A 72,089-nucleotide genomic window follows, 5' to 3' on the forward strand; every position below is an offset into this window, starting at 1 on the left:
GTAAGGTACATTTGTTTCTGACTCCTGAGTTGAATTTGTGTTTTTTTCAAACTCCTAGGAACAAAAGTCTAAATGCAGGGTGTTCAGTTTTGAGAACACTGTGTCTTTGAAGGGGACTTTACGGAGGATTACAGAGCACAACAGTCACGCTGAACTTTGTACAGCTGCTGCGATCCCACAGCCTCAGACCGTACACACAGGTGGGGAGGAATTCAACACCGAGGATGTCACTTACAGACAGGTGTGTGTGTGTGTGTGTGTGTGTGTGTGTGTGTGTGTGTGTGTGTGTGTGTGTGTGTGTGTGTGTGTGTGAGAGGGTGTGTGTGTGAATGCCTTACTTCAGGTGTTTCCCAGCAAAGTGTCAGAGAAAGAGAAGTTCCCATACATGAGTCTGTCATTTAGGAAGGACTGTACATGATGGCTGTTATTGGTTTAAATGTATAATATACATTATTATTATATTTCATATCTTTATTTCTCAACAATATAGTATAAAAGGAACCCAGAAATTGTTTTTTTCTTACTTAGCACAAGTTATTATGACTTAAATATCATGTTATGTGACCCTTTGTCAAATTCAAGTTTGAGTGTTCAATAAGGAATTAATTTATTGTTTTGTCCGACCATGGAAAGTATAGCCAAACAAAAAGCAAGCAAATAAAACATAAGCAGTTAGAGTATTTGTCTTAAAAACATAATGCTGTATGGTCCAAAACTAAGGCTTAATATCAGTTGTTGTTGCCTACTGAATCAAAACATATATGTAAATTAAATGTATAATTCTCTGAACGCCTTTTAAATTCCAGAAAACCTTGCTGGACCAAAGTAACTGCACTCTGTCTTGGAAATCTCTGAACCACAAACTGTGTTTATGCCTCTGTAGCCTCTAAATAAGATAACTAAATACACTGCTAAAGCAAGATAGCATTGCACGCTAGCTGCTAGCATAGCCACTTCTACCCTTAGCTTAAGCTACTACTTACCTATGGATGTTTACCTTTTTTATCCATAACTGTAAACATATATACATTTTAAGGGAATTATATCTAGGTTAAATTAGTAATTGCCAAAAATTAAATGACCCAGAAGCTAAATACAATCACGATGAACAAAAATGTTCCAGCTAATGCTAAACTCTGGCTAAAGCTAACGGTTTAAATGAGAAACATCCCAGCTTTTGACTTAAGTGGAATTCATGTAATTTGGTGTAACATATATAACTGTGACATTTTTTAAAATGTAATATATAATTGATAAATGTTTAAGTTATTAAAGTACATACAAAAACAAGTTAAAATGGAGAATATGGTGACAGTTTCTAGGTATTGATATTTCCGCTTGCATCCTCGAAATCAAAAAAAGCAGACAAACACATAAGAGCCACCTTGGTGTGAAACTGCCTTCAAAAAGCTAAATCTTTTGAACCCTGCTCTTAAAGCAAAGAGAACACAGCTCTGCATGTCACACATTAAACAAAAACAAAGCAAGCTACATTATTGATCACTTAGACTACGGAGTGGCACGTCTCCGATTGTTTTTCAACATCACAGCGGATCAATACGGAGGAGTGCTCGGAGAGTACAGAAGGGTAAATGATGCCTTCTCTGTTTAGAGACTCGGGGAAATTGACATACTGCCAGGTTGGAGGAGGCCAGTGTCGATAGATATTGTCTTCCCCTTCAGATTGATCATCAGTATGGATGTGCTGCCATGTAGCAACCTCTCTTATATGCAAGCATATAGGGGGAAAGTGCCAATAAAAGTGTGATTTATACTTTGTCACATTTATTGTCAAAAAACTATTTGGGGAAAATGGGGTTTTGGCATCCAGAAGCATCCATTTCAGAAGAGTCTGACACTGAAGGCTCATTATGGGATAACAGCAACATGGCGCTATGAATCTTACCTGAAATTCAGTACATCAAGCACAATGTCAGGTTATAGGTTATATTTGAGCTGATACCGCCATATGATATAAACCACCATATGATCCAAAGTTTTTGATAGCTAAGCCTCCGCGGGATACAAACAAAATCTAGGTTTCACCAGCTAGTCCGTCCATAGTAAGCCTACTCAATATTAATTCATTAAAATATGTTATTTAAAGGCAACCCACGCACAAAATACATATTTAGCATATCTCCGACTTTGGTTATCCATCCATCCATCCATCTTCTCCCGCTTATCCGTGGTCGGGTCGCGGGGGTAGCAGTTCCAGCAGAGAGCCCCAAACTTTCTTTTCCCTGGCGACATCAACCAGCTCTGACTGGGGGATCCCAAGGCGCTCCCAGGCCAGCGAAGAGATATAATCCCTCCACCTGGTCCTAGGTCTACCCCTTAGTCTCTTCCCAGCTGGACGTGCCTGGAACACCTCCCTAGGGAGGCGCCCAGGTGGCATCCTAACTAGGTGCCCGAACCACCTCAACTGGCTTCTTTCGACGCAAAGGAGGAGCGGCTCAACTCCGAGTCCCTCCCTGATGACCGAACTTCTCACCTTATCCCTAAGGGAGACACCAGCCACCCTGCGGAGGAAACCCATCTCGGCCGCTTGGTTATCTTCTCAACTAAAGCTTTTTTCTTGTTTTTCTGCTGCAGAGAGGCTTCATATATGATTATATTTGTGTATATCAAAATGTAACCAATCAATTTGATGCCTACATTTTTAATAATCTGCCGATTAGGAACAACCCCTAATAACTCAATGAAACCCTAAAGTTTGTAAAGACCCCAAAAAGGGCACAATGTTCAAACAATGGGATTCAAACATGACATCTATCTTATTTGATGTTTCATTTGAGCTTTCCTGTAGGTCTACTGTGTTACTATACCATTAAGGCCACTTGAGGGGGTATTTTATCCGACATATTGGGATGTTATGGCTCATTATTAAATAAAAAAAGTTGCACATTCATAAAACAGGGTTGCATTTAGGGTTTTCATTTGCACCTCTGGTACAGTAGTGTCACGAGGAGGGAGGTATCCGGAGATTTTATCTGCCTGCGTCATTGCATTTCTGAAAATACAATATGTGTCCTTAGGCTTTGTTGGCAAAAACTCAGGAACAAATGGGTAGATTTCAAGGATATATAAAGGATTTTCTTACACGTGTTAAATCAGCTAATGTCTCATACGACAGCTAAATATATTTATTAACTCAAATGTTGTGAATCTTTTGTTTTGGTTTTACTGTTTAGGTGGTCTGGATTACTGCATGTTTATAAGTTAACTGCACATTCACTGGAGCTGATGACACCTGTCTGTCCCTGTTGGGCAGCAGTGTAAAGGTTAAATGTGTGTGTTAAATGTGTGTGTTAAAGCCGTCTCCGTGGGGCTGTGTGGTCAGGAGGGCTCAGCAGGTGGAGCTCAGAGAGGCAGTGGATGAGATGATTTAAACGGGAAATTAGAGGAAATTGCATCCTCAGTCCGCAATCAAAAACTCATATCCCCTCTTTATTTTGTTTTGTTCCAGATATTTTCCAGTGTATTAAAGTAATGGCTTTATTCAGTGGTGAAATGTAACTTAAGTACATTTACTTAAGTACTACTTAAGTTAACTAAACTTTAGTACGAATGTGAGGCACTTACTTCTGCTACACTATATTTAAAAGGGAAGTAATGTAATTTAACTCCAGGACAATTATTTAACTGCTTTAGCTCATTATTACAAAATGCATCCATTAAACTAGTGGGAGAACTCTTTAAGTGACAAAAAAGTCAAATTATTTAAATATTTTACAAACCGTCCATCAGAACTTTGAACAGTAAAATGCTACTTGATGTAACAATGTTATTTAGAAATGTCACATATATAAATATAGTTATATACACAAATAAAGGCACATTTTCTTCACAATTTGACTTTTATACTTTAAGTACATTTTGCTGATAATATTTTTGTACTTTTACCTATACGATTTTGAATGCAGGACTTTTACTTGCAATGAAGTATTTTGACACTCAAGTAAAATATCTCAATACTTCTTCCACCTCTGGTTAAATGTCCCTAAAACAATTATAACGTGGTTTTTACGAGTTTCTATCAGTCTGAAGACGTGCTAATTGAGCTGAGGATGGAAGGGGCGTGTGCTTTATAAACAGGGCGTGGATTTTACGCACTAACAAGAGGGGGTGTTGAGTGTTTTCCTGTCGAGCAGCTGCCAAGGAGCGCACAGGAGGCATAAATACACCCAGAGACACTTTCAGCTTTTGCTCAAGTTGTTGAAAAAGAAACTCCGATGACGAACAGACGATGAGAGAGGTAGTCAATACGAGAGATAGCGGAGGAATATGTGGAGCTTTTTTACGCGCTCGGGGCAAGTTTGACAGTGGCACCAACGAGGTGATTTCTTTAAATTAAAAAGCGTCCTCAGTTTGAGTGACTTTTTAAAGTATGACGTCCTTTGATGAGGCATGTTTCCTGCGTTGTGTCCTCATGCCCAGGATTGCGACTCATGGGATGTAGTAAATGGAGAGCCGCGCTCAACATCGGACACCTGAGGGTGCAGTCCAAGCTGTCCGTCTTCTTTACCATGATCATCCTCTTCACTTACCTCTTTTACTGCCTCAATGGATACTGTGACTCCTTACCCAGGCCTGTATATGACCAACAAAGTAATCATCAGAATAAAATCACTTTAAACGATGGAGCGTCCCAGCAGGAGAAAATTACGCACAACGCGTCTCAGGTTTTCCGCGAGCAGATGTCGGACTTCAGCGATGGTTCCTCTGATAATATCTCTATAGCTAATACCTTTGGGAGCAAAAAGTTCCCACAGGCCATCATCATCGGAGTGAAGAAAGGTGGCACCCGGGCTCTGCTGGAGTTTCTGCGGATTCATCCGGACGTGAGAGCCGTGGGATCCGAGCCGCACTTCTTCGACCGCTTCTACGATAAGGGACTGGACTGGTACAGGTGAGCAGGTTTTTTAACTTAATGATACAGAGTTTGGTTACATGTTATGGTAAAATGTTTGGTGTTTTCAAACGGGGAAATGACCGGAATAGAAAGGGACGTTAAGGGTCAAAGTTCAGGACAGAAGTCATTAAAGCCTGATTAGAGTTGGAGCTGTTTACTATCACTTTCACATGAAGGAAAACGTCTGGTTATTTAAGTCAGAGAATTGATTTGTGTTTGGTTAGAACACGTGTGAAAACGTAGAGCTCATTTATCTATGTATTGAGCACCTTGAAGGGTTTAAAGAATAAAAAGAGGTGTTGATTTAATATAAAAGAATAAAACATGTATATTATTCCTGTGATATATAAGGCTACATTGCATTATACCTAACGTGTAAATAAGCTCTAGTTGAATCGAGTTATACAACCACAGGTGCCAAAAAAAGTCCCTGTTTTTCTCCAGATTCTTCCAATGTATAATACTGTTGGTATATCTCTCTCTACATAGCTAAGTGTTTTCAGTACACTTAACACTCATATGATTTTGTCGACAGATCTGTACAAATTAGTTTCTCTGTAGAGAATCTTGTAAAAGCACTTGTGTTTACTATAAATGGAAACATTGTAATTAAGTAGTTGAATATTAAAAAAGCCTAAAAACTGACATATCGACTAAAGAAATCTTAGTTTGCTGGGATGTGATCCGGCTGATGTTCATAAGCTCAATTTGATTTTGTGTCTTTGGAATCTGTCTGAGCCTTAAGCTTTAAAGTCAGTTCTAAACAATATTTTAATAAGTAATACATTATAAGGACTTTGAAAGTTGTACATTTATGGACTTTTTACTGCCAGTTTTTTCATGCTTTTGTCACTAATCACTAAACAGTATTAAATAAATGCTTTACGTGGCACTTGAGTGTGCTGTCATCAGATTATCATCATGTATTTTGTCTTATGGGGGTTTACCTGCTGCATGCAAGCTCAACCTGGGACTTTACAGACATTTTATTTTGACTTTACAAATCACTTTATACATTTTGAGGCAAAAAAACCCAGAATGAAACATTAAGAAATAACATTTTGAGCTGGTTTTTTTTGTAGTTTTGTTCTCGAATCGTCACAAAATTGTGGTAAAATTGCCATTTCCCAGAATCCACGATAAAGTCTCCAAATGTATTTTCTTTATCTGAACAGCTGAATCACCTCAAACATATCAGTTTACTGGCATTCACCTGTGCTGCCGTCTGATAATCGTGTACTTTCTCTTATCAACACATTAGTGACTGAGCATGATGTAACATCAACAGAGCCGTTTCAAAAACACTCTCCACTTATTAGTCGATGTGCGGCTTGTTTTTCTGCGCATGCAAACACATATTTTCATGCGTGCTGTGATCAATCCCTCTCCTCTCTTCATTAATATCCCGCAGCACCAGTAAGAGGCTGTGCTGATAGCTTCTAAGGATGGCAGCGTATTCAGTCCCCTGCCAATAAATTGCTGTTTATTGAGCTGACACGCTGCCTCCCTAAGTGTCCCTGCTGGTCCCTGAGGGCCGGAGGAGGGTGGGGTTGTTGTGGATGGAGGCAGTAAGGATGACCCGCTTAGTCAGGTGTTAGCTCGAGGATGAGCTGAAGATTGACAGCAATATCTGTCTCGTCAATATTTTTCTTTTTCCCATATCGTCCTCGGGATTGCAGAGAGACACTGTAATCGTTGTTAGCCAAAGTTGGCTTTGCAACTTTTATCTTATCAATATAGCTTTATTTAATTTGCTCACACATGATATCAATCTTGGGATATCGGCATGCATCCATCATTGCTTACATGCATAAACAGACAAATAAAAGCGGTTTAAAATATGTTTTCTAGTCTGAGTCTTAAGCTTGTTCCTTGAAAGCTAAAACAAATTCAAAGACTTGTTTTAATGTTATGGGTAAAATGATTCCAATTGATGTTAAGCCAAAATAGGCTTTCTTTTTTTATATTGTCAAAAATAACCTATATTTTTATTCCATAAACAGACGGATAAAAAGGCTGTAACATTTTTTTTAAATGGGAAGAAGTGTTTTTTAGGAACCTGTATATTGTGTGTGCCTGATAGCCCAGAGATGAGAGAACGAGAGACAGAGACGGAGGGACAAGGAGAAACCATTACACAGGAAGACTGATGAGTGGAGTAAATGACGGTTTGATAAAGAGACAAGTAGAAGGGAGTGGAGGAACATGGAGGTGTGGCGGAGAAATGTGGCGTGAGAGAAGACGGAGAGACGCAGGAGAGATCAATACAGCCGTGTAATGATCGGTGCTCTGGCTCAGGTGGAACAGCACTAAGTGACACCAGACATCAAAGTGTGTGTGTGTGTGTGTGTGTGTGTGTGTGTGTGTGTGTGTGTGTGTGCGTGTGCGTGCGTGTGCGTGCGTGCGTGTGTGTGTGTGTGGTCTAGCATTACTATACTTGTGGGGACCTAAATCTGTTTACATAGTCACGTGTGGGGACTGGCTTCCCTTATGGGGACAAAATGGAGGTCCCCATGAGGGGAATCATTAATTTTAGGGTGAAGACTTGGTTAGGGTTAAGGTTAGGATAAGTCTCCAGGAAATGCATGTAAGTCAATGTAATGTCTCCTGAAGTGATGTATACGTGGTATGTGTGTGTGTGTGTGTGTGTGTGTGTGTGTGTGTGTGTGTGTGTGTGTGTGTGTGTGTGTGTGTGTGTGTGTGTGTGTGTGTGTGTGTGTGTGTGTGTGTGTGTGTGTGTGTGTGTGTGTGTGTGTGTGTGTGTGTGTGTGCAATACTCAGTAGCTGTTTCAGAGGAATAGGTCAGGGTTTTCCTGCTGCATGCAAGCTATTGCAACATGTCTGATATGTATGTAGGATGATACAGTTATGAGTCACAAATTCATTTTGACTTTACACACGACTAAAACTGAAGCCCCTGCAATAGTTTCAACACAGATATGCACATTGTGCAAGTTAAACAACTGTTTTCAATCTGTATTCAGAGAAAATGCAAGTACCGGACGAAGCATTCATGAAACAATTTGAATTGTAGCTGTTTCTGTCCACACAATTGTGGAAAAATGCCCATTATCATTTCCCAGAATCCATGATGACGTCTCCAAATGTCTTTTCTTTATCCCAACATTACCCCATAACCCCAAATGATCCAGTTAATATCAAGCACTCAGTAAATCCTTACATTTGAGACATCAAAACTGGAGTATGTTTGGCATTTTCCTCGTAGAATAAGGAAAATGATTCATAGATTTTCAAAGTAATACATTTTCTGTGGAGCAACTAATCAAATATTTTACTGTCTGGCTATTAGTATTACATTATTTGTACTTACATTTTAATCTGACAGGTCATTTACAGAGAATTAACTCTTTCACCAAACGCTCTTCAGTAAAATCATTCCAGTCATAACCTCTGAATCTTGTCAGCCCCAGTAAGTCAATTTAGTTATACCAGCGGAAAATCATGATGGCTTGCTTTTCCACTCTACATCGGAAATAACACTGCAGAATTTTTTAATAGTACTTTTGGTGTTTAACTACATAGGAACTGTTTCTTTAAATAGAAAAAACACATGATATTTGGTGAGAAAAGTGCAGGTAAAACTTAATGTTTGATGGCATTCATTTTCATCTGAATGAAGCAACTTATCTAAGTGTTGACAAAGCTGAACATAACACTAGAAAGGGTTAAAGGTGCGGGAAACAGCGACCTTTCTTCGCTTCTTTCATTGCTTCTGTTGATGGTAAACTGACCTTATACCAGTAGCGTAGGCAGAAATGTACTTTAGGGTGGGCCTGTAAAAAATAGGGTGGGCCAGATTTTTCTTCTGCGCATCAGAAGCTAACAACAACCCCCGCCGGTACCGGTGGCAGATTACTTTTAGAATACTTTTGGAATACTTTCCATCACCCGGACTGCATTCTTTTTACTGTCTTAAAACCTTGTCTTAAAAGGTGTCCTTGGGTGCTTTGAAAGGCGCCCCTAAATAGAATAAATTATCATTATTATTATGATCTGAAACGATGTAATAACTTTTACAACTGTTTCCAGTCACTTGCCCTATGCATGCAGCAGCAGCAGGCCATTCACTTTGATTTTATCCCGTTATAAATGTCATCATTTCGACAATAAAGAAATGCTACATACACGTTATCTTGCACATTTTATCTAACCATCTCCATTTCTAACTTTCAATATATTTAAAAAGAGATCTCTCTCTCTCTCATTTGCGTGCGGGGGCGGGGGCGGGGCCTCACAGACACGCTGCATCTCTCTCTCGCTCACAGACATGCTGCAGCGCCGTGCAGTGCACACAGTTCTGCAGGTAATGAATATTACATTTTGTGAGGAAACTTTTCCACCAATAATTCCAATAAGTATTCCAAAATGTATTCACTTCAGGTTTACAAAAGTAACTGTAATCAGATTACTCGTTTTTCAAATGTAACGCCAGCTGAATACACTTGATTTTTGTATTCTGATTACGTAACGCCCAGTGGCGGCCGGCCCATAGGGGCGCTAGGGGTGCCCCACCTCTTGCCACATACAAAAAAAAAAAAAAAATATATATTTTATATTTTAATTTGAACAAGGTAAATATCATACAATTGGTATCACAAAAATGTATAATCTACAATAAAATCTCGTTTAAAATTGTGTTACGATGTCTAAAGTTACTGATAAGTCACCTGTTTCCTGCCTGGCCTTGCCCATGGTATTAGTTTATCATTACCGGGCAGAGCCCCCGAGCCAAACAGCAGCAACCAGCACGTTGCAAAAGTCTCAATAGTAAACTGTGCTGCCGAAACATAATTTCAGCCAATCAGCGCCGTTAAATATTTTGGTCACGAGGGCGCTCACGTTGGCGCCCATGTTGGCGCCCATGTTGGCGCCCATGTTGCTTACGTGCGTTGACGTGAGTTGTTTTTTAGACTCGTGAGTGACCAAGGTGACGCAGTATTTGGATGAGAATGGTGTGCAGGTGGAGTCGCCGGACCTCGGTCCGCACCCAATTCCGTGCAAGAGCTACAACCCGATTTGTATATATCACAGCAAGCTCGTGAAAAAGACAAAACGTATCAACAAGGCTTCTCACATGGCTAGCTGGATGCAAACAGGTAAATGCTGTCTTTTGTTTCCCATCCTTGCTCTTCAAACAGCCGGGGACAGATACGATCTGTTCAGAAACTAGACAGAAGTTAAACAAGTACAAACCACAGACTGTCTGTGTCATGGAGAATACAGTCGCTGGTTTATTTATGTCTGTAGGCCGTTGTTGTGAGTGTGGACGGTCGGAGCATATAGCGTTAGCTTAGCCAAGCTCCATTCAGGAAACAAGCATTCTAAAAGGTTTTTCGCCTGCCGTCTGTCTGCAGACTTGTCAAAGCATTAATTCATGGATTTTACTAACCGGTATCAGTGTGTTGTTACGTCGGCATCATTTTGAAACGTGTATTACAATTTAATCACGGTAAAATATGTTCATTTTGTTGTAGCTCCCGAGCCAGCGTGTCTTGTTTGAATGATGCGAGTAAACACAGCTGGCAGCTGTGGTGAAACTCGAGCGACTAGAGCGATGCGATAGGAGCGTTTAGAGCGAAGCGAATATTCGCATCGCGTCCGGTCTGAACGCAGCATTAAAGCGAGCTCCACGCTGCACTGGAAACGCGCCATTACATCACCAGAAGTCCTAATTTAAGGGGTCATTTCTCCCAACAAAAAATGTTTTACCACCAGCCGCCACTGGTAACGCCGTTACATGTATTCCGTTACAACCCAACCCTGTGTAGATCTCTCCGGACTGTCCACGAGCAGATGAAAAACACCCACCTCTCCGCCTCTTCCAAGGGACGAGGGAACCGTGCGGCAGAGTTTCCGTTAAATATTTTTTTCTTCTGACAGCCCAGCAGCAGGAGAGGTGGGGAGAGGGAGACGTGGGGAGAGGGAGAGGTGGGGAGAGGGAGAGGTGGGGAGAGGGAGAGGTGGGGAGAGGGAGAGGTGGGGAGAGGGAGACCTGGGGAGAGGGAGAGGTGGGGAGAGGGAGACCTGGGGAGAGGGAGACGGGGCTATTTCATCGTTATCAGAAAATGATCGTATAGATCGCTGCTAGATGAGGGCAGTGGGGGCTCTTCTTGGAGTCTGGCTTTTTAAAAAAAACCAAAGTTCATTAGTGAACTTTGAGCCATCATTTATTTTGCAGGCAGCTCTCTGCCTCTCTCACGTTATTATGGCGCGCGCCGGAACCAACAATCAGTTTTTACCGTAATGAGTTCGGTTCAGAGGACAAAGCACATACAACATTAATTAAACTCGATATTTGTTCACTTGAATTTCCCTTTGAATTCTTGGATATTCTCAATGGGTGAATAATCTTTTTTATTATTAATAATAATAAAATAATAATAAAAATATATATATATACCCTGTCCCTATGGGCGCTACGCCACTGCCTTATACTTCTAACTCTTTTGTGTGTGTGACTCAGACATGACGTGATCACCTTTCTTTTTCCCCTTCCTCTCCTTTTATCTTAATGAAATGTGTTTCTGCTCCGTCCTGATCCACTGACAGCTCGTTTCAACACAGTGTGAATTGGACCGGTGTAATGACAGGTCAGGCATTAACATGGACAGCTCAGGGACATGCGGAGTGGCTGAGAGGGATTAGGTCCCCGGTCGCAGTTAAACAAGGCTTTATGAAGCATTAGTCAACACCCCCGCCCCGCCCCGCCACCCCCTCACCTCGTAACACTGGAGCATGATGAACGCTTCAGTGTTCCTACACCTCCATCTTTACTGCTGTAGGAGAAGGTTATTGTGCCCAGGGGCTGTGTAGTTTCTCTGGCCTACAGACAAGCAATAAGACTTACTGGGACTTTTTATTTTTATACGAGACAGATGTAAATGTTCAAAGCAACTAATCTATCGTCCAGGAGGCACTTCTTCTGCACATGCACTTCACCAGGAAAAATTGGGCGACGCTCAACTTATTTGAACAAAAGGAAATTGTGATGTAATATGAAATGTAACACAGACTGACCATTTTAGCAAGAGCTGTAAAACGACACATGTTAACGTTCAGGTGCCAGAGACCTGGAGCTGTGAAGGTATTGTGACCCTCGTATGAAGTCAAGTTGGATCAACGGCTCGACAAAAGGTCTTCATATGCAGCATCGTTATTTTGTACCGTTTCTTTCGGACTGTCAACTTTTTTAATTCCTTTTAACCATGACAAGGACCATTCCCTGTCCTTAGCCACATGTGTATTACTGTAGCCATGACTCCGAAGGTCCCGTAACCTTATCAAAGGAGCAATTATAACCCACAATATTTCCCTGAGGCTGAGTTATACTTGGTTTGAACAACATGTTTTCCTGCGTCCTTCTCGACCGTTGGTTGCGTTGGTCTATATTAACGTGACGTAATGGCAGACTAAAAAGAAAGTATTTCGGTATTTTTCAACAGTAACTGGAAATATTATATTGTCAGAAAAGCACCTATGTGTTGTTCTACAGGAAAGTAATACACTACATTAGCTTGCTTACTAACTAAAACTAGTTAGCAACGAAGGAGGAAGTTAGCAACGAAGCTAAAAAAGCTAGCAGCTAGCTACATTTTTTGTATAAATGCTTGAAATAGAAAGCTACAAGTAATGGATACGTTTTTCATTTCTTGCCTTTCTTTTGTCTGCCATAGATCAGTTCCATCATCACATATATTTCTGAAAATATTATATTTTTAACGTTACAATCTTTGACGTATCAATTAAGCATTGACCCAAAATGACTTATGAAGGATCAGTAAACTCATACTGTCCTTTCTTCTTCCTCTTTCTGCTTTCTATTCCCTGTATTTCTTCCAGATATCATATGCAGTTATATAAATATTATGTGAAATTGCATGTTAAGTACCCCGTGATCCACACATATCAATTTGAAACAGAACTGTCATATGTGAAGCCAACAAAATCATCTGAAACCGGGCTGCAAAGTATCACTTAAACTTTCATTCTCTGACAGAGCTCTTCATTTTAAAATCAGTGTCTCTGAGCTCAGCGAGAGAGCGAGCCTTGGCCCCCGTCTTTAGATCGTAACCAAGTAAAACATATGGACATCCTTAAGGAAGCATTTGGCAAATTGTTTTCGAAAAAATGCTTACATGTGGAAAAGCCTTGGCTCTGACCTCCACTGGAAACGATTCGGTGGTTTCGTGGTGGAGAACGAGGGTTTAGACAGCCATGGTGTGTGTGAGGTCGGATTCATTCACACTGCTCGACCTGAACATCCATCCTGTTATCCTCGGCATCTCTCCATCTTTTTTCTTGACACTATAAATATCCAGCAGATATAAATGTCATTTCCCGATATCGATCACCTATAGGTCCCATTGATCTCTCTCATGGCCGGCTTTATCACGCTGTTGCGGCAGAAAAGAATTCAATGAATATTCAATCTTGTTGACAAGGAGCTGTTACTGCTGACATTTATACCCCACAGTCTCGAGTGTTGCTGCGGTGGATTTATCGGCTTGTTCGGGTCAGTCAAACTGAAATGTAAAGCCTGCAGACGTGTCCTCGCTGCCGTTAGAGAGGCTCTCCGAAGAGTCGACGTGTTTTCTCTCTGTCTCTAAATCTCTGTCTTTATCGACTCATTTATTCATCTCATAGTCTCCTCTCTTTGTTCTATATTCCAGGGCTGCCCTCAAATAGTCGTCTCGTTCGACTATCCGGCTAAAAGAAGTCTTCGTGGAGCAATTTTTCATTAGTCTATTAGTTGCAGGAAAAACAATAATTAAACCGGAAAACCCCTCAAACTGCACAGAAATAACCTTAATGACTAATCAATGGTTAGGAAATCAAAAGCCTGGGATTATATTGAGCGTGTAAAGGATGGACCCTAAGAAGGTGACATGCAAACTCTGCAGACAATAATGTCCTTCGATATCCACGCCATCGGAGCGCATCTTCTCGAAAGCCGACTCATTGCAAAACACAAAGCTTACTTATCCCCGAGTGTCTGAGGATTTCACTGGAGGATGGTCTGGTAGTTCCTCGATTATCGCTCCTCGAAATGAAAAATAAGAGAAGTGAAATGCACCCAGTGAGTCAGGCAGCAGCTTAGCCTTATATACATATAGAGACTTATTTATTGATATAATAATTCTGATCTCAGAACAAAATAAATTCAAGTTTTCATTCCATGATGAGTTTAATTCGCATAGGAATTTTTGCCAATGAAAATATTTTCAAGTGTTTCCGTTTGCTGTGTTATATGTATTTATTTTGTGCTGTTATTGACGAGTGGACCGCTTCGTCCGTGCACTGTCTTCCCTCAGCCCTAAAACAAAAACCATTTTGTGAAAAACTAAATAATAACCATAAAATTAATAATCATAATATGGTATAAACGTGCAACGCCTAGTCGACTAATCTCCTGCGTTGATGTCTACTGGTCGACTGGAAACATCTAAAATCGAGCAGACCTACCAGTTCCATATGCAGGTTGTATTTCCAGACCTTTCGACCAATCACAAGAGGATTCTGCAGTGAAATTCCTCTCTGCTTGCATTCTTGGAAGCTGCATGTTGCAAAGGGTTTTCTTAAGAATATGGAAAGATAGGAAATGTATAGATCTTGTTGGAAGAAAGAAGCCTTTGTGCCTGAGACAGGGTTGAATGCTTTGCGAGTATTTGAGGAATATATGCATAAAAATGAGCAACACTATCCGGGACGTCTGTCAGAGCTAATAAACATAACATGACACTCGCTGCTATTTACATGTAAAGGGATCTTTGGCAGAATTAATATGTAAATGCACCTGGAAAGAGTATAAGAATCAAACATGACTTGATACATTGGTGTTGGACAGGTATGGATTTTTTACTCGTTTAAAAAAAACGGCCTGATCCAACTCAGTCATCAATATTTTGACAGCTCGTCATTGGTCGACCTTTCGACTCCCAGCATGCCTTGTCTCGTCCAATCAGAAATAATGGATCAGAGGCACGATGAGAGGATAGACGGGGAAAATGTGAACCTCGCTTCTCTTCAATCACAGTTATAGAGCGATGTAACGGACAGCTTGAGTCATTTATCACGCTGACTGATCTTTCATTTCAATTGTCTGGCTTTTAATTCCAGACTAAGTGTGCGTTTAAAACCCTCGATGGCTGGGCAATATATCGATATGATAATGATATGAGGCCAGATATTGTGTCTGATTTTGGATGTCTTAAATATCCCATGTCATGCCTTTCTGGTTATCACCCGCCCCTTGTGTGTTATGTAGGTTTGTCTGCATGTAAACGGTCTGCAGTCACAAACCCTCAAAGTGCACCCTGTAGCGAGTAAAGCTCTAACACAGAGAAGACCTGTCTCTGCTGCCCCAGAACGCCTCGTTGGAGATTTCTCTTTTTCCATTTGTTTCTTCCAGGAACCAAGTGACGTCATGCGGTTCCCGGAACCAAAATGGACCAATCCGCGGAGCTCCTCACACACCAGCGTACATTTTCAACTAACTGGGAGTCCCATTGACTTGCGTAGAGCTCCCTGAACGCTGGTAATAGACGAGTTGGGATGGCGGAGAAATGCTCTCCGCAGACCCATTCTCACAGCGTTATAAACCTTTTTCTTACTCAATATCAAGCCACACTTATTGTTTCTACTTCGGCTGTGAGTGTTTGTGTGTGCTCAGGATGAGTTTCGCGCTGTCCCGCTGTATCGCCGACCCGGAAACCACACCAGTAAGCCAGATCATTAAGCAGCGAGCCTCGCAACGCCCCAACCAATCAGAGCACACTGGGCTCACAGGGAGGGGGGGGGGGGGGGGGAGCTCCAACAAGCCGTTTAGGACAGAGAGTGAATACACATACGATACATAGATGCTGTGAGAAACCAATGTGAGTTTGGAACATTGCACAATGTAAATCTATTCTAGTAGACCTCAACAATGGAATTATGATCAGTAGAAATGGCCATGACGTGGGAGCTTTAATATCGTAGGTGTCGTTTTCTGGTTTTAAAGGCAGTAATTATTTCTGAATGTACTGGACTGTTCTAGCTGATCTATTATTAGCTTTTACCCACTTAGTCATTATATTCACATCACTTTTTATGATTTATAAACAATATCATTATGTTAATATTTTGTTAAAGCACCAATAGTTAATCCTATAACATCCTTTCAATATCAGCATTGGGTTTTTAGTCATGTTTTATGTCGTAATATTAGATTTGTATTACCTAACCCTACCACAAACTTGTCAAAGTCTTGATGTCTTTCCTTGTTTATTGGACAACAACAACATAATTATCTAACCCTACCTTCTCTTGTCTACGTCAATTGCTTTTATTTCTTATTTTGAGTGTCTTTGCTTTGCGTCATCAGCCTTTCGTTTTAGGTTACCGTGCGTAAAGGAAATGAGAAAAGGATGAGAAAGACATTCAAAGTAATTGCTTAGTCACAAAATAAGGGGAAGTTAAGGAGGAAAATGGAAGAATAACATTGCTGGCAACAGTAACATTGTGTGATGTATTGTCAATTACCAAATTACATTACATTGCATTTAGCTGACGCTTTTATCCAAAGCGACTTACAATAAGTACATTCGACCAGGAAGACACAACCTTGAGAATATTTGCAATACTAATCTGATTACATACATAGCGATTTGATTAAACGACACATAGTAGGCTTCTTAATGGATACGTTCACATTCCTCTTTTAAAACCAAACTCATATTTACATAAAGAGAGCTTTTTTGGTCACTAATTGTACACATGTCATTCATTCAATAGTCAGCAGTTAAGGAATTCCTTCTTACTTCTTCAAGAGTTTGAGCGATAGTGACACAAGGAAGGATTTTCCAAAATACTAACTCGATTTGTCCAATTCAAATTCCTGTAGCTCCATTTTAGCTTGCAATGAATCACTTGCACTGAAATCAAACACGCAACATATCAATTAATGCGTAAGCAGATGTTATTGATGTGCATCTTCTGTGGAAAGCCTACAATTTCCCATACAGTGGACTACTAAAGGCGCATCAAGATACTTCACCCCGTGCTTTCTTATGATGGTAACTTTACATTTAGTGAAATAAGCTCCTCTGTCTCTCAAGAGCGTCTGTCTCAGAAACCAGAAATCCTTTGTTTGTCCCACAGCGGGCAAGTATATCTTGAAACAGCAAGTGGACAGGACAGATAAAAGGCAAACATTAGGAGAGTAGACAAGCACTCTTTAACCCTTAAGAGTCCCTGGGGCCATTTTTCAGCCATTCGGGTTTTCATGTTCATGCCAGGCTGTGTTGAATGAATATTGCTCAAACTTGCCAGAGGATAGTCTTTTTTAGTTGTATATTGAATTGTCGTCTCAGGTTTTTTAATTAGCCTAAAATGGCTAAGCTACACAAAAACCGACACATTAGTTCCTAGCGGCAAAAAATGCCCCATTGAAAACCATTGAAAATGCTTTTTTTGACCCCACATTTATCTTATCATAAACTCTTGATTTCCTTTATGTTAAGATTTCATTTTGGACTTCTAGCTTTCAATTTGAAAAAACAACAAGTCCATAGTAAACATAAATAAATAACTTTGCGCATTTTCAAAAGTAAGTAAACATAAGGATATCAAAACAGCAGTCAGTAATATAAGTTTCAGCTCCACAATACAAGGCATTACAAATGATGATTTCAGGGAATGTTATGGATTTCAAAACATTGTAAATCGACTGTCTTCTGGTACTGTTTCACGTTACAGTAAAGGCAAGGAAAGTTTATTTATATAGCACCTTTCAACACAAGGCAATTCAAAGTGCATTACAAAAAACAAAAGACATTAAGAAAATGGCATTTAAAATCAGTCATTAAAAAGAAAAGATAATAAAAGAAATATTAAAAGAAAAAATACATGGATAAAAGTTACACTGCAGTTTAAGATGTGAATAGTTCAATTAAAAGCAGCGGCAAAAAGAAAAGTCTTTAGTCTGGATTTAAAAGTAAAGAAAGAATCTCAATGCAATATAAATCTGCTTTCCCTTTTACATCAACAACTAGATCCCTTCTACTAGAATAGAAAATAATTGACACCAATTTAAGAACTAAATCAGCTAAAAAGTAACAACCTGCACCGTAGATACATATGATGTTCACCTTATGTACCTATTTTGGACTTGCATTTGCACACAGACATATATATATTTAAATGTCCATAATTTTTCATATTTGTATTAATCAGCTTCACCCAATTATATTGTTGAAATTCTGTATACCTTTACGAAACTTATATTCATTGTTGTCCTTGTGTTTACCCTTAACTATGCTAGCCTGAATATCAATCTTATTCCCGATGTTCCTTAAACACTAGAATTGTATTTTTTTTGTTGCCCATATTTTAATATCCTCTCATGAAGAGAGACACACACTGACACATTAGGTTCACACATGCTGCTTGGTTTGATGGGCATGACACCCTGTTAACCATCACTGCTCTGTCTGGAGAGGCAGGTAATTATTGACCGTGTGTGTGTTTATGTATGTGTGTGTGTTTATGTGTGTGTGTGGCAGCAGTGAACCCCTCACTGGTGTCTATCTCTGTTTAATGTCTGACTGCCTGGGTGGGTGTGGGGTCGTGAGAACCTGCAGCCACCCGGAGAAACACACCTTTCTTTGTGTGCTATAAAACCTTCCTAGAAAAAACCGTCTGTTGGTCTTACCCGACCTGAACTGCTTAATTGTCGCTGATGTCTGCGCTGGCTTTCGGGAGGAAATGAGATTAATTAGGCCTGAAACCCTGGCACAGAGAGCAGGGAGCTGAGTTTGAGGACAAGCTCAAAATCAAACAAGACCCTGGTTTTGGGAGGAAATCTGGAAAGCAACACGAGTTCATGCCGCTTCCAAACTGTGTCCTGCGTGTTTGATGTGTGTGAACGTAGCCAAGTCCTCTCTGATGAGCCTGATAGATGCCACTGATGGCAGAGCGCGGACTGGAGCGACTCCAGTTGTAAAAGCTGAGCAGCTGCCAGAAGTGATTTCCTTTTTTTCTGCTGAAGACGCTGCGAACAATGAGCGGAGAAACCACAAGGAGTGTCAGAATGAAACTGCTCGGAAGTGGGTCTTTAGCATCGGACAGTAATCGAGTGTTTTCATTGGTCAGGAGTTGGGTTGTTGCCAGACGTGCTAAAGTCCATTTAGGGTCGGCTGTTTAATAATGAGAACTTGGTCGTTTTTTGACACCTTTAAATATATATTTAAAGATACGCTCATTATAAAGATTGTCACAAATGTAATTTAGATTAAATTAAAAATATCTTCAACAAAAAAAAAGCCCATCATCTGTCATCACCTTTCAAAAGTAATTGTTGAAGATATTTTTAATTTAATCTAAATTACATTTGTGATTGACAATCTTTGTTGTGATACTTTTATGAGCATAAACATTTATGTCATCAACATTTGGTTGAAAACAAAATAGGCCACCACCAACGTGAGCAAAAATAAAATGTATTTCCAATGAAGGCTAAAAATTGTGTATTATTTCAGTTAACAAACTTTGCCATCTAATTTAAATTGAAACATATTTTTTAATAAATTGTACAGTACATTTCATCTGGAAATCCACCCCTCTGGTGGGATCCGGATAATCCAGTTTTTTGGGATCAAACTGATCCCAATCCTGTGTTGTCGGATTGAACTACCCGTTTAGAAGATTTGATCCAGATTAAAGCTTGGATTGGATTTCCTGATCTGATCGGATATCAACGTGATCCTAATCCTGTTTTTTGGTTTTGAACTCCCCAAAATCCAAATCTGATCTGACCAGATAGGGATTACAAGTTGTGAACTCCTGGGGCCAGAGGAAGGCAGGGAGGAGATAAAGCCACACAAGTAGGCCACTGCGGACTCGACAGGAACACAACTGTAGATTTTCCCAGTTGATAAATCAGGAGGGGTGGGAGCACACACACACACACACACACACACACACACACACACACACACACACACACACACACACACACACACACACACACACACACACACACACACACACACACACACACACACACACACACACACACACACACACACACACACACACACACACACACACACACACACACACTTACATCGCTCATATGGACACGTACAGTAGATTCGAACATAAACATTCAAACACACATAACCGTCATTACAGGTTGTTACATAATCAGAAAGATAAAATCACTGCATCCTATCTTTTTTGCACTTTACTTCTTAAAGATGATTTGTCACCATCATTTTTATTTGGTTAAGTAATAAGCTTATTGGTTTAGAGTTAGATGAGAGGATTTATACCACTGTTATGTCTGCATGGTGAATATAATAATAATAATACATTTGAGTTATATAGCGCTTGCTGCTCAAAGCGCTTGATATCAATATGAAGCTACAGCCAGCAGATAGTTAGCTTAGCATCTAGCGACAAAGGGAAAGAAGTCTATTTGGATATTCGTCCATATACACAAATTATCCAGAGAAATAGTATCAGGCTCGCGTGTAAAACCATACGCTGCTGTTTAATTTGGTTTTTGTACAAATTAAACAAACAAGATGCTAATCTGCTGCGGGCTCCAGCTACGTAGGTTTGTACTGTATCGATCTTTTCATCCAAGTCAAAAATCTCACCAAGAAAAGCTAATTAGCACATTTCCAAACCGTCATTAAGACAGGGATGTTGTTGCAAAGTGGCAAGCTAATGCATAAGCTTGAAACACTGTAGAATTAGAAGCTTTGCTGAAAGTCACACAGAAAAACAAACACACACACACACACACACACACACACACACACACACACACACACACACACACACACACACACACACACACACACACACACACACACACACACACACACACACACACACACACACACACACACACACACACACACACACACACACACACACACACACACACACACACACACACACACTCACAGATCTTCCTCTGTCATTAGGGCCGGTTCCTCAGAGGAAACTCTGACTGACCACTTCTCACTCACCGCTCTCAGGCCCTGTGATGTCTCTATTAACCGCTACACCTCCATTTTCCCCTGAGATAGACACATTCTTCAGCTCTTTCCTACCGACCTACCCGTGTGATGAAAACCTCCTCCGTTAAAACCCTCCTCACCACCGCGGTGCGTCAGCCAGACAGTAACCTTGGGAGTGTGTAACGGCCCGCCACACACACGCTGAGGGAAGATACAGTAACATCAGGTGTGGGCAAAATGGGTTTATGTAGTACAAACATGACGGGGCTGAAAGACGATGTGATGTAGAACAGGGTATCTGCGGCTTCTGAAAAAAAAGCTCCTATAAAAGCATTGAAATCCAAATAATTCTGGGGTCCAGTTATATTCCATGGAATGCTCTTAACATCCCGATAGCAATGAATATCTTATATACAAAAAATCCATAAAAAAAATTTCATCTATAGAAGCCGTAATACTGTAAAAAGTACAACCAATTGGATGGCCTACCTGCCTGTCAGCCTGCCATCGGGGCACAGACTTATCTCGTGCCCTCATTGGTCATGTGCTCGTTCGTGTGTGTTGGAGGAGGGGCTCTGTAAGGAAGTTGCAGATTTTCTCCGGTTGTGTATTTTCAAATTCTAGCGATCTCGAGCCGGTTTCTCAAACTTACCTACCCCACCTTTAATACATTAATGTAGGCATTATTGTCGTGTTGTGTTGAAAAAACTAACTTATTTTCTTTGTAGAACAAATTCATTTTGATTTTTACATTTCTGTTATTCTTTAAACATGAAAAGGAGTATTACATTGCAATTTAAAATATCTCTAAAAGGTGTTACGAAGACCTGAATTTGATGTTGTTAGCACTGCAGAAACTGCAAAACATGACTATTTATACTAACACTATATACGTATGGACCGTTTCTACCTGAATTTTCCATCAAGGAGAAGCCTGTAAATCTGCATTTCAACAACTATGCAATGAAAGCCAGATGAAATGACTTATTAATTACTCTAGCCTTAAAATCTCCTTTTGGCTTGAAACAATAAGGAAAACGTCTCTATTTATACTTAGCAATGAATTGGCTTTCATTTAGCAAAAAGTCACATTTTGGCCAGAAACAGCATCCAACTAATGCAATGGCCCACCTCCAACAGACACAAAGAGAAGCACGACTTTACTTCCCCTTTTATTGAGTTGCTTACAATCCCCGCTGACTTCTAATCAGCCCACAGGAGCTGCTCGGCCTTGCCGTCAGTAATTACAAACCTCTCCCTCTCCACACACAGCATCCGTCTTCATACGTCCCTCTGTAGTGGTTCAGGATGTGTTTCAAAATTCCTTCACACGTGTCAAATGTATTCATAACAATCTCACCCTGAAGGATACAGTAGAGGCCAAGCGGAGGCTTTGAAGTTGTCAGAAGCAGTTGGGGAAAAGTGGAATAAATAGAGGAAGTGAATGGAGGAAAAGAGGGGGGGTAAGATCGCATGTAGAGGGAGAGATCTGCACATGATGACATGTTGCATTACACGATCCCTGGTGGTCTCGCCCCTCTGAATCACAACCATCTGCCGCTGACCTTCAGGGTGGAAGAGTCCATTTCCACGCTGTGCGGGCTGGCACGGATTAAGAGGGTCCGGGGGTCTGGCCGGCGGCCCAGCGGAGACCGTTTGGATCGCATCTTCACGAAGCTCTGAACCCCAGAACCAGAGGGAAACTTCCTAACTCAGAAACACTTCCCTCATCTGCCACACACACACACACACACACACACACACACACACACACACACACACACACACACACACACACACACACACACACACACACACACACACACACACACACACACACACACACACACACACACACACACACACACACACACACACACACACACACACACACACACACACACACACACACACACACACACACACACACACACACACACACACACACTGAGGGCTATATTGCTCCCAGATGTGGAAGGCATGTTCAGATGGTCGGTTGGTTAGTGTGTGTGTGTGTGTGTGTGTGTGTGTGTGTGTGTGTGTGTGTGTGTGTGTGTGTGTGTGTGTGTGTGTGTGTGTGTGTGTATGTGTGTGTGTGTGGCCTAGCATTACTATACTTGTGGGGACCTAAATCTGTTTACATAGTCATAGGGTAAGGGTTAGGGTTAGGCATGTGTTGGTTATGGTTAAGGTTAGGGTAAGTCTCCATGAAATGCATGTAAGTCAATGTATACATGGTGTATACATGGTGTGTGTGTGTGTGTGTGTGTGTGTGTGTGTGTGTGTGTGTGTGTGTGTGTGTGTGTGTGTGTGTGTGTGTGTGTGTGTGTGTGTGTGTGTGTGTGTTTCAGTAGAAAGTGCAGAAAAAGACATGCGTGTTGTACAAACGGGAATACAAATACCTTCCAAATAAAAATGCGATAATAGCCACCGTGTTTTCAGGTGCCTTTTTAAAACTTTTTTTACAAATAAACACTCACTCACATTTGAGAAGCGCTTTAGTAGTAAGGGAACCCTTTCATTCCCTACAGTCACAGAGAAATAACTAAATTAACAGTGAAGTCAGTAAAAAAAGGGATTTTCAGGCTGCACAACATTTCGATTTAGGTTGAATGCATATGTTTTATGTACTTTTAGATGATTTTACCAACAAAATATCTGGCATTTACAACATATAACACGTGAAAAATACCTATATTGAACTCAGATGAAACAGGAAAACAGTGAATATGCAGATTCTACAAACCTAGAGCTACATTTTTTTGCATTTGTTTCCAGACAGGAGATTTTAAAGGAGCTTCCCAAGCTTCATAGGCGATTGATCACACTGACAGCTGGAGTCAGAGGCATAGGAACTCCCATCATTGTCAAAAACTGTGTATTTCATTAAAGGAAAAGAGGAAATCCAGGCATAGTTCAGGGTCTCTAAATATACACACACCAACTCACACTTCTGGGTCATAAGTGATGATTGAGAGGGATTATTTTCTCCCCGTGTATACATTGTTTTTAAATAAATTAAGCCGTTTTGTTCTCGCTCATGATTGGATTTAGTGCCTGCATCGTTTCAGTGCACCAAGAAGTCAGTTCATTTAAGTTCATATATTTCAATTCCAGATATTGTTAGGCAACGCAACTAAATATACCTTTAGCTGAGGCTATAGCTTTGACTTGATATAGCTGTCTCTGAGTGGCAGAGTTTACCGAGCCAGTGTGGTTTGGCTTTGCTTGTTATACTGCAAATACTGCTTAGTGTTTTCATGGAAAAGTTACATTTCTTTGGCATAATAACTTTGTACGTAGTAAATATGTCAACAGATCTTGTTAGTGACCAAATATGTAGTTATCTCAGCTTGGCCTGCATGCCAATAATAGAAAATGTTATTTAAACAACCCATCTGTAACTTTTTATGTTGTAAAATCTGTCAATAGATTCTGGTATTACCTCAAGCTTGACCAAATATGTAGTTATCTCCACATGGCTTGCTGGGCTGAAATAGAAAATGGTCTTCAAACAATCAATCGACAACATAAACTAGGCTCGCCTTTCTCCTAGCAGCTTTTTACAGAGGTCAGTATACAGCTCACTCCTCATATCTTAGTCATAAACAGTAGCCTATTAGCCTGCAGGGCTTTAAACAGGCCCTAATAAACTTCAGGCCACCTACAAAGAGCACGGCTTAAACGCGAGCGTCTGGCCACTTTTGAAAGCCGACTGCATTCCTGCTCCAGATGGAAACGCTAAAGGTGTGATAAAAACAAACAGGTTGCTAGTTTTCTGTAAAGACTCTTTGTAAACCATACAGAGGCTGATATCAGATAAGAAGAACAAAGGCGATGTTTTAACCTCACGAGAGAAATGAGATAAGAAGTTCCTCAGATGTGAATCCAGGTTAATGAGAGGATTACGTCGCTGCTCATTTCCTTCTCTACATCTGTGCTCTAAAATTGTGTTTCCCTCCACCACTGTGCGGCCTCCTCCCGGGCTTTTCTGCTGTATTCAAGCTGTGCTGTGATTACAGGCTAGTGGTTCAAAATGTAAACATGAAGTCAAAGGAAGCCCCACTCCACCACCAAGGGAACGCCGTGGCTTCCATTAGATTGGATGAAATCAAAAACATCCATTTAGTGCCATAGACACGCAAAAAAACACCAAACATTGCAAACACACGGGCACCTCGGTTGCTTTCAGACGTTGTTGTGGGCACTGCCTGCAACCGCAGGAAAATAAATGTTAAAGATATCTGGGCACATTGTTGTTCTGTAGTTTGCTTTTCTTTGCATTCATGTGGATACGATGCACATGATACAGTAGGAGGCAATTATTCTGACACATCAACAGTAACCGTCAAATAAGAGGGGTTTTTTCTTCAGCCACTGTTTTGCACCTCGCATGTTATACTGGGAGAAATTCATCTTAAAATAAGCCTCGCCTGACAGTTATAGTGAAGGAGTGCTTGCAGCCAGACATATTTTGATTAAAGGATGCAATGCTCCCTTTTTCTGTACTCGAAACACTTAATTGATCAGGCATGTTCTCTCGGGGGTTGTTTGCGAGTCCGTCTGCGACATTCAGGAAGCACAGGCAGGTAAAGTAGCAGTAGATGGATCGAACCAACATCTAATTCGTGCAAAAATAACCTCCCAGATTAATGACACGTCTGGATAGCAGCATCCAAATGGCCCTCAGAGCCAGAGCTGCTTAACTGCTCTTGGCTCCAAATGAGAAATCTAGCTTTTTACATTCATAAAAGCTTCCTTGCCACTCACGTCATGTGGTGACCAGAAATAAGCCTGCGCCCACAGCTTCAGAAACTTGGCTTCAGAGCACACGGTTGTAACTCAAAGGTTTTGACCTAAAACGCTCATTGTAGTCCATCCCAATGTTGAGACTACCCATAGAAACAGCTTTGTTTTTCCAAACTGTTATTGTTTAGGCCCAGCCCTGTTACACATCTCAAGGGTTTCTTATGAATACCATAAGTTGTGTATTTGGTGTTACCCTCAGAGCTTCATGCCAGGGACACGCTGGACTTGGAGCTGACTGTGTGTGTTGGATCAAAGTGAAAGAGAGGAATGGAGTCGGCTCCATCGCCACAAAACAGAGCTCAGAGCCCCATAAGCCCTTCACTTACAGACCAACCACGAAGACTACGACCCAACCGTCACCACATGCCCGCTGGAGAAAGAGGGGGAAGCATGGAAATTAGCTGAGGGATCTCTCACAGTTGCAATACTGGTCTTCCTCAATGCTTAGATTTCTATAACAAACCAAACCTCGGATCTGAATACTTTTTAACCCAACAAAAGGGTCTTTCTTTTGAGTTGAAATGGAGGATATTACGTTCCATTTTATAGTTACAGTAGCATTTGATTTAAATAAAGGACACAAGACGAATAGGTTTTTCCTTTTTCCTTCCATTTGCCTTGTTTTATATACAATCTGCTCAGGCACTGTATAACGACTCTCAGTAAAAAGCAGTCAGGGTTTGTTGTATTTTCAGGCACTTATATGTCCTCTCAGCCTCTGAGTCATCTAAGTAGGGGTAAAGATCAAGAGGAAGAGGGCAGTGCAGTCTATTAAGAGACAGAGTGTGCTTAGAATACCTCAACCACTGATGATAATACAAACAAAGGGCCAAAAGCAATAACCAGGATTGGATGCAAACACACGGTTACCAATAGACAATACTTCACTGACCTCTTTGGGTAATGTTGGACTAAAATGCATTAAGGACACTTGGGAGCATCCAGCTGTTCGCTGCAACAAAATAAGACATGGCAAAAAACAAGTGCATCAACAACATCACAATTACAACGGCTGTCTACTACTGCTGTTGACAATAGAAAACACATTCACAATCAATGTGTATTTATTATCCGTGGCAGTAACGGATTACAGTTATGTTATAACTTTTTTTCCGTAATATGTAATGTGAGGAATAGCAATTGGAAATGCAATAACTACACTACTGTCACTTATCCCAATAACACTCTGTACGCTTGGCGCTGGAGATGCAGTTTACCAAAGGAGTATACATGTCCCTCTCAGTAACTCCAATTTATTTTCAAGTAGTGGGCTTGCTAAAGATCGCCATGTTACATTCATTTATTTCCTATTTCTGTTTAGAGTCAGGGCTAACTCCATAGCTTAAGCTACAGTCATTGTGGCTCCCGTTAAGCTAACTGTTCGGTAAATATATCCAAACTTGTTAAACCATAATGCCTCATTTGTTTTGTCTCCACACCAATTAAAAACTGAATTTATTGATTGGTATTGAACATTTGGAGAGTTTTAAAACGACCTCAGGTTTAAAATAATGTAGCCAACTTTAATTACTTTTCTCTGTACCCGTGGTATGGCTATTTTTTCAGTCCTGCGGGACAGTCTCCCAGCTTTAAAGACCGAGAGCTGGGGGGAGCCCGTTTAAGAGGAAGTAGTGGAGGAGAGGAAATTACTTTCCTGAGGTTAATATAGCCTTGTGGTTTTCCTAGAAGCTGTTCACAGACTCACTCGTAGTCGCCGCTGACATGCTCTCCATCAATGCCAGCAGCTAATGTCAAGTTTATCTTCCTCTAATCTCAGATGTATCCCACTATTTACAAAGCAAAATCAAAAAGCCTTCAAGGCAAGTGAGGCATCATCAAAGGAATGCTTTGGGAATAATAAGAAAATCTGGGAAATGTGTACAAAATTAAATAATATATAGATGTATTTTTGTACTATAGAACAAGCTGTGTGTTGGCTTTTTTTCATGTGTACACTCATGTAGTATTTAAACAGTTTTATTAATGAAAGTATTTTTTTCTGTCATGCAGGAATCTGATGCCTCGCACTCTGGAGGGCCAGATCACCATGGAGAAGACCCCCAGTTACTTCATCACCAAAGAAGCCCCTCGCCGCGTTTTCTCCATGAGCCGCCACACAAAGCTCATCGTGGTGGTCCGTGACCCCGTGACCCGGGCTGTCTCTGATTACACCCAGACTCTGACCAAATCTCCCGGGCTCCCGTCCTTTCAGAACCTGGCTTTTCGCAACGCCACCACAGGCCTCATCGACACAACTTGGAGTGCCGTGCGCATCGGCATCTACGCAAAGCACCTCGAGAACTGGCTGCGCTTCTTCCCGCTCTCACGTCTCCTCTTTGTTAGCGGAGAACGCCTCGTGACGGACCCAGCGGGCGAAATGGGCCGGGTCCAGGACTTCCTGGGGCTCAAACGGGTGGTGACGGACAAGCACTTCTACTTCAACCAGACCAAAGGTTTCCCGTGCTTAAAGAAGCCAGAGGGGAGCAGCAGGCCTCGCTGTTTGGGGAAGTCGAAGGGTCGGCCTCATCCCCAAATCCCCTCTGAGGTCCTGCATAGGCTCAGAGACTTCTACAGACCCTTCAATCTCAAGTTTTACCAAATGACCGGCCACAATTTTGGCTGGGACTGAACGCCTCCTCACCAAAGCTCTTAAAAACTGTTAGTAGCGTTCTTGTTCAGCGAACTACCCAAAAACCAGACAGGGATATCTTAAAGACTGTGTGTTACCAAAGCTTTTACTGTGCAAAATATGGCATTTCTTTATTTTTTAAGCTATGAAGAAATTCTTTTTCATCACGATTTACAACAGCAATGCTAACAAGGGTTGTGAGGGCCTCAATCCCTTGGGCTACTTCAGCAAGGCTTTTGGGAAGCGGTGGTTGCTGATTCGAAATGACAACCACAAGCCAGATGGAAGTCATATGTGCACTTGGCACCCGTAGAAGCAGGAGTGTGATAAGCTCTTATTGCTTTCCAAAATATTGAAAATAACTCCGGAAATGTGCCAACAAGAGATGTGCCTAAAATATATAAATGGCAAAAGAGTAACGAGCCTTAACAGCCTGGCGAAGCTACGATGAAATGTTGGAGCTTCCAGAGAAGCATGGGAGCTCTGCTAAAAAAACTACAACCCTTGACAGCAAGGAAAGAAGCAAATGGTTTGATTTAAGCACAATCAAAATAAATAAGTCTTCAGAATTATTTAATCACATTGTTCAGTTCACCTCTGTCACATTTACACGGTGGTTGCAGTTGTAGGAAGTTATGTTTTTTCTTTAGTTCTTTCAATGCAAACTTTTTTTCTGGACCGTCTTTGATTTCAAATGAAAGCTTAAGGATGGTGGGAACAGTACCAGAGTTTTTAAATGCAATCCGTTATGTGCTGTACATTTGCTGATATTTATGTTGCCATTTCTATGCTTGTATAAAATGTTCTCTACAGACAAAACCAGCATCTGTGATTGTTTTCGACCACAAACAGTACTCTCAACTGTATATTTCTAAAAGATTAATTTATAAGAAGACAAAAATATTGTTCTGATGTTTTTCTCTGAGACCTTTGTATTTGAAATTCTGACTAAAACTTTTCTTATTCTAAAACATGTGTTTTGGGGCTCATTTTTCTGAGAAGCACTTTGTCCATCCTCTTTGTATTTGATCCAAACTAATGTTGCTGCTGCCGCGAATCTACAATACATCTGCTGGGCAGATGATTCTTTACCAGACACAGGCAGATCGTTAAGAGGAAAGTGCAAATAATCACTGTGTTGTGTGATGACTTTTAGGAAAGCAGACATTTATTTACATAAAAATGAAAAATGCTCTAGTTTAGCCATTGTTCATTATAAAGTAAGTCTTATAATGATGACTAAATCATTTTGAAATGTAGTGTTTTGGGTCATTCCACATTTCATGTCCCCCATATAAAAAATCTTATAATCCATGCCCAAAATGCTAAAACATGCACTTGTTGTGTTAAACATACTTGTATTGAGACAAAATGTATATAAAGTTGTAGAAAAAGTGGTTTCAAAATATTATTTAAATTATCAAATAGCTCTCGAACATCCCCTAAAATGGCATTTTTCTCTTGTCCCCGCTTCTTGGTGACCAACTTGCATGTCAAATACAACATTTAAAATAGGGATTTTATTTACTTTTTTTGGTATTATTCTATTGATAAATGTCTCTTGTAATGGTAAAATCAATTTGTTAAATCATAAACATATTTTAGATAACAGTAATTTTGCACAGAAGGTGTGTCCCTCAACATGCGTTCAACCCTGTTACCCAAACCTTTTTAGATTGGCAGAGGAAGTGAACAAACTGTAAGTCAGATGACACACAGGAAGTGACATCAGCAAGCCATGTGCTAGTCCCATGGGTAGACCAAAACGAAGTCCTCTCTTTTATTTTTCATATTTTTATAATCTTTTCAGTCTTAAAAGAGTGTGGCACTCTGACCCACTCAACCTTGTTACTCATATTATCAGAATAAAGCATATTCATTTCAAAGTTATCTTTCTTGCATTAGATATCCAAGTGTGTCCTTGCCTTGAAAGTAGCATTACATGCTACATCTAGCAATAATTCCTGAGGTTAAAGCTCAAATTAGCATTGATTTTCAACCCTGTTACTATAATTAGAGTAACAGGGGTAATTCTTCATTGGAAAATATTAATTTGATGCCTAGCTGGCAAACTTTTTTTGATGGTTTATTATCTGTTTTTCCTAAAGACATAACAAAAAATTATAAAATAAAAGGTTCATTTTTCAAAAATGTTGGTGTCTAAATTGTCCTCCAATTCTGGAATGACCCTTTTAATGAATAATGATTTGTATTGATATCAACAGTTGAGAGTCAGCAACCAATTAGCTTGGCTTAGCATAAAGACTGAAAACTGGGGAAACAGTTTACCTGGCACTGTTCAAAGGTGGTCAAATACGCCAACGAGTACTGATTTGAGAAATACATGTTTGCACTTTTTTGCTAAGAGATAGATAAGAGTAGCCATTGTCACGTCTGTAGCCTATGCTAAATATAAAGCTACAGCTAGCAGCAATTTCGCTTAGGAATGGAAACAGGGTGAGCAAGCTAGTTTGACTTTATGACTTTTATACAAAATACATCAAATATGCCTATCAGCACCTCTATAACTCAAGATTATTTAATTCACTCGGGTTACATTCATCAGAGCTAATAGCTTCCCCCCTGTTGTCAGTCCACCCTAAGCTAAGCTAACAGGCGGCTAGCTATAGCATCAACGAGTGGTCAGTCAGTCTTTAAAAAGCACCTTCGAGTTGCAAAGGTTGGTGTTTGTAGTGAGGGGTCATATGGCTGCAGGGGCTACATTTGAAGTTAACGGAGGACAGTGGCTTTTCTGGTGTGTAAGCAATCAATCCACTGGGGTGATTGGAGACCTTTTGGGAATGGGCCATCTTTGACCTCTTTCGCTCCCCCTTGACCTGTGAGCCTGCCCGCCATAAACTGCTGACCGCTACCAACACGCTCGTTAATGGAGTCAACCCGCATGAGCTATGAGCATGCCCTCACACACATGCACACACACAAATAAACACACACACGGGTATACAACAACTCCCCCCCCCCCCGATCCATTAATATTGCATTCTCAACCTCTGGGACCTCCACTGAAGGGAGGTGGTCCGGATCAATAACTGCCTGTTTAGTTTATAGGCTGCAGGGATATGTGCTTATACCTACATGTCCCACTGTCACTTTGATTTAACTCAGAGGTCGAGCTTGGGCCGCTATCACACATTTGGAAAATATTATTTAACACCTGATATATCCTGCATACATCTGCAATCGATGCAGGACCTTTACACAAGGGAGCACACATGTGGACCAGTAAATGACTTTAATCTTTCCATGTTCATCCATCTACTTTCTTATTCATGCAGCTGTTGAAGTTGATATTTTATTTAAGGACAACAATGGAATCAATTTTAGGTTGAGTTGATTATAATTACTACCCAACTCGTCCATTCCCATTTGAACTACAAACTTTATAGCATGCTTATTGCAGTTTTAATATCATGTTTTATTTGATTTATCTCTTGTGTTTTTGCAGTCAAAGCTGTTTTGTTGCATAGGACCAACATTTGAATTGAATAACTGCCAGGTGTCTATGAATATCGCTCCAAATGAATGTTGCTTTATATCTGTAGATGTAGTTTGTTGTTTTTCCAAAGAGCAACATAACTGAAAACCGGATAAGAAAACCTACAATATCAAGTAGTTTAATGTAAAAAAAAGCCACTTAAACAGCCAACCACATTTTCAGAATATAGTTTAGACAATGATCCTTTATCTCCATTCATATTTACTAAAATGTGGAGCATTAAACAGGTGGGTGGTGTTGATTTTCCACCCAGCATACTCTCCAGTTATAAAATACCTTCGAGTCACACAGCCCCATTCATGTGTGAGGAGTGCGTAAAGGGAACCAGCCAGCTATGTCGTTGAGTTTCCCGCTGGTGAAAAGTTTCCTTTATGTCTCTCTCTGCACCAAAGAGCCCTGGGACTTGAGATAGCAGCAAATCTCTCATTCATCAGCTGACTGAAGTTATTCAGGCCTGAAGGTATTGATATGCAAACAGGCTGGTTCAGCTGCAGGTCTGCAGAACAGGACTTTATCCAGAAAGTCTCCATTCCTGATACATTTCTGTGCTGCTCACACAATGACCTCCCTGTCAATGGTGCATGTGAGCGTCTGGCTTCACTGCATAGAACCCAAACCCGCACGGATTAAACCAAACCCGGATATTGGGATGGATGGGCGAATGTCACCCCTTCAGATCTTTACACCCATAATGAAAGTGACTAGTGACCCCTGTGGAGGAGGTCAAGTGTCCTCAGTCGGGTGGGCGAGGAATGGCTGCTTGAGGATTTCCCGACCATTTGCCAGCCTGCTTTAAGGGCACTGCATGGGTGCAATCAGGCATGGAACAGCTGGAGGACAGGGGGAAGTGAAAAACACCCTACAGCACTGCCTTGTGCTGTAGGGTCAAATCTGACCATCAGTTCTGAAAAACCAATCCCAATACTCAAACGAAACATTGTGCAGAAACCATCGTTGTCCTATACGAAATGTCATGGTAATTCATTGGATAAATGATAAGATGTACGTACGTTTGTGTACCAAAGTGAAGGACTGTCTTTCTCACTCACAAACACATTTATGATATGTTGCATTAAGGCAATAATGAATCTTAAACAGAAACCCCTTTTCCTTGGTCCAGCCAGTGTACAATTCAGAGCATTTTAGGCAAATAGTTGCTTGCCAAAAATACCAGGTTTTCCTTTACTTAAAGTGCAAGATGTGACGACATCCCTCTGTGTGTCATAGGTTGGAAAGTGTTGATGGAGATTGCAACATCTGCTGATTGACATCTCGCTAAAAATCTTTGTTTCCAATATACCTTGTTACCTCATTAATCTGAATACAATGGTTCTGCTCAAAACTGGTCATAACATGGCCTGGTTTGCTACTAGTTAGTACGGAACAATTTCAAGGACCAGATCAAATTGGGTATGTAAACATACATTTAAATAAATAATTACTAGTGTAATTAGCCACATCCTGCCACTGTTGTACTCTAAACATCAAGTGAACTAGCACTTAAATTCAGGCGTGTTTTATTCCCACAGCAGAGCACTTAATGTCCTTAAAATCCACACAAGGCCTCTACTGTCCATACTCCACTTTCTCTCTCCTGAAGTGACTCGGGCAACTGGTCTTTGCTCCAGGACTCTGTCTCTTCTCTCCGGAGGTCAGGATCAGCCGTGTGGCCCAGAGGTCAGAGTTCAAAGTGCCTTCACCCACCAGGGTCATCGATGGTCATTTGACCCTCATATGCACAGGGTTATTCTCAGACCAATAAGGGGAAAGTGATTGCGATCTCTTAACGTCGCCATGTAATGGACTCATTTACTGTGAATGATAGATATTGGTCATTATTGGGGAAATTGCTCAGGGAGGAACCCGTTGTTGGACATTATTATGAATGATCCCCTTACGTTGTGCCAAAGCTGAGTTTGAATACGGTGGGATTTCAATCAGCTTGGAAATAACACAACTTAATGTAACATATCTTGAAAAGAAGCACATATTTTACGAAACAACTGCTTACCAGAGGGAATTCTTTGTGGGTGGGGTGTGCCTGGTGGTCATTTGATAGAGGAGTCATCTGTTGCCCTTTGACCTCAAAGTCTGGAAGTGTGAGAGGGGGAAAGTCTGCCGTCAGCCACACATACCTGATTCTGACACCTTAACTCTGAAAATCTTAACACAAAGATCCTTTATTAACTCGTACCTCACACTTTTCTAAATGTTGGCAAAATCTTCATAGCTAAGCGCTGAATATCCAGTTCCAATTTTTAGAGTCGATGCCAAAAAGCAAAGGATGTTTCTCAGGATACACCATCGGACACTGGATGTTCTGGGCTGACCACAGGCTGAAACAATTCTGAGATAATTATGAAGTCTCTGTCTCAGGAGGGACTCTTGGCTACGAAGCTAACATAAAAATATGCAGAAGCATCCAGGAGTTGATAGGCAGTTGGCGTGTTAGTGTTACGGATAGATTACTTACAGTAAATGGGCCTGGACCAGAACCTACAGTATGCATGAAGTGAGAACAGTTCCAGTTCAAATGTCTGTCAAAGGACCTCAAATGACTGCAAAGAGACTAACAATGACAAACCATTGATAAAGAAGATCCCAAACGACCACAAAGGGACTTCATACAATGCATAATGATGAGAACGGTATGCAAATCCACCGCAAAGACACCCAAAATGACCAAGAAGACACACATAATACTTTGAATGAATGCGAAAAGACCACAGAGACCCAAAGCAACCAGAGAGAAACCAAAGGCAACTCCATAACGACCATAAAAGGGCGCAAAATGCGTCAGAAAAATACCAGAGATGCCAAACGACCACAAAGAGACGCAGAATGACCACAAAAAGATGCAGAATGACCACACAGAGAGACAGCAATGAACTTCACAAAGGTGCAAAAGAACCACAGAGAGATGCAACATGACTACAGAGATGCGCAAAGCAAGTTTGAGTGATTTTCATTCTGGATGTCGTGTCCTACAGTATTTTGGAGAGGAGTAGACCGTATGTATCTACAGATTCCCATTGTCTCCTAAGCTGTGCTTGCATGTAGGCTGTTTGGAGACACGAACAACAGCTCTTCGATTATTACTCTTCGAAGAACCAAGGATATAAATGTAGTTCTTAACATATTCCCTCTCTCTTTTTAAAATGTAAACACACCCTTATGTGGATTGAACTGGCAGAAAATGTATTGAACTGAAGGTTCTTCAGAGAAAAGAGGACTTTTGAACCCCGTTCCCTGCTAACAAGAACTCGGTCAACTCAAAAAGCGAACTGGAATCAAAGTCTTCACAAAGGTGTCCTTAAAACTCTCAGTCTGGCAGTTGTCTGCGTATCATAACTGCCTGAATGGATGCCAAATCAAACAGCCGGTGATTGGTTTAATATGAGGCCTTCTCCACTTTGACAAGAACCTTCAAATTAGGAGAAAACACTCGGTTCCTGGCTGCAAGAGACGCATTCCTGCAGTGGAGAGCATTTGCATCCGTGTCTCCTCTCTAATTAGCAGATCAAGGGAGGAACAAAGACATGCAACATACATTAATTACAAAATCGCGGAGAGTACATCTCAAAGGTCTGTGTAACATGCGCCTTTATGCTATTTTCCACTTTAACGGCCTCCTGTTGACAGTTTGGTTAATGAATGGGCCCTCTCATTGATTCCACCATATGTTCAGCGGAGCCAGTTCAATGAGGTTTCGTGTTGCTTCGGATCCAAGATGTTTGGTGGTTCAGTCATTTAAACGTCTTGGGAAGCGAAGGAGACAGAGAAGGAGGAGAAAGAGCCAGATGAAGAGATCTCAGGGAACAGGTTTGTATTATGAAAGAGAAGCTGGGGTTTTAAAATATAGGTAGAAAAGCACAGCTGACAACTTGTCCTCAGGGAGGGTCATTAACACCTAATGAAGCTGACCCACAGTGAGTATCTATGGATGACCTTTGACCCTTAAAGTGCATGCAACAGTCACATTCTAAGGGGAGGGATATTGGTCCTACTGGGAATATGCAGTTATTCTTGATAATGATCTACTGCTATTAATTATTAATGATCTGTTCTGGAGTTATTGTGTCCATACAAGGACTTTAAAGGAATTCAACACAACTTTCTCACATTTTAGCTGTAGTGAATGTGAACAAAAATATTCTTATTGTTAGCCTTTTCGCTAGAAGCCAGAATGAAAATGGAGCATGGAAAAACATAATTAGTTTTTTTCCATAACCCAAACCCTACATATTCAGCTTTACATGGACAGTACAAATAGGACAACACTGTGAAAATGAATGACATTTTAACTATGTTAGAGATTTAATTAAATCAATCCACCGAAATATATTAATTGATTGTAATGCTAGAGTTTATAGAAATATTTAGTTTTATTTGAATCAATTTTTTTAATTTAAAAAAAAAAAATGTAGTTAATCAAGAAACATTTATTTGTATTTAATTGTTGTTTATGTAATTACATTTGAAACATGCCATTAACATTTTTAACCTTTAACCTTTTTTTAACACGCACACACACACGCACGCACGCACGCACGCACGCACGCACGCACGCACGCACGCACACACACACACACACACACACACACACACACACACACACACACACACACACACACACAGACACATACACACTGTACATTTACCCATGGTGCCAAGTACTCATTTCAGTCGTGTGTCTTTACTGTAGTTAGAAGTTCGTGGGCTCTGCTTTGGATTTTCTGTTACCAGAGGTTTCTCTTTTCGTTCGATGCAAACTTACAGCATCATCTGCAGAGAATTTCACGGGAATTAATCCCCAAAATGAGTCAGCATTTTCCCACTTATGCTTCCTTTGTTTCGAGCCAACTGTCTTTCTTTACGTGTTTCTTTACGTGCCTTAAAATAAGGTCTTTGGTTAACACGAGCTTGAGATATAAAATACTTCAATGGAAATCTCCTGAATCTTTTACATGTCTTAAATACAGCGTTTGCCAACAATTGCCTTAATCAGACTACAAAATATCAAAATGCCAAACATAAGCCGCTTTTAGCTTAGCCGTTGTCACTTGAAGTAATGTGACCGGGATTTAGTTTAGTTTAGTTTTGACTAACTTTGCTTCATCATTTCTGGCGATTATATTTTAAATTGCAGCTTAAAAAATTATAAAAGTAGTGTTTATGTGGAGATAATCCTGAACGAAACATGTCAGTGTGTTTTCCACAGATCTTATTTTGCACTGTATTGTATCAGGCATACCAGTTGAAAAGGTGGACACGCACGCACGCACGCACGCACGCACGCACGCACGCACGCACGCACGCACGCACACACACACACACACACACACACACACACACACACACACACACACACACACACACACACACACACACACAGACCTCTATTTCCCATTTCCCAACCCTATACTTCCCTTCACCTCCTGTCCTTTGTGTTCCCCTCTGCACCAAAAGGTAAATTAGACGCTGCTACACGTAACAGATGTCTGGGGAGTCAGGTCTCCGCTCTGAAGGCTCTCTCCGGTCAGATGGAGTTTCCTCTCGTTCCCGCTGAGGATACGGAGAATGTCCTCAAGGACCCGATCGTCTTTCAGCAGCTCGAAGAACGCTTCTGAGAGGAAAAGTTGAAATTCTTGCTCGAAGGAAAGTATGTTGCTAAAAGCTTTTTCAACAAAAGTAATCAATTATTTGTACATTTTTCTTATTATGAAGCAGTCATTTAACAACATTTAAGCCCTATGTTATGATATTCATTCATATTAAATACATTAATAATAATAGTAATAATAATAATAATAGTTTTTATTAAAGGTTTTAACCTATATTAGAAATTATTAAAAGCTCATACCTTGCAACAGGGGAGTAGGAAAACTATAATTAATTGTACTTGCATTTTTTTATTTATTCAGTCATTTAGATTTAGATTTTACTCTTTGGGTTTTGTAACGGCCCGTCCACACGACAGCGTGCGTTGAAGCTTCAACGCTTCTGCCCATTCACTTTGAATGGGGTGCCGTCACACTTTACCGAACTGCATTCTGGGAGCATCGCGTTGTTCGCGTTGCTCGCTTCAAAAGTTGAGCAATGTTCAACTTTTGAAGCTTCGACGGAAGCGTCAGCCAATCAAATCATATGCCAGTACAAGCTCTAGCCAATCAAACCGCATGTTTGTGTGTCCGGGGTGGGAGATTCATGTGATTGGTTGTTGGTCGAGCTTCAGACACGCCCGCCGGCAAGCTTCAACGCACGCCGCCGTGTGGACGCTGCGTAATAGTAAATTATTTCTATTAAAATTGTATTTTTTGTTTTAGATGATTGATTTAGTATCCAATAATAGTCATGTCATTGTAAAGGCAATTACAGTTGCAAGAAAAAGTATGTGAACCCTTTGGATTCTCCACACATAGCGTTGTGTGTTCCTTCCAAACAACTCAGCTTTGGTTTCATCTGTCCACAGAATATTTTGCCAGTAGTGCTGTGGAACATCCAGGTGCTCTTTTGCAAACTTCAAATGTGCAGCAATGTTTTCTCTGGACAGCAGTGGCTTCCTCCGTGGTGTCCTCCCATGAACTCCATTCTTGTTCAGTGTTTTACGTATCGTAGATTCGTCAACAGAGATGTTAGCATGTGCCAGAGATTTCTTTAAGTCTCTCGCTGACACTCTAGGACTCTTCTTCACCTCATTGAGCATTCTGCGCTGTGCTCTTGCAGTCCTCTGTACAGGACGGCCACTCCTAGGGAGAGCAGCAACAGTGCTGAACTTTCTCCATTTATAGACAACGTGTCTTACCGTGGCCTGGTGACCATCAAGGCTTTTAGAGATACTTTTGGAACCCCTTCCAGCTTTATGCAAGTCAGCAATTCTTAATGGTAGGTCTTCTGAAAGCTCTTTTGTGCGAGGCATGGTTCACATCTGGCAATGCTTCTTAAGAATAGCTAATTGAAAACTGGTGTGTATTTTTTATAGGGCAGGGCAGCTTCAACCAACACCTCCAATCTCGTCTCATTGGTTGGACTCCAGGCTGGCTGACTCCTGACTCCAAGTAGCTCTTGAAGAAGTCTTTAGCCTAGGAGTTCACATACTTTTTCCACCCTGCACTGTGAATGTTTACATGGTGTGTTCAATAAAAACATGAAAACATATAATTGTTTGTGTGGTATTAGTTTAAGCAGACTGTGTCTATTGTTGTGACTTAGATGAAGATCAGAACACATTTTATGACCAACATGAAGAAATCCAGGTCATTCCAAAGGGTTCACATACTTTTTCTTGCAACTGTATATTGAGCCCAAAAGTGACAGATTGCAGAATAAGGCAAGACATCACTAAATCATATTTTTTGTTAATAATGTAAAATGTAATTACATTTCGGTGTTCACTTACACTCTTTACATTTCCACATGATATCAATGTTTCCAGTGCATGCAAGACCACAATGAAAATAACTTACAAAACCATAGCCTGTTAGTTTTATCTTCCTTTAAAACATGTCCTATCGTAGCGTAGGCGAACTTGTGCTGACTCACTTTGTTCACAGAAAATGTCAGTAGCTCTCTGAGCAAATATTATCCGTCGGTATGAGAAAAGATCATCAAGCTTTATTATCTCCAGCGAGCACATTGGGGGCAGTGTCCTCTTCCTGTGTACTGCTGGGAGCCGGGCTGCAATTAATTCCAACTTTGGAGCCAGAGATGGGAACAATATCGCATCTCATGCCCTCGGGGGCCTGACAGGGGACCAGATCACCTCCCCGAGTTTCATTATTTAATATCAGAGCGCTTTACTCAGAGGCTGCAAGGAGGTCAGAGATTTATTGTCAGCGTTCAATAAGAGGCTTGTCACACACACGAGAAAAAACACGAACGCAGACACACACACCAGCGTACGATTTACAGACTAGTGTCTCTGTAGAGGAGAGGAAGATATAGAGATAGAAAGAGACAGCACAGTTAAGTAAAGGGTGAATAAGAAAGAATGGATAAGGGCCATTTGACGGGAATGGAGAAAGAGGGAATGTCCAGGTCAGGCTTTCATCACCAGAGAGAGAAATGAGACGAGAAGACCCAAGAAAAATAGAAATCGTTGGCCACACACACTTTCCGTCTTTCTTTTCCTTTCCCTTCACAATAACAAAACACACAAGACAAGAAGACTACCAATAACTACACACAGATGTGGTTATCATTCACAATACAAATGTAAAATATGAATGCACTGAAAATAAAGTCATAATTTCTCTTCAATAAACGTATTTATCATCTTGTTTTCTTGCCATTATGGTTGTAGGCTAAAGTTTTTGTTATTGTTGTCGCTCTGTCAGACTGACATCCTTTGGTTTGAGGGGTAAAACAAACCAGAAGTTAACATAGAGAAAAATTACATAGCCATCATTTCTGCCATTAATCCAAATGACCTTACGTAACACTTAGCAGATGATGAGAGGTTGGAAAGACCATCATAAATTATTCTATATATACTTTAATTATATGAAATGACTGCTATGATGTCACTGATGGTCAACTCATGCATCTTATTCGTCAGACGGACCAAAACACCAAGCATTACAGCTGCACATGTTCCATAATAAAGTTGAATTTTTATACTAAAAGATATGTTATAAATCTAATGTCTGGACTAGAAAAAGACTCAAATTGGCAATACAAAGACAGAATGAAATATCAGACTCAAATCCTTTTAATACAAACCTGATATTTCATACTGATATTCTGAACAATCTGTGCTGTTGTATTTGCTGTAAAGTGTTTCTACTGTAGGCTATTTTTATTATATGTACAGCACTTTGGCTCGACCAAAAATCGTTTATAAATGTGCTATATAAATAAAACTCGATTTGATTTGATATTGGCAATTCACTATCATTCTTCACAAATAGGCCTAATGATGGTGGATATGAATTTATGCTCCTTGTTTTGTCTTGTGAAAGCAGTCAGGGAGTCCTTACTCTGCCAGGATGGGATCTAAAATAAGAATTTTAATCGATGGAGTTTAGCTTCATTGGTTAAACATAATGTTCTTGTGTTTCCAAACTATGACCAAGGTCACTCCCTTGCTATGTAATGCACCATTAGTACTTTTAACAATTTAATTTGGGTTTTGGAATACTTATTTTCATATGTATACACAGCCCTGAAACTATCAAACATGTAGTAGTTTTCAAGCCATGCTAGCATCATAGCTCTTGGGATGCTAATGTCAGAGAGTTGGTAAATATGTGAGCGATTGCTCGCAAATTTCATACATACATTCAAGGCCCTCATACGATTCCTAACGACTTTGATGGCTTTTGGGATCTCCTTCCTTTCACTTAGCTCTACTTTGTGTAAACATTCACAAATGCTATCATGCTAACTCTCTTAATTTAGATGGTAAACTGAAATTGCTATGGTTAGCAAGCTGATTAGCATTTAGCTCAAAGCACTGCTTTGCCTAAGTAGCATTACAAAGCCACTTGCATCTCTGTGAGGTATTGCCCTATAGTTTACTCATGAATTCATCTTATATCAATATCATGCAAGACTGAACATGTCAGCTATGATGCAAAATAGCTGGGCTTATGTGCCTTGTTTTGGGTATTGTAATGGTCAGTCAAATAAAATAATTTTTGGAATTGAATGTCACCTTCAATATAAAACCATCCATTTTAGTGTGATAGATCCATACCAGTCAAAACCTAATCCATACTTTGCTTTGCAGGCCTGGCCACCATAGCATGCTCCATATGCCATACTGGTGTCCATGTACCGAAGACTTACCAGAGATGAATGTGAAGCCTGGACACACCATACTCCCCCCACTCTGAGCCCTCCCATGATGCAAAGTCAATCCCACCCCCCGATCTGAGAGGCTGACACTTACACACAGGTAATAGAGCACATCGTAACCAGCACACGAACAGCCGCTGCAGGCCTGATCAATAGGCAGCTAAAGGAACAGGTAATATGATATTGATGGAACCACAATTACAAGGATGTAACCGTCCATGCATGCATGTGTGTCTGAGTTAATATATCTTTTTACTACACAAATGTATCTCTGGCCGACATGACATGCCTTTGCATTCAGAGCAGCTACTCTCCAGTCTGAAATTCAGGAGGAGTCATGGTCTAAAGGAAATCAATTACACGGGGACTATGTTGTTAATATCAGCACTGCATTGGCACTTACTCCTGAAAGACATTTCCACAATTATCTGTTTTTATTGATATAAACAAGCAGGGACATTTCCCAAATTATCTTTTAAAGATGAATTAGCTTTCAAGCCCATCAATATTCAGTTTTATTCGACCATCTTCACGACGACTCCTGTATATTATCTGTCCTTTCATTATCAAAACACTTTCAACATGTTTTTCCAAATCCTTCAATATGGCTGCTTGGCAAGCGGCCCAACGCCTCAAACTATGGGTAAAAGGCTTTTGATACATCCCCCTAATCCTTTTTCCATCATGAACTCCATCGCTTCTAATGGTTTTTCCTTAAATCCCGCCATAATTACGGCCATGTCAAATGTTAAAACGTACGGCCACTGTACAAGCTGCCGTATTTGGCGACATGACATTGAGACAGTGTGCAGAATCTAGACAGAGCAGCATTAAGCGCTTTCAATAAAAATCCTTTAACATGTAATTATTCCTACATAAAGTATACGGTAGGTATGTAGTCCCAAAGTCAGAGTGAAATACCAGAAGCCTAACTCTGGTGGTCCGGGCCGGGTATAACGTCACTGACAGTGAAGGGGAAAACGACTTAGAGGTCAAAGTAAATGTCCCAAAAAGAGAGCGGGAGAGCAAATCAGGCGAGCTTTGGTCTTCTAATCCAAATTTTACAGACGTCTGTGTAGGTTCAATGTAACAGACCCCTGTCATACAGACAGAAAGAGATGGTGCGCTGGCATGGAGGTCCGTATCATGTGACCAAACACAGTAAAGGAAGGAAGAGACTGTAGCAAAATAGTTGAATTAAAGTTCCAGTATAGCCCAGACAGTCCCCGGCTAAAAAATAAACCTGCTAGAAAATTCAGCCAGAGTTTGGTATAGTTTTTATTTAAACTTAATTTCAATCTTGTCTTTTTTGTCTAGAATATGTCATGTTAATAAAGTCACGGACAGTTCATGTTTAATGATGTCGGTCCCGTCTCATCATTGTCTTAACACTTAGTTTAGTCATTTTATGTCAACAGAATTACCACTAGAGTCCATTTAAGTGTCCACACGCAGTAAAAGGATGAAGGAGACGGTTGTAAAATGGTTGGATTAAGCTCCAAAATGGCCCAGACACTCACCGGTCAAATATAATTCTGCTTCCTCCACAGACTCAATCTCAGGCAGGCGCTGAAACGGTGACATACAGGTCAAAATTCAGAGGAAACACAACATAACAGACAGTGCAAAGTCCTGATGGAGCTATTAGGATTCCCTGCATTGCTGTAGGTCTGAACTAACTGTCATCTCCTGCGCTGGCAGCTGATTTAAGGACGGACATGTCACTGCATACTGAGTCCAGGGTTAGGGTCTTATCTGCCCACCCGGGAAGAGCCGGCACCCACTTTCACTTCCAACTGCTCGACTGGTGTCTGCATCCGCTCTGACTTTCTCTTAATCAAGCTAGATTGACTTTTCATATTTACAAAAAGAGGCAATTAAAGTGGTGATAAAGTTGCGGCTGACCCCCATAAAGGGTGAAATGCCAGTGTGAAGCTCCCTATTAGAGGCAAATTAAATAAGATACAATGATAACTTTGCCTTCACCAAATAATTAGATGAACGAAAATCGAACACAGTTTTAACAACCTAAACTGTTTTTAGACCATGAGGTGTTTTTTTGTCTACCTCACTTTTGAGATGCAAAAATTACATTTGCAGAACTTATTTTCAGATGTCCTAGAATATAATTTTTGATTTATAAATAAGAAGCGGCGTGCACGAAAGGATTTACAACCTGCACTGTTTTAAATGGTAGCAACAGTCCGACAGAAAAACACTAAAGACGACGGAGCATGACACATCTGTGTGTGTAGGTGGACTGCTAAGACCATTTGTGAGTGCTCCTTTTCCTATTCATAATATAATATATTTCTCCTTACGTGTGTATTTATGCCTCATGCATGTGTGTACATTTTTGATTTAGTGATGCAAAACTACCTAGTATATACTTTTAAACAATAACAAGGATTATAGAAGACTCTAAATATTTTAAAAATATGTTTTTGCTTCTTTCCCATCCTCATCTTGTGACCTTTTTCATTTTGTTCCCCCTCTATGGGGTCCCAATCCCTAAAATTGAAACCATTGCTTTAAAGAACTCCTGGAGATTTTTAGACATACTAAAAGCAACAAGGAGAGACCATTATTTTTCTTCTTTCTGACTATTATATTCAGTCACCAACTTCATCAATCACTCTTTCAGTGAAAGTTAAATTCTCATGTCTCCGGTTTTTCATTCCGGCAGCTCTACATCTTCCTCTGATTCTCAGCGGGTTCTTCACTGCTAAATCCCCAGAGACGCCCTGCGTTCCCATTTGTTCACTTATTTCGCTGAGCATGACATACTCTTACTTCCATTTTAATCAAGACTCGGCTTAACGTCCTTTGTGAAACTTCTGTTGACGTTTCATTACCCCTGGCAGTCTGTGCTGCCCAAATGCCTTGTCTCTCTATATATCTCTCTGTGTGTTCCTCCTCTCCACCACAACATCGAACCCTAGAGCCTGACTGGTTATTGCTGGGAAGCTTGGCTCTTCCCAGTGACACCCCCCCTCCCTCCCCCCTCCCTCCCCCCTCCCTCCAAGTCTCTGCTAGTCTGGACTGGCTGCTGCTAAAGCGCTGCAGTACATGATGGCTGGGACGAGGCCATAATTCGTTCCATTCATTTTTATTAAACCCATAGCCACACTGTTATTAGTGCTCGGTGAAGAGAGCTGTGCATGATGTCTTCCATATGTAATGTTAGTATGCTACCATCCCAAAGAGAGAGACAGATGAGACATAGGCCTTTCCCTCTAATGGCAGAGTTGGTTTGAAGAAGGCCTCCAAACATCCAACAGGGTACAGAGCGACATGGCTTCCTCTTACAGGCAGGCGTCCATTGACTCGCTGCAGCAATGCAATGCAAGACTCATTATCTTTGCATAATCTGCAGTGGCATTGCAGAATTATTCCTTTAATGCGTTTGTCATGCACCCATCTTACAATCACGTTCAATTTGCAAAGAGCAGCATTGTTTCTCAGATAACTCAATTTTATCGAATTTGTTATGGTATTTGAAATAGAGAAACCTTTTGTTTTACTTCTGCGGTGGAAAAATGTACAAGGAGAAGTTTAAATACCATATTTTTAAATACCATATTTTTCTGTTTCTCTTTTGCAAGGAGACTGCTCTACTTTGAATAGGTGCTAAATGCTAACCTGTTGCTAGCTCTATGATGGACAAGACAACAAAGCCACAGCAAGGACATGGTTAGCATAGCTTAGCGCAAAGACTAAGAACAGGGAGAAACAGCTATCCTTGCTAGAAGCGAAAACAAGTCTTCAAGGTACCTGTAGAGGTCATGTGTTCAAACCAAAGACTGTATGGTTTTAAATGGTTTTATAAAACAAAAAGATGTGTAAAAACTAGGGCCGGGACTTTAACGCGTTAATTAAGATGAATTAATTACAAAAAAATTAACGCGTTAAAAAAAGTAACGCATTTTAATCACACTTTAATCGCACTTATTTTTGCACAGCGGAACGTTTCTCACTGGATGAGTTTCAGGCGTACCGATTATACTGGAGCACCAACTAACGTTCATGACTTCAGCATGGGACTTCAAACAACAACAAACCACGGTGAACAATAGTCAAACATGAACGAACAAGCTGATGAGACCGCTTTGGTCGGCCCCGTGGATGGGAAATTTTGTTTTAAAAAATGGACGGATGGAAGCGTCGACAAGAGCACGGTTGTGTGCAAATTATGCAAAAAAGAATTTGCATATCACCGCAGCACATCAAGCCTAAAGTATCACCTAAATGCAAAGCATGTAGCAGCTAGCGTGGACGTTAGCCCGACTCCGAGTGCAAGGAACCACACCCTGACCCAACCCACACTCAACCAGATGACTGGTTTCAGGGCCAGGATAAGTAAGTCCACGTCTGAGAAAATAACCAGCTCACTGGATTGCACTCGACTGTAGACCACTTGGAGTAAAATCAATGTGAAAATTGCTTCTCACTGTTCTCAGGTCAAATATGTATATTTGATTAAAAATGCGATTAATTTCGATTAATTAATTACAAAGCCTCTAATTAATTAGATTAATTGTTTTAATCGAGTCCCGGCTCTAGTAAAAACGTCAAGTTGTGTTGCCACGAGGAGTTTGGTGCTAACTGTTATAGCTAACTGGCTACTGGTTGTAGCTTCATATCTAAGAGACAGATATGGGTATTGATTGTAGCACATAAAGCACAGACAGATCTCTTGTTAATGTGCATAATAACCTTGATATCTTAGGAAGTCTAACATCCATTGATCTGGATGTCTTTGTTAGATTAGATCTCAGTGCTGCGTATTGACACTATTGACAACAACATATTACTAGACCGACTGGAACACTGGGTGGGACTTTCGGAAACAGTTCTAAATTGGTTTGAATCCTACTTAAAGGACAGGAAAAACTTTGAATCCTAGTTAAAGGACAGAAAAAACTTTGTTTCTATAGGTAAATACAAATCTGACTTGACAAATATGACAGGTGGGGTATCTCAAGGCTCCATCTTGGGGCCTCTTCTCTTTCACGTCTACATGCTACCACTGGCTCAGATAATGAAAAACAACAAAATAAGTTACCATAGCTATGCGGATGACACACAAATTTACGTAACAATTTCACCAGGAGACTATGCTCCAATTCAAACACTGAGTAAGTGCATTGAACAAATCAATGACTGGATGTGTCAGAACTTTCTCCAATTAAACAAAGATAAAACTGAGGTAATGGTTTTTGGAGCCAAGGCAGAACGTTTAAAAGTTAGCGCTGAGCTTCAGTGTGCAATGTTCAAACCAACAGATAAAGCCACAAATCTAGGTGTAGTCATGGACTCTGACCTGAGTTTCAACAGTCATATTAAAACAGTTACTAAATCAGCCTACTATCACCTAAAGAATATATCTAGGATTAAAAGACTAATGTCACAGCAGGATTTGGAAAAACTTGTCCATGCTTTTATCTTCAGTAGACTGGACTACTGTAATGGTGTCTTCACAGGTGTCACTAAAAAATCTATTAGAAAGCTGCAGCTGATTCAGAACGCCGCTGCTCGAGTCCTCACTGACACTAAGAAAGTGGATCACATCACTCCTGTTCTGAAGTCTTTACACTGGCTTCCTGTGTGTCAAAGAATAGATTTCAAAATACTGCTGCTGGTTTATAAAGCACTGAATGGTTTAGGCCCAAAATACATTTCTGACCTCCTGCTAAATTATGAACCATCCAGATCTCTCAGGTCTTCAGGGACTGGTCAGCTTTCTGTCCCCAGAGTCAGAACTAAACATGGAGAAGCAGCGTTCAGTTATTATGCTCCAAATATCTGGAACAAACTCCCAGAAACCTGCAGGTCCGCTGCAACTCTGACTACTTTTAAATCCAGGCTGAAGACTTTTCTTTTTGCCACTGCTTTTAATTGAACTATTCATATCTTAGACTGCACTGTAACTTTTATCCATGTATTTTTTCTTTTAATGTTTATTTTATTAGCTTTTCTTTTTAATGACTGATTTTAAATGCCATTTTCTTAATGTCTTTCATTTTTGTAAAGCACTTTGAACTGCCTTGTGTTGAAAAGTGCTATATAAATAAACTTGCCTTGCCTTGCCTTTGTTATTCATCCCTATGAAACCGATCATGACTAGAAGTATAAAGGAAAGATGGAAGTGAAAAACAGAGAACATTAAAACACAGAACCACATCATGATCGTAAACTATGGATAAGGCCTAAAAAACGGATCAATCATATTCAGTTTTATATTATAAGATCCTTGAACTTCTCACTGAACATTTCTATGTATGGAAGTAGCATATATGAAGAAATCAATTTAGTGTTTTATCCACTTTTGGAAAGAAAAGGAGCCTATGAATGATTCATGCCTTAATCTGGATTTCTTTTAAAAGTCCAAGTTTTACGATAATTCCAATAATACGACATAATGAGTTTTATATGCAGTAAGCTGATGTCACTGTTATTCAAACATTGTTTATTTCACTCTGTACTGAAACTCTCCCGTGACAATATCACATTATAAATAATAGAAAAGCCACTTGTGTGCATATGTGGAGGCCATAGATGATGCAGAACATCAGTGCCACATGCCGTAAAATCTGAACCTAAACAAAGCAACGCTGAAGTAATTTAACAATTAACTCATAAACACCATTATATCGTGAAACTGTGTCCTGCTTTGTAGCACATTTAGGGCGATGCTCCAGAGTATAATGATTCATTGTTCAGTGGAACAAATGCTACAAAGAAATGAACGCTTCTGTTTCATATATCACTCGGTGATAATTGAAGAAATATGTTTCTCGCCTCAATTTGAGGAAAAAAAATGACTTCAAAGATGGATTTATTTGTATTTTGAAAAAAAAGAGAGTTTCTATCTGAGCTTTTCAGGGGAACTACCTACACTGTGAATGTGTGAAGACGTTTGTGAGGCTTTGATGTAGGAGAAAGGATGAATGGTTGAAAACAAACGTCTCTGGGTAACTTCACATTGACAGCTGCTGTTTACTAGGCTGGATTTTGAGTGGATAATACGTTTTAATTGTGTGGTTTCCTGTGACTAAATACTGGAAACTACATATGCACATATGTAAAAACACATAGCGTGGATCAGAAAATGCATTGCACGCTCATTTTCACACAAACAATCTTATATGCTGTTTTCAAAAAACATCCCATAACATACATCATGTTCCTACGACGAGTATTAGGGCCACACTTAGAAAAAAGAGAGATTTCGAGTATAAAGTCGTAATAATACGAGAATAAAGTCATAGTTACGAGAATAAAGTCATAATTACAAGATTAAAGTCGTAGTTTCATAAGTGACTTGAGAAGGAGACAACAACAGCGTCCTGCAATACAATGAGGAATGTGGAGCATCTTGTGAAGCAGTACTTTAGTTTAGATTTCTCAAATAACGAAATACTTAATCTTTTGGCACATCAGCATCAGATTATCATAAGTATTAGAACTTTGAAAAGGTTGTGCAAGAAACTGTCTATTATTTCGAAGAAAGAACCAAACAGACTTGGATGAGATTGTCTCCTTTCTGCAGGAGGAAATGGCTGGTTCTGGCCGACTACAAGGCTATCGTTGGTTACATCTACGCTGTTCAAAGGGGATTTGTTGTTTCACAAGAAACTATGAGACTTGTAATCCAGGCTTTGGTTCCAGAAGGAGTCGAACGATAGCCTTGTAGTGGAATCGGAATGAGCTCCCCATTGAAATCAGGACAGTAGAAACCTTACACATCTTCTGGCGCAGACTGAAAACTCATCTCTTTCGACTCCACTTAGAGCGATAGAATTACTAACAAAGCACTTATATACTAATAAAGGACTGGCTTATCTAAAGCCAGTTGAGTAGCACTTGAAATGTTTTGGCTCTATGAAACCTGATGTACTTATATGATTCTGTTTTCTTCAAGTTTGTATCTTGTTGGTCGAATGCACTTATTGTAAGTCGCTTTGGATAAAAGCGTCAGCTAAATGCAATGTAATGTAATTTAGTCGGCCAGAACCAGCCATTTCCTCCTGCAGAAAGGAGACAATCTCCTCCAAGTCCGCTTCTCAAGTCGCGGACTTTATGAAACTACAACTTTATGAAACTACGACTTTAATCTCGTAATTATTACTTTATTCTCGTAACATTACGACTTTATTCTCATAATATTACGACTTTAATCTCGTAATTATTACTTTATTCTCGTAATGTTACGACTTTATTCTCGTAACTGACTTTATTCTCGTATTATTACGACTTTATTCTCGAAATCTCTCTGTTTTTTTTTCTAAGTGTGGCCCTAATACTCCGTCGTATGTTCCATATTCAGATCAGAACATAATAACATTGGAAGCTGATTGGTTTGCGTGTACATGTAGAAAGTAAAATGTATTAAACACAACATAGACTTGAAAAAAAAAGAAGATCCAATCAAGTAAACATTTTGACAGCTATTAAATAATTTGCCCTTTACACTTACATCAAATAGCAATAATACTGTCTTTCTGGAGCTTTTTCAACACATCTACAATTGATTGATTCCCAGCTATGAGCAGCTCCTCCATCTCCTTTGTTGGGTTTGAGAAGCAGGGCCACATACTGAACTTATCCGCCCATCCCCCCTTTCATTCTTACCGATACAAGGACACAACACATTTGGATTAAGTCCAAAACTGTACAAGCCAGACAACAGGAAGAGACAAATCATGCCTCAGTAGGGCGTGTAAGTGGTGGTACCTGTTTTGTGTAGACAATGAAATAAAAGCGCCTTCTTACTGGGAAGAGACGTTATGACCACATCACACCCGTTCTGGCAGACCTTCATTGGCTTCCTGTCAGTTACAGGATCCAGTTCAAGTACTTACTTGTTGTTTTTAAATCATTGCATGGACTGGCACCACATTACCTGTCTGAGTTGTTGCACCGCCATGCTCCTGCTAGAGCATTGCGCTCAGCTCAGCAGAATATGTTGGTGGTTCCTCGGAGCAGGAAAAAAACCAGAGGTGACAGGGCCTTCAGTGTTGCAGCTCCCAGACTGTGGAACAGCCTCCCAGCACATATCCGGACTGTTGAGTCTATTGAACTTTTTAAATCCCAGCTAAAAACTCACCTCTTTGCACTGGCTTTTAATACTAGTTGAGCATTACATTTTTATATTTGTATGTGTTTTTTATTTATTTATTTTTTATATGTTTCTAGTTATTGTGCTTTTTATTATGTTTTTAATTATTGTTTTTATTATCGTACTCCCATTGGGTTATTCACTATTGTAGTTACTGCCTGCCCTGTACAGCACTTTGGTCAGCCGAAGGTTGTTTTAAATGTGCTATATAAATAAATAAAGATTGAGATTGAGATAAACCACTAACTGCACTAAAACATAATTCATTTTTACATTCAGTAACAGCGTGGGAATGTTCACTGTGAAACAAACTGAAAATAGTTGTTTCATTTTAGTCATGTTTTGCAACAGAAACGTCACTTTCCCCTCGTTTAATTTTATGTCATGTAATGTAATGTTTCCTGCCTCGCTTACAGAGAATCATGGCAACAACTTGGCCTCAGTAATAATGGGAGATGACATCATGCATGCCACTGATTTCTGTCCTGGTGCAGCTTTTCAACAGCACGTTATTAACATCATTTAAGGTTTCCCTCCACAGTCATGCACCCACCCTCCTCTTTCTGGACACGGAGATGAGAAAACCGACGGCATTGTTCGACCGGAGCCCAGCTGGATTCAATGGCTGTGTGCAGACTCCGCGGTGCAACAGCTTTACAGTGCAGTTAGTCACACAGGTGGCAGGGAAATTACAGTGTACATACTTGGACGTCTTCCACTTCTGGAAGCCAAACACACTGCCAAACTGCTGCCAACCACTGTTAAAGCTATACTTGGTTGTAGACCGTGCCAAGATATTGCTCACCGTTCAGAATGATTTGTTTTAATGGTTGGGTTTCAATCAAATAATGCCTATTGGTACCATTTAAAAAAACAAAACGTGTTTCATTATCAACAATAGCTCTTTTGTCTATGTGTGTGTGCAAACTGAATCCCTTTGGTTCACCAAGCGAAATACTACGACTAAATACCCACTTCCTGTTTGAGTTTATTTGGGATGTGGATATACTGTAAACACCAGTTCCGGATCAGAAATGGTCATTTAGATCAAAACATGAGTCTCTCTGGCTAAGTAGTTTTTTTAGACAAAGAAGGAACACACAGAAAGTAAATTCGGCGGAAATATGTAGCTGTCACTTCCTTGTCATCCCTCCCTGCAGATGTAAAAAGACTTAGCCCTGTGTTGCCATGCATCTGAGCAGTCGCTAACGTCTCTGCTTCCTCTTCTCCTCTCTTGTTTTACACAGGGAAGTGCAGCTGAACCACAGATATCCTGTCTGGTGCCCTCATGGAGGTCCGGTGGACCTTCGCTAAATATGAACAGCCGTGGAGGAAGTATTCATCTTTTTTACTAGTAAGACCACAATGTAAAAATACTCCTTTATGAGTCAAATTGATGCATTCAAAAGTAAAATAATATAGGTACCACGAGCATAGTTCTCTTAAAGTCTTAAAAGGATGATACAGGATGGCTTCGGTCAGTATTTTATGATCTTTTTTATATTATTAGATTATAGGGAAGGGTTTTACTACTGATACATGCATATGAAAACAGCTTTAAATGTTGAGGTGGGGCTAATTGAACTGTTCCGGTATGACATGGTAGTTTAATATACTGTATATCAGTGCATTGTGTGCTAAATTGCTATTATGGAAAAATCATAATTAGCATATAGCACAAGTAAAAAGAGAGCTTAAAGGGGCCCTATTATGCAATTTGTTTAAGGTTTCATTATTGTATGTTGTGCCTCTACTGTGACATGTTTACCAAAACCACACTGCGAGAAAGGGAGAACCCTAAAAAGCATAATAGGGTTTCTTCAAGCAATTAAAATGGTCACATTCTTGATGAACATTTTTACGAATGTTGCGTTTCAATGTCTGGCATGAGCCCCTGTAGTCCAGATGAAGTTTGTGCTGAATTGCAGTTTGCTTAAGAAGCAGCAAATGTATAACAAGACATTGATTGATGGATCAGTGGCAACGTAATGAATTCCCAAAGAAGAACAGCCCAGTAGACTGCTTAGTTTAGTCAAGATGGACAGGTTGCATATTGCTTAACACAGTCAGCTTAACAAGGTGTGTTATTGTACACTTTAATTACCTGGTATTTGAGCGTTACACCTGCAAAAAGTCAGTTCTGATTGCAGTCATTATACTAGCCTCATTTACGGTTGAGACTGAAAAAACAGCACTGTGTTTATAATACATGTGTTAATGAACATGGTAGATCTACACACTGTATCTGGTATGCATAAGGGAAGAACACACACACACACACACACACACACACACACACACCACACACACACACACACACACACACACACACACACACACACACACACACACACACACACACACACACACACACACACACACACACACACACACTTGGTGCCAAGTACTCATTTCAGTTGTGTGTCTTTACTGTAGTTAGAAGTTCGTGGGCTCTGCTTTGGATTTTCTGTTACCAGAGGTTTTTCTTTTCTTTCTATGCAAATTTACAGCATCATCTGCAGAGAATTTCATAAAATACTTCAATGGAAATCTCCTGAATCTTTTACATGTCTTAAATACAGCGTTTGCCAACAATTGCCTTAATCAGACTACAAAATATCAAAATGCCAAACATAAGCCGCTTTTAGCTTAGCCGTTGTCACTTGAAGTAATGTGACCGGGATTTAGTTTAGTTTAGTTTTGACTAACTTTGCTTCATCATTTCTGGCGATTATATTTTAAATTGCAGCTTAAAAAATTATAAAAGTAGTGTTTATGTGGAGATAATCCTGAACGAAACATGTAAGTGTGTTTTCCACAGATCTTATTTTGCACTGTATTGTATCACACACACACACACACACACACACACACACACACACACACACACACACACACACACACACACACACACACACACACGCACACACACACACGCACGCACACACACACACACACACACACACACACACACACACACACACACACACACACACACACACACACACACACACACACACACACACACACACACACACACACACACTCAAATGATAGATTAAGAGCCGGGCAGTGGTCAGACAGCTGCAGGCCCTCCAGGGAGCCGACCTGCACTAGAAAGAAGGCCATCCAATCACAACAGATTCCTGCAGTGCCTGTTTTGAAGCCGCGCAGTTACTTCCTGCATAGGCCCTGAATAAAGTCACACCATCAGAAGCGACAAGCAATGCTGATGTCTGCTTATCATAAAGAAATTCAAACGGTTTATTCAAATCATTTGGAAAAACCCAACGAAATATCGGAAGAAAAGGCATGATTGATGACAGATAAACCGAGGCCATGAATTCATTATGGATGAATCACTGAAGCAAAGGTAACTGGATTTATCTGATGATGCTTTACAGTGCTGCTGTGATTAATGGACTCACAAACTGTAGTGAGAAAAACCTAATGAAATTAGAATTTGAAATTTGGTATCATTTGAATAGCCATGCACCGGTGCAAATAGCAAATCGATGCCTCTGCCTAGCTACCATATACTTAATCAGTTCACATTATACAACATTATTCAAAGTTTGTCAATACATCTATGAAACGTAACACACCAGACTGTCTGTTGGGGATTAATCTGTTCTGTTATTGTGCTGAAAAAGCCTTTATAGATGCTACTGCACTTTTTCCTCTCAGCGATTAAAAACACATTGACCGAAGAATTATGTCACCAGACATATTACTGCCTGAAAAACAACATTAGTCACAGGGATGAGATATCCAAACCACAGGGATTAGTCACCAGGGAAGAGGAACAAGGCTAAGCGAAGCTAAATAAGGGTTTACTGTTACACCTTTTGATTCCTGCTTCGGTGTGTGAGACAGTATCACATGTCAAACACAGCTTTGTGTCATAAAAACAAAACAGGAAACTGTCAAATTCAGCTCAGCAAATCCGTCTGAGAATAAATCCCATGCTGTGGATGGTGGAATATAAAGGTGCATGATATCTTAGTCTTAGGTGCAATGAAACCTATCAAAGAAGAGACTTTTAAAGATGACTCACATATATGATGTGTGTCTCTGTGATGTGAATGAGTGATGGCAGTTGTATTGTTCAATCTCATTTCCTGCATGTTTGCGCAGCTGTTCATAATGTTTACTGTACTGAATGTGTGTTGAAATTGTGGATTTGATCCTAGGCAACATCACCTAACGTCTAACAAAACATTGGAAGAATGCAGGTCTCTTGTCATCACAAAAGAGATTGCATAAACTTTATACAGTAGTAGGTGGTTAATCAGTACATAATAGTAATTAATGGTAATAAAGTGGAGATGGAAGTGACTTCATCTTTTGTTATGAAGTGTTAATTTCAGACTTTTTGCAACATTTACTAGCTCCTAATAAAAGATTGATGATGACTTTTGGTTAAGAGGAGATAAGATATCTTATTAATCCCAATTTGGGAGAAACTAATTGTCACAGCAGCACATAAACAATTGCAGATGAATTGAAGATACAATTAGATACAAAATAAACATAAACAGCCAATATGTACAAACAGTGAAAAAAACAACTGAACAGTACATTTTTCCTATATCAACACAACGAGAAATTACGATTTTCTACCGACTGCATTTGAACGCAGCATCTGCAGATTCCGTCGCGTGCCGTGCAACAGTTTTGCCGCGATACACAAATATCCGTCTGGGAAAACAAAGCAGGTAAAGTGAAAGAGAAAAGACGAATTAAAAAAGAAAAAAGGTCTTAGGTATAACTGAAACTAAGCTACAAATATTCTAAATATTAAATTCAGACATAGTTAAAACCCTCAGGTAATTTCGAGGTGTGATAAGAGTGAACAAGTCACTGTGTTAATGCTAACTTTACTAACCTTGCTAGCTAACTACTTAACCAAACTTAGCAAGTAACTGCTGTCTGTTTGTTTTAATAGTCAGAATAAGGCCATGTTAGAAATTGAGAAATGCTTTAATAACTTTGTTCTAGTCCACAACTTTCACCTTGTATTGTTTTATTTGTTTTACCTCATTACAGTGACTAAATGTATTAAAAACTGGACTGGATTTAAGTGATGATTTGATAAAATGGCTGCTCAGACGTTCATTGCCATCTCTGAGCTGCATCCCAACCTCTCTCATCCGGTGAGTTTAGATATACAGCTATTTCATATATATCTGTTTCTACAATATCCCTTTAAACAAAACCAGTGTGTAAACGCCATGACAAATGGTCTTAAATTATGGATATTTGTGGCCTGTTTTTCTGAATTAGTTTTGTTAACTGACCCACTGATTAAAATATCCAATATTGTAATTTTCATTGTCTTTTAAATATTTTTCAGAAAGTGGCAGGCATCGTCATTGGGAAATCTGATGTCAAAAGCTTCCCTGACAGAAAAAGTTAGTATTTTTTGTCATATTAGTTTACATAAAGTTGTTCATTTCAATGTCACACTCTCCTAACATCACTGCACCTCATTGTGTTGTACACCAGCCCCCTCTTCTGGAAGCTTTTTTTCTCCATTTCTCCACTAACTGATCCTATCCGAATTTCAGATATCGGTGTGGACAGATTCACATTTGGCTTCACTATCAAGGACTCGCCTGAGTTCTTCGTTAATGTCACGGCATGGGGGAACGACTTGTACGTCAACGGGCTCTCCAACAGCTTCAGCACTGGAGACTGTGGTGAGGAAGTCACTGTCAAAGACCCAAAGCTTGAAGAGTTCCTAAAAATGACTGGATTTTGACAAATAGAAATGTATTTTATGGGATGCAACACAAGTGCTTATATCTTGTTTTTCTTTTATTTAGTCGTAGTTAGGGGTGTAACGGTTCACAAACATTTCGGTTCGGTACGTACCTCGGTTTTTTGGTCACGGTTCGGTTCGGTACGTTTTCGGTACAGCAGGATTTTTTTTCACAAAACAAAACATATATATATATTTTTTTTTATTATTATTAAAATGTGAATAATGTATTCACTCAAATAAATACAAAATATAATAAAATAAACATTAAGGTGCAGCATTTCGATGAACTGAAATAATCTATATTTGAACTTTACTGTACAAGTACTCACAAAACATAAACTATTAGTTTTGGGTTTTTAATTATTATTAAACTGTGAATATTCACTCAAATAAATACAAAATATAATCAAATGAACATTAAGGTGCAGCATTTCGATGAACTGAAATTATCTGTATTTGAACTGTACTGTACTAGTACCTAAGCAGCCAGTTTGACATTATGACTTGCTTGTCATTGTATTTTCATGTTGTTTAAAGAAAAATGAACTTGTCCACATTGCTTGCCGAAAGGGCAGATCTGCTGGCACTAGCAACGTCTCCTGCTGTGGAGAAAACCCTCGCTAGGGACAGAGGTAGCAGATACAGCCAGGTAGCGCTTTGCTAACATGGCAACATAAGAATATTTGGCGTTTGTAATAGCTTTGGCTCGGTCTGAAGTTTTTGCGAGTGGTGGAGGCTAAATGCTAGCGGGAGTTGGGTTTGCACTTCAGTCTTTTTTCTTTTGGTACCGGTGATATTCACGTTCGGGTGATGCCTTTTCAAGAGTGTGCACGTTTGATGTGTTGCCAGCCGCGTAACCAATTTTAGTTGAACAATGCCGACAAACAGCTTTGGTTTGGTCCACCTGTCTTTGTCCGTCATCCTTGTACGTAACTGCAAAACCAAAATGTTCCCAAACCGGAGACTTCAATGATGCTGGAGGATTTTCGAGCTCAACTTTATCTGCGTTCGCCATTAATTTTCGACAGTTCCTCAAATTACTGACTAAATTTGAACGCATCCCTCTGACCAGCTCTCATAGCATGCCCTCTCATCCAATGAAATGACTTGCTCGCTCTATGACGCGCTGAGCCCAATGGGAGCAAATTACTCTGAATGCTGCGACGCAGCACCTGAGATTACTTCCAAGAAGTTGTTCACGTTCTCAATTTTTTACGTTTAACGTTATATTCGTTCGGTACCGAACCGAAGGGCCCGTACCGAATAATTTCGGTACGGGTACGTATACCGTTACACCCCTAGTCGTAGTACAAATTAAGCTTTGGTCACGCCAGCTTTTGATATGTCTTTACTTGTAGAATACAAATCAAGCTACACAAAAACGTCTTGATATAATACAAAATGTAGCAATAAGATACTTTTAAAAATGCCTACAAACTTTAAATCTAATACAAAAACATAAAACTAATGTGAATGACTTTTTTCTCATCATTTTTTCCAGTCATTGTTGAAAATCCTTTAGTTTCCAGCAAAGACCCGGAGAAAGGGGACAAATTCTGTCCCACAACACCTAGGTAATTATCACTTTTCAATACAGATTTCATAGAGGATTCCTTCATGGTCACTCTGGAGCTTTTAACAGCCGGAGGGTAATAATGTTAATATACAACCCAGTGTAATGCTGTGTAAAACATGATGTAACTGTGTGATGATGGTGTTCAAAGGCCTGTGTCTGCTCTGTTAGCTTCTACAGGCTGATGGTGACAGAGGTTCACTCCCAGGTGTCTCTGTGTGCCGATACGGGCGCCATCGAGCGGCTGCTGCCTCTGATCCACCTCCCAGTGAAAGACCCCGGGGATTTCTACTCTCTGGGAGACATCGTGGCCAACGGGCAGAGGCTGGAGGGCACGGTGATAAATATACTGGCTGCAGTGAGATCGGTAAGACGCCTTAACAGCACAGGCGTTCAGTATTGAATAGCATTATAATAATATACTTTTTAATACATTCAAGCTTCGCTATATTAGTTATTTGCTTTTTTTGATAATCCCACATTTCTGTCAAGCTGCTGCTTCTACTTTTACTTTTGTATGTTGTTTCCTACATTTCCCAGAAGTATTTTCTGTGTGTCTGAATATGCAATTGAATTTAAGTGTTGCATGTTGAATCTGTCATGTTTAAAACAGGTGATGACATTTTTGAGATATCGTTGATTTAGGGAAGGTGTTTTTTCCTACAGCGAACGAGAGAAATTGAAAAACCAAAATGTATTTTCACACATTGATTGCATTAGAATGTAGGGATGGGTATCGTTAAAGTTTTAGCGGTACTACTACTTTTATCGATACCGCTTATCGATCCGGTCCTTTAACAGTATTATTATCAGTTATTAAAAAAAAAAGGTAAATTAACCAAATAAATTAAATAAATAATATTTCACATCAAAAGAAACAACAGTGTTTTAACAAATCGTATTAAATAATGTGATGACAGAACTGTGAACAGAATAGCTGAAACTTTAACAAACTAAATAACTCAGTTACCTCTAATCATTAACCCATGTTTGTATCATTGAGTTAACTCCGTGTGTTGCTGCTAGCATACATAACATACGTGACGTGGAAACATTACTCGTGGATGGGGCTACAGAGCTGCTAGAAAGACAGTCGCATTTCTCCGTCTGGATGTGGAGCACTTTTGCTAAATGTTTAGACAAATTGCTCGTGTTACCGCCCTCACATGCTAAACTCTTATCGCACTTTAGGTAACGAGCATTGTCCACATCGAGACGGGTAAAGTTTAACCACACTTTGGAGTGCTTTCTCTCCGCCATCTCCTCCGTGTGTGTGTGTGTGTGTGTGTGTGTGTGTGTGTGTGTGTGTGTGTGTGTGTGTGTGTGTGTGTGTGTGTGTGTGTGTGTGTGTGTGTGTGTGTGTGTGTGTGTGTGTGTGTGTGTGTGTGTGTGTGTGTGTGTGTGTGTGTGTGTGTGTTGCATGCATGTAGCATAGCGTGTGTGTAAACCGCCCCGCCCCCTCGCACGCAGGCGGGGGAGAGAGATCTCTCGTCTGGATTGGAAAGATCAAAAATACATCATAGACGCATTTTTTTGTCTTTTTGCATGTTAGAAACGGAGTTGGCGACACTAAGACTGCGATATAATGTTTATGTAGCAATAATACACATGACATATATTTTTTACATGTCTCCTGTACCGATAAAAAGACCGATAATGTTGGAGCTTAACGGTACCACGGTCTTTATTAGGGGTGTAACGGTTCACAAATATTTCGGTTCGGGACGTACCTCGGTTTTTAGGTCACGGTTCGGTTCGGTACGTTTTCGATACAGCAGAAACAATTGTCATAAAATATATATATATATTTTTATTATTAAACTGTGAATAATGTATTCAATCAAATAAATACACAATATAATAAAATAAACATTAAGGTGCAGCATTTCAATTAACTGAAATCATCTGTATTTGTACTGTACTGTACTAGTACCTAAGCAGCCAGTTTGACATTATGACTTGCTTGTCATTGTATTTTCATGTTGTTCTAAAGAAAGATGAACTTGTCCACATTGCTTGCCGAAAGGGTAGATCTGCTGGCACTAGCAATGTCTCCTGCTGTGGAGAAAACCCTCTCACTAGGGACAGAGGTAGCAGATACAACCAGGTAGCGCTTTGCTAACATGGCAACATAAGGATATTTGGCGTTTGTAATAGCGTTGGCTCGGTCTCAACCTTTTGTGAATGGTGGAGGCTCAAATGCTAGCGGGAGTTGGGTTTGCAATTCAGTCTTTTTTCTTTTGGTACCGGTGATATTCACGTTCGGGTGATGCCTTTTCAAGACTGCAAGTTTGATGTATTGCCAGCCGCGTAACCAATTTTAGTTGAACAATGCCGACAAACAGCTTTGGTTCGGTCCACCTGTCTTTGTCCGTCATCCTTTAAACCAAAATGTTCCCAAACCGGAGACTTCAATGATGCTGGAGGATTTTCGAGCTCAACTTTATCTGCGTTCGCCATTTCGACAGTTCCTCAAATTACTGACTAAATTTGAACGCATCCCTGTGACCAGCTCTCATAGTATGCCTCTCGTCCAATGAAATGACTTGCTCGCTCTATGACACGTTGAACCCGAATAATTTCGGTACGGGTACATATACCGTTACACCCCTAGTCTTTAATAATTCAGCCCCGGGGCCCGTTTAATACCGGGGCTCGGTACCCATCCCAAATTAGATGTTGGTTTTTCTGTGGTATTTCTCTCCACTTTAAGTGCAGCGCGGGTGGAAAAAAAGCTGTAAAAGTTTCCTGAGCTTAAACAGAATAATGATCAGGGTTTTTGAAAAAGTGTTCTGAAGTCAAACTGGGAAAAGTATGGTTACCTCTTCCTTAGATCGGGGAGTCCAGAAATCTTTTTTCCAATGAGCCTGAATGCTAAGCAAATATATATATGGTTTCAGGTAGGGCTGCTCAATTAATCGTATTTTAATCGCAATTACGATTTTGGCTTGCAACGATTATGAAAACAACATAATCGAAATAAAAGGATTATTTTTAATTAAATGTTTTTATTTATTTTTTATTTTAACTTTTTAATTGGTTGTTCAGTTGAATTATACTTAAAGTTCAGGGTAATCAACTGTTAAAACATACTGTTCAATGTTTTCAAAGTAAATGGATAATCGTTTTAAATAATCGTGATATCAATTATTGACCCAAATAATCGAGATTATGATTTTTGCCATAATCGAGCGGCCCTAGTTTCTGGCTGTCTGCGGGGTCTTAAAAGTAAAAAGTATTAAAAGTTGATAAATCAATTTAGGGAAAATGAAGGCTATTAAAAAGTATTAAACGGCATTTTCCAAGGCATTACATTTTGTAGCTTGTTTTCAATAAGTATATGAATTGTCCAAAGAGGTTGTGTTCTACAGTCTGCCTGAATGTAGTCATGGCGTAGGTGTGTAGTGTGATTCTGTGGAGTTTATTGATGGCATCCCGTTGGGTTAGACGTCATCTGAACAGGACATCGCACGCTCACTGCTTGATAGCGCGTGAAGGTCCGTTTACGCCAGTTGCTAAACAACATCGTTATGGGGAAATGCAAGTCTGCGTCCAAATGGTTGGAAGTTAAGGAGGAAGGACAATCAATACTGTATATAGTCAATGTGAGGTAAAGTGTGTCGCCAAGGTAACCGGTTAGAACTCCAAGTGGCAATGAAGTCTTAAAATGTATGGAAAGGGTCTTAAACAAGGTCTTGAAAGGGATTCCATCTGACTTCAGGATTCCTGCATATGCCCTGGGTTTTCTAATGTAACTAAATATACCTCTTTTAAATTGCTTAATTGACTACATTGTGTCTGTTTTGTCTGTGTGGTTACTTTGTGGTGTTCTCATTGGTTCACCATAATTTGAAGAAGTTCAGAGAGAGGCCAAACCCTTCTCTTAACATCGCTCTTAACAGCCTGTTCACAGAAAGGAAAGAAACTGTGAAATGAACTTCTGATGTTTACATGTTCAGATTGGAGAGATGAAGCAGTTCATCACTTCAGACCAACGCAAAGGGCAGAGGCTGGAAGTGAAACTCTTTGATGACTCCGTGTCTTCCTTCCCTCTCGTCTGGTGCGTCTTTTATCTGTTTGGAAAAGTGAATAGCTTGTGTTGCATTCGTTCCATGTTCCATCTCCTCGGCCCCCTCGCATCACCGCTGAGTATCTTTCGGTTAACCGCACAGTTACTTTGATGAGATGCAGCTTTAGATTAACCTGCTGAACTCCATGTGCGTTTGATTTCCACCGAGTAACTCCCTGACCTCGGTTTTACCCACAGCTGGGACAGAGAAGCCATTCAGCTCGTGCAAACTTTGATACCCAAGGAGACGGGTAGGTTAGCAACTGCTGCTCACTTCCAGCCACAAAATGAATCTGTATTTAACTGTTGTTCCCGCCTGTCACGTCTCATTAGCATACTGTAGTGGAGAGGAACATGGAGGCGGATATCTGAGATGTTACTCTTTGTTTATGTTTAAAATAGCTTTCTGTTGTTTTAACTTTTATTCTCCATTCACAGTGCTCTTCATAGCCGATGCAAAGATTGGTTTTGACAGCTTTCGCAGCGGCATGACAGCAACGGTTAACGCAAAAACTATTATCACTCTGAACCCTGGTGAGGCTTAAAGTTTACAGCAACAGTTTATAAAAACATAACATCTGATGTATAACTTTTAAATGTGGAATTAATCAGAAACAAGATTTTCAACCGTTTCCATTGCGATCCTGCTGTGTACTGTAAGTCAATCATCATTTGCTCTCAGACACCAGAGAGGCCAGTCTGCTGTTCAGCTACGCCAAAGAAGTGTCAGAGTCTGGAGCTCTGGATCAGGACGAGAAGCCAGAAGACGTGCCTGGTGGGTTACTGTGAAGAACTCCCCCATTCTCATACTGTTACTGTAGTATCAGAATGAGCAGAAGTCTGGCTGTATGTTGGTGTAAAGCCTTCTTTGTGTTTTAAATCCCTTATGTTATCATTTACTTTCTGTCTTTTACATTTCCTTTCAAGTCACAGTGTTAATTGGCAATGCACTTCTAGCCGTCATCCTACTCCCTGATACATGCAACATTTTCTTATTTCAGTCAGACAACTCACGTGTTTCTTAATATGTTTATTATAAGCAGCATATAGTTTGAGTTTGGCGTCTAGGCTCGGGCCTCATCACTCCACAGATTTACAAAGAACATTGAGTGATGATTAGATAACTATCCCCCGAGGAAGCTGGGGTGGAAGCTGGGGTGGAAGCTGAGGCGGAAGCTGGGGTGGAAGCTGAGGCGGAAGCTGGGGTGGACGCTGGGACGGGAGCTGGGGCGGAAGCTGGGGTGGAAGCTGAGGCGGAAGCTGGGGTGGAAGCTGAGGCGGAAGCTGGGGTGGAAGCTGAGGCGGAAGCTGGGGTGGAAGCTGAGGCGGAAGCTGGGGTGGACGCTGGGGCGGAAGCTGGGATGGGAGCTGGGGTGGAAGCTGCGGCGGGAGCTGGGGCGGAAGCTGGGGTGGAAGCTGAGGCGGAAGCTGGGGTGGAAGCTGGGGTGGAAGCTGAGGCGGAAGCTGGGGTGGAAGCTGAGGCGGAAGCTGGGGTGGAAGCTGAGGCGGAAGCTGGGGTGGACGCTGGGGCGGAAGCTGGGGTGGGAGCTGGGGTGGAAGCTGCGGCGGGAGCTGGGGCGGGAGCTGGGGTGGTGGGGGGTCAGGCGAGCAGCAGCAACATGAAACACAGCAGCAGGAACATGAACATAGCAATAGCAAGTGGCAGCAGCAGCAGCATAGCGAGGGCAGGAAGACCTGGCAGCTTAAATAGAGCGGCATGTTTAGGAGAAAGTGTTTGGTTGGTTGTAAGAGGGACGAGGTGCGCCACGTGTTAATGTATCATTGGTGCTCGAGTTGACTGCCTGAACTAGCTCGCAGGCTTCGCCCCATTTGCGCTAAATGGCTAAAATCAAAATGTTCCTTGTGATATTCTGACAGCAAAATGTAAGGAAACAAAATTCACAATGAATTGATCCTACTACTGCCTGTATAGCCTGCCTTAGACCTAGATCATTGCCAAATATATATAAAAAAAATAAGCATTCCCACATAATAATCATCTTTGTGCTGTAAAAAATACACCAAATATCGGGCTGAAAGTAGTCCCTGTCAAACTACATCTACAATGCCCATCAATCTCTATTTAGGGAAATACTAACACTTTAGTTTATGAGTCAATTTAAAAAGATTAATCTTCAGAGAATTTTTTTTTGTAAGCTTGTTCTGAAAGCACTTCAACTTGAGTACGAAAGCACTATTTGTATGGAATGAGTTATCAATAAGATATACTGTCTGTCAGCAACCTATTAACAAAAAGACTGCACTCACGTTTGTGTGCGTTTGCCTCTGTGTGTGCAGTGGAGTCCATCACTGACGTGTACACCGTGAGCCAGCTGAAGCAGAAGGCGCAGGAGATTTCTGAAATGTTCTTCGGGATCACATACAGCTTCGTCTCCAAACTCGACCTGAACTCTTCTGTTTCTAAACTCATCAAGACTCGCTGGTAAACCCATAAAGTGCATTTGTTATTAAACAGCTGCTGTATTAACGGTTTCCCCCTCAATTCTTTCATCATCTGCAGAGGTAGGAAGTAGTGGAGTACAAATACTTTGTTACTTAAGTACATGTTTCTGGTATCAGTACTTTACTCCACTACTTGTTTTTCTGACGACTATTAACTTTGACTTCTCACATGTTGAACACAAATACCTGTACTTTCTACTTCTTACATGTTGAACACAAATACCTGTACTTTCTACTTCTTACATGTTGAACACAAATACCTGTACTTTCTACTTCTTACATGTTGAACACAAATACCTGTACTTTCTACTTCTTACATGTTGAACACAAATACCTGTACTTTCTACTTCTCACATGTTGAACTCAAATACCTGTACTTTCTACTTCTTACATGTTGAACACAAATACCTGCACTTTCTACTTCTTACATGTTGAACACAAATACCTGTACTTTCTACTTCTTACATGTTGAACACAAATACCTGTACTTTCTACTTCTTACATGTTGAACACAAATACCTGTACTTTCTACTTCTTACATGTTGAACACAAATACCTGTACTTTCTACTTCTTACATGTTGAACACAAATACCTGTACTTTCTACTTCTCACATGTTGAACACAAATACCTGTACTTTCTACTTCTTACATGTTGAACACAAATACCTGTACTTTCTACTTCTTACATGTTGAACTCAAATACCTGTACTTTCTACTTCTTACATGTTGAACACAAATACCTGTACTTTCTACTTCTTACATGTTGAACACAAATACCTGTACTTTCTACTTCTTACATGTTGAACTCAAATACCTGTACTTTCTACTTCTTACATGTTGAACTCAAATACCTGTACTTTCTACTTCTTACATGTTGAACACAAATACCTGTACTTTCTACTTCTCACATGTTGAACTCAAATACCTGTACTTTCTACTTCTTACATTTTGAACACAAATACCTGTACTTTCTACTTCTTACATTTTGAACACAAATACCTGTACTTTCTACTTCTTACATGTTGAACACAAATACCTGTACTTTCTACTTCTTACATGTTGAACTCAAATACCTGTACTTTCTACTTCTTACATTTTGAACACAAATACCTGTACTTTCTACTTCTTACATGTTGAACACAAATACCTGTACTTTCTACTTCTCACATGTTGAACTCAAATACCTGTACTTTCTACTTCTTACATTTTGAACACAAATACCTGTACTTTCTACTTCTTACATGTTGAACTCAAATACCTGTACTTTCTACTTCTTACATGTTGAACCCAAATACCTGTACTTTCTACTTCTTACATGTTGAACTCAAATACCTGTACTTTCTACTTCTTACATGTTGAACTCAAATACCTGTACTTTCTACTTCTCTCATTTCCCAAACAGCTGGTTCCTTTAGTCTGAATGTGTGTTGGTGCGTGATCATTATTCTTTAGAGTCACTGCGTGCCTATTGATTTGAACACGATCCGTGTATCCATCACTTCCTGGTCTTCTCTAAAGAAGAGGGACCAATGGAAACGTTGTTCAGCATGGAAACATTCATTAGCTAACAATGACATTATTGTTCTATTGATATAAAGGGAGGTCAGGTACTCTTTAAAGCAGCTGCTAGTTATGGGTACTTTTTACTGAAGTACATTTCAAAGCCTCTTTAATTTGACTTGAGTACAGAAGTTTAGTCAGTACTTCTACTTCTACCAGAGTATTTTTAAACGCGAGTATCTGTACTTCTACTTGAGGAAAGGATGTGTGTACTTTTGCCATCTCTGCTCATCTGTTTCCTGACCCTCCTCAGCACCAGGTGTAAGTTCATGGTGACGGAGGAGGAGGTGAGCTGCAGCAACCTGATGTGTCCGGGCAGGGATCAGATGTTCTCCAGCGCCACGGGCTTCGACATGCTGATGGACTTCACGGACCACACCGGCACGCTGCAGGCCTGCTCTCTGAGGAGCCCGCTGGCAGAGAAGGCTCTCGGCTGCACGGTCAGTACCGCCTCACAGGATCATCAATCATCCTCGACTCTATATGCGCTTTCATCCGGGAGTTAAAGAACGTGAGAGCAACGGGATGAAAAGGGGCCACAACATGTAGGAGGTCTCAAAGCCAAGACATTCAACGTGAGAATATGAAAAACTAAACGTATAGAAATCAAATCAACACTGAGAATGTAAATAACACAGGTATAACAAAAATAGAATATGGGTTATATATAAGGTCATCCTACATATTCTCCTCATTTTAAAGAAGCCATATTATATTATTTTGGGGTGTCACACAGACCAGCTCCTTCTTTTATGCGGCCTTAATAATCCTTCCATTATTAATCCCAGTTTCCTCGTATTACTCCACCAACGGTGTCCATCCTCTGTAATCGTAGCATATATGTAATACTGGTGAATTTCGAGTATAACACGAGCAACCCTACCCTGCTTGAATACAACTACGTACAACATGCAGTATTTTCTTCCACTGGACAGTATAGAGAGCCACAGAAACCCGGAAGTAAGCTGCGCATGGGTTCCCTGGTTATGGCTAGAAAGGATCCGTCTTGTCTAAATATGACGTCACGTTCTCGTTATAACTCTCGTTGTAATCGGATCACTGTGGCTCTCTATTTAAGTTTAAATTCTGTTTCATCTTAATTATATTTAACATGTATATGGTTTACTTCTTTCTGCCTTTTTGCCACTTGAACATTTCTCTTGCACGGTTTTATTTCTATATCTTCTTGCCTTATTTTTTACGGTCAGTAACTCTTCATCATAAATTATCCTCAACTCTATATAAGATAAGATAAGATAGTACTTTATTGATCCCAATCTGGGACATGTTCGTGTTGCAGCAACATAAAAGACGTGATACAAATTAAAAAGACAAGAAAATAAACAAGAAAGTAGAAAATATACATGTTGAATTTACAAATTAACAATAACAAAAACTAAATATAAAGCAAGTTATTATATATACATAAGTATGTAAGGGATGGAATATTAAATATGAAACTGAATATATAAATGTACAGTGGTATATGTGGTATCAACTGTGTGTAGGAGTTAAAGAACATGAGAGCAATGGGATAAATACTGGTGCATGTCGAGTAGGGATGCTCTGATCGCCAATTTCGGGGCCGGAATCAGTATCGGCCGATATCGATCGCCGATCCGATAGAGTGGGCGGGGCCTAAATGGAAGATTTAAACATCACTTTAAATCTTCCATTTAAAGTGATGTTTAACTTTAAACTCAGTTAATGCTCATTCACTGGAGCTTCCACAAACAACAATCAACTTAATTATTACATTCAAATGATGTACATTATTCAAGTTTACATTCACTTTGGAGAATAACACGGGAGAACTGAGCGGAAGGGCTCTCTTTTCCTCTCTCCCTCTCTCTCTCCCCCTCTCTCCCTCTCCTGACAGCCGGTCAGTATCTCATGCAGCTCACTGATCCAGTAATGAGGGACCCGACAGTGAAGAATAAACATATTTATAACTAGTTTAGCTTGTTCCAGAGGTAGATCAAATAGCTCAGTGTGTTGGGTCTAACTCTTGTGTGTTTCGCTCCGCTCACCGGTCCGGCGGGCGGAGCTGCAGGGTTTCTGCTTCACGTTGCATACCGCTATATTACTGTCTTTTTCGGACACCTTAAAATAATGCCAGACCGGTGAAGCCATTTTGGCGAGCTCGTTTTGCCGCACACAGAGAAAAGTGTCATGTATTTTACGTCATGCGATCGGCATGTTTAGAGAGCACCGATCGATCGGTCGAGAGTTTATTATGTATATTTTAAGTATATTTTATGTTACAGTACAATGTTGGAGGAGCTCGGGCCTTAAGGTTTGAATTGCCAAACTAACCTTTTTGTGAATATGACAATAAAGCCTTTGAGTCCTGTGTTAGTGTTTACATCTACATGTACGCTGGAAAGTAGAATTTGCTGCTGTGTAAATATAATAAATCCATGTCATATGTTATACTTTTCTCTTATGAACTGGTATCTTAAGCAGCTATGCTTCAAGTGGGATAAACCACTTTTTAATGTCTTCCATCAGACGGAGGAGTTTACCAATCTGACTGATGACGAGCGGACGGCAATGAAGTGGAAATTACTTTTGGAGAGATGCAAGATATACGTGAAGGTACTGTAGCTCTTTGATTAAATAATGTGTGTTACTGTTAAATAATGTTAAATGTTCTGTTAGTCTTTATTATTCACCTACCTTTATATTGTTTTATTTATTTATAGGTCTTAATCTTTTTATTTGTATTTCTGTTGTACCTATGCTCACTTAGTTGTATGGGGTTTTATATTTTATATTGTTGCATCGACTCTGGCGTCTTATCTGTCAGAGAAACCATTATTAATTTTATTTTAATTATCATACATTTGACCTCCTTGTGTCTATTAACCTGATAACATGTTATATTTTGCTGCATGTACCTTTTAAAGTTCTTAACAAATAATCTGAGGGGAATTTGTTGTTGTTTACTTTTAACTTGTGGTGTGTCATTTTGTAAAGCACTTTGAGCTGCATGTGTTGTATGAAAAGTGCTATATAAATAAAGCTTTATTATATATTTAAATATTGTAATGAAACGTTTCAGATCCTCCCCTCCATTAAAATGAAGAGTGGGATGAGGGCGGTGGTTCTGGACTGTTCTGTGGCCGACCCAGGAGAGGTGAAGCAGCACATGTCCGTCCTGCTGCAGCAGCCATGACCAGAACACATAGTTACAGTACTGTTTGAAATGTAATAGATGGTCATTTATATACATGTGGAATTTGTGTTTTGAGAACATAACATTCTTTGCATAATATATTTATTTATTTAACTTATTTATTTAAATATTTATTAACTAATATACTGTTTGCATGACTGCTTGAATCTGTTGAATGAACTAACTTATATGTTATACATTAAAATAAAGTTACATGTCAATATCTCATGTATCATGTATCAGCCTTTATTGTTCCATGTAAAGATGGTTTGATCAGCAGCCGCACTCATAAATAACACTATAATATAATTGTAATCACTTACCCATGTTTGTTGTGAACTAGTAAAAGTGAATTGTATTGTCAATCTTTCAGTTTGTGTGTACAGACCTTTATATATACAGTCTATGGTACAGACAGAGAGATCGAAATACCGAATACAAAAACAAATATATATAAAAAATATGTATGTATGTAACTAAGTATTACTTCAACCATCTATCTATCTGAATTTCTAATAAAATCCTGATTATAGTACACACTTTTTACATGCTGTGTTATGTGTGTTAACTACATTTAATTAACTGGATATTTTAGTATTGGTACTGGAATTGATTTCACCAAAAGGACAATCTTAATATGTAATTTACAAAGGCCTTCACACACTATTCTAAGTGGTTGGATGAGTCTGTTAAATAATTGATCATTTAAAAGCCACAGGTATTCATGACTCGACTGTGGTCCATTTATCCTGCTATGATACAACACGTCTCAAGATGGCGGCAAAGCGACGCTTATCAAAGCGGAACGTTTGAATCATCGGTGTGTGTTCCTACCGGACAGATTAAGGGCCGGGGACGTTCCTATTTTTCACGTCAACACCAACAACAACTGAAGGTAATACAAACTTGTACATTTTATTCTGTAAGGTAGTATAAATGATCACAAATGATATCACACAGTGAAATAAGTCACAATGTTTTAGCTGTTGAAATATAGCCGTTACCTAACTGCCTTCATTGCGATGACCCTTAACAACTAGCGATGCTAACGTTAGCATGCATGTCACAAGTTAAATGTATTATTCCCACAGTATTGCACTTAATTAAACTACCTTTCTGTTTAAAGTTGACATTAAAGAGACAGAAAGCTGCAGCAGCTGACTGTCTTATATCTCCACGCAGTTTTATTCATGCCTCTGTTTGCATTTCACATATTAATTTATATTACAGTAAAGTATTGTATTACTTGTTTTTATGTCTTAAGTATGTTGCACGTTGCACAATTGGAGGAGTCTGGGTCTGAAGGTGTTAATAACTACCATTTACCATGTAAACAGTTTTATTCCTGTACAATATTACATTCTGTTTGGAGCTCATCTTATTCTATTAATACATATCGTTTACTTCTCCTGCAGCATTCTCTTGCACTATTTTATTTCCATTTGGTTTATTTTTGCAGTATTTTATGTCTTTTTTATATATATTTATAATTAATTGTTGGAGGAGCCTGGGACTTTCATTGCCATAACTACTGTTAGAAAAATATCACTGGTCGCCGGCTTGAGCTTCAGCCTCAGGATCCATGTATCTGTGGTCCTCTCCAGAATGGAAGTAGTCATCACATACAGAGCATCAACTAGTTCCTGAGCAGTGTCCTTCACATGCTGATACACAAGAGAGGGAGTCACACAGTCACAAGATGGAGGAATAGAAAGCAGTATTCAATGTTTACTTCAGATTAATTCAGTCCTGATGCTCTTCTAGGTAATCAGACATCCTGTCACGTTCACAGCTACAGTTGGGATACCTTTGTTAGCATGTTACTCTCAGATTGGAAGAGGACACTCAGTATTTTCCCAACAACTACACTAGCTGCTGTGCGTATGACAATATAACCTTTGAACCCTTGAATCGTACTTCCCTCTGTGAGCAGTGACAGCCAGCAGCAGCAGAGATGAATGTGAACGCGGGCACGGTGGGCAGCGACCCGGTCATTCTGGCCACGGCTGGATACGACCACACCGTCCGCTTCTGGCAGGCGCACAGCGGCATCTGCACCAGGACGGTCCAGCACCAGGACTCTGTATCCTTACCGTGACCGAGAGCAACAGTGTGCTTTTACTGTGACATGAGGGTGATTGTGTACAGAATGCATATTACTCAAACACATGTGGGTCATTCCATAACAAGTCTTATTATCTCGAATCGTATAGATCTACTCCAAATATTTGTAATTGTAATGTTTGTGTATTCTTGCATTTATCACTGGATTGGGTTGTAAGGCAAGGCAAGGCAAGTTTATTTATATAGCACCTTTCAACACAAGGCAATTCAAAGTGCTTTTGTACTAAACACCCAATAATTATATAGTGGATAATGGAGGAATGTAACATCATAATTTTTATATATAGAGTATACTTAATACATTACTCTTATAAAATCTATATTGACAAATCGATGCTGTCAATAAAGCATTTGTCTATTGTCTTTTGCATTTCCAGAATTGTACTGTACTCACTATAGTAACTGATTCTATTGCATAAAGACAGACTTGCTCAAGTTGGCTAACCAGATCAAGAGCTGTAAAATACTACAGAAATAAAAAAACCTTTTCTTAACGATTGCTCCCAGCAAGTAAATTCCCTTGAGGTGACGCCT

The 72,089-nt window shown here is 40.0% G+C and overlaps 3 protein-coding genes across 5 annotated transcripts in view; all 3 read left to right on the plus strand.

Moving 5' to 3' along the window:
• The first annotated feature begins 4,162 nt into the window (after window positions 1-4,162).
• LOC117464417 (heparan sulfate glucosamine 3-O-sulfotransferase 6-like) lies at window positions 4,163-29,716 on the plus strand. The gene is made up of 2 exons (XM_034106837.2): window positions 4,163-4,912; window positions 27,766-29,716. The coding sequence occupies exons 1-2, from the start codon at window positions 4,404-4,406 to the stop codon at window positions 28,382-28,384; spliced, it is 1,128 nt and encodes a 375-aa protein (XP_033962728.1). The 5' UTR covers window positions 4,163-4,403; the 3' UTR covers window positions 28,385-29,716.
• A 25,734-nt stretch (window positions 29,717-55,450) lies between these two features.
• meiob (meiosis specific with OB-fold) lies at window positions 55,451-69,586 on the plus strand. Of its 2 annotated transcripts, none has more exons than XM_034107975.1 (14): window positions 55,451-55,538; window positions 55,870-55,976; window positions 56,177-56,234; window positions 56,391-56,522; window positions 58,089-58,161; window positions 58,332-58,527; window positions 62,120-62,220; window positions 62,428-62,480; window positions 62,668-62,763; window positions 62,912-63,004; window positions 64,528-64,672; window positions 66,507-66,693; window positions 68,765-68,851; window positions 69,318-69,586. In XM_034107975.1, exons 2-14 carry the CDS (start codon window positions 55,920-55,922, stop codon window positions 69,429-69,431), a joined length of 1,392 nt encoding a protein of 463 aa, XP_033963866.1. In that variant the 5' UTR covers window positions 55,451-55,538; window positions 55,870-55,919; the 3' UTR covers window positions 69,432-69,586. The 2 variants fall into 2 exon arrangements, with proteins under 2 accessions (XP_033963866.1, XP_033963868.1); XM_034107977.1 differs by lacking the exon at window positions 55,451-55,538 and adding an exon at window positions 55,539-55,585.
• A 664-nt stretch (window positions 69,587-70,250) lies between these two features.
• Window positions 70,251-72,089, plus strand: part of mlst8 (MTOR associated protein, LST8 homolog (S. cerevisiae)) — a 4,989-nt gene continuing 3,150 nt past the window's right edge. The window contains exons 1-3 of one of the 2 annotated variants that reach the window (XM_034107376.1): window positions 70,251-70,326; window positions 71,362-71,514; window positions 72,063-72,089. The exon at window positions 72,063-72,089 is cut by the window's right edge and continues 25 nt beyond it. In XM_034107376.1, coding sequence (XP_033963267.1) covers window positions 71,386-71,514; window positions 72,063-72,089 — 156 coding nt within the window. In that variant the 5' untranslated portion in view covers window positions 70,251-70,326; window positions 71,362-71,385. The remainder of the gene's footprint in view (window positions 70,327-71,361; window positions 71,515-72,062) is intronic. The other variant, XM_034107375.1, reaches the window with a different exon arrangement.

The sequence above is a fragment of the Pseudochaenichthys georgianus genome, chromosome 19 (genome assembly GCF_902827115.2).
Source record: "Pseudochaenichthys georgianus chromosome 19, fPseGeo1.2, whole genome shotgun sequence".
Classification (NCBI taxonomy): domain Eukaryota; kingdom Metazoa; phylum Chordata; class Actinopteri; order Perciformes; family Channichthyidae; genus Pseudochaenichthys; species Pseudochaenichthys georgianus.

Excerpts from the sequence above, each read along its gene's own strand:
- LOC117464417 (XM_034106837.2), top strand. The coding sequence starts at position 4,404 with ATGAGGCATGTTTCCTGCGTTGTGTCCTCATGCCCAGGATTGCGACTC. Across the intron at positions 4,913-27,765 it reads AAGGGACTGGACTGGTACAG|GAATCTGATGCCTCGCACTC; the intron begins GTGAGCAGGTTT and ends TCTGTCATGCAG.
- meiob (XM_034107975.1), top strand. The coding sequence starts at position 55,920 with ATGGCTGCTCAGACGTTCATTGCCATCTCTGAGCTGCATCCCAACCTC. Across the intron at positions 56,523-58,088 it reads CTTCAGCACTGGAGACTGTG|TCATTGTTGAAAATCCTTTA; the intron begins GTGAGGAAGTCA and ends CATTTTTTCCAG. Across the intron at positions 63,005-64,527 it reads GAAGCCAGAAGACGTGCCTG|TGGAGTCCATCACTGACGTG; the intron begins GTGGGTTACTGT and ends CTGTGTGTGCAG.